This window comes from Crinia signifera, chromosome 19 (assembly GCF_055691185.1).
Source record: "Crinia signifera chromosome 19, ASM5569118v1, whole genome shotgun sequence".
NCBI classification, from domain to species: Eukaryota; Metazoa; Chordata; class Amphibia; order Anura; family Myobatrachidae; genus Crinia; species Crinia signifera.
In genome coordinates this window covers 91262157-91334245 of record NC_139226.1, presented here as the reverse complement: position 1 = coordinate 91334245, position 72089 = coordinate 91262157, and the positions used below count along the sequence as shown (strand labels likewise).

General features: G+C 45.5%; 1 protein-coding gene and 1 long non-coding RNA gene across 3 annotated transcripts; one reads left to right on the top strand and one right to left on the bottom strand.

The window, feature by feature from the left end:
* Positions 1-19405: 19405 nt before the first annotated feature.
* On the top strand, positions 19406-35702 carry CHMP2A (charged multivesicular body protein 2A). 2 transcript variants are annotated; one of them, XM_083162902.1, is made up of 6 exons: positions 19406-19563; positions 22413-22595; positions 22924-23103; positions 23346-23476; positions 30515-30576; positions 33117-35702. In XM_083162902.1, the coding sequence occupies exons 2-6, from the start codon at positions 22428-22430 to the stop codon at positions 33236-33238; spliced, it is 663 nt and encodes a 220-aa protein (XP_083019028.1). In that variant the 5' UTR covers positions 19406-19563; positions 22413-22427; the 3' UTR covers positions 33239-35702. The 2 variants fall into 2 exon arrangements, with proteins under 2 accessions (XP_083019028.1, XP_083019029.1); XM_083162903.1 differs by lacking the exon at positions 19406-19563 and adding an exon at positions 19587-19682.
* A 4587-nt stretch (positions 35703-40289) lies between these two features.
* On the bottom strand, positions 40290-58050 carry LOC146042719 (uncharacterized). Its single transcript, XR_014463992.1, has 3 exons — positions 57821-58050; positions 45088-45183; positions 40290-40942 (listed from the first exon to the last, which is right to left on the bottom strand). It is a non-coding gene; the product is annotated as an uncharacterized LOC146042719 (long non-coding RNA).
* Between the last annotated feature and the right edge of the window lie 14039 nt (positions 58051-72089).

Here is a 72089-nt window from a genome sequence, read left to right as displayed (position 1 = left end):
CCCGTATTGTACCAGGGCAGCATTTTCCTAACGAAATCCCCTCCACTGCAAGAAAGGGCAGGACACAAAAAAGGTGCAAAGTTTGCTATAAAAAGGGAATAAGAAAGGATACTATTTTCCACTGTGAAACTTGCCCCGACAAACCCGGCCTATGTATAAAGGAGTGTTTTAAAATATACCACACATCTATGGATTATTAGGTTCATCATTTCACCGTGCTTCGGGGGTCTTGCTAATGCCACATAGCACCCACCATTCATTCCACCAGAATCTGAGCTGCAAAATCCAAAAATCACTCCTTCCCTTCTGAGTCCTGCCATGCACCCAACTGGTATTTTTTGGTCACATATGAGGCATTGCCATACTCGGGAGAAATTGGGGCACAGATTTTGGGGTGCTTTGTCTCCTTCATTCCTTGTGAAAATGAAAAATTTGGAGCCAGAACTGCATTTTTGTGTAAAAAAATAAATTTTTCATTTGCACAGCCCAGTTGTATCAAAATTGGTGAAACCCCTGGGGGTTTGAAATGTACACTATACCCCTAGATGAATTCCCTGAGGGGTGTAGTTTGCAAAATGGGGTCACTTGTGGGGGGGTTCCACTGTATTGGTGCTTCGGGGGTCTTGCTAATGCGACATAGCACCCACCAACATTCCACCAGAATCTGAGCTGCAAAATCCAAAAATCACTCCTTCCCTTCTGAGTCCTGCCATGCACCCAACTGGTATTTTTTGGTCACATGTGAGGCATTGCCGTACTCGGGAGAAATTGGGGCACAGATTTTGGGGTGCTTTGTCTCCTTCATTCCTTGTGAAAATGAAAAATTTGGAGCCAGAACTGCATTTTTGTGTAAAAAAAATAATTTTTCATTTTCACTGCCCAGTTGTACCACAATTGGTGAAACCCCTGGGGGTTTGAAATGTACACTATACCCCTAGATGAATTCCCTGAGGGGTGTAGTTTGCAAAATGGGGTCACTTGTGGGGGGGTTCCTAACTTTTAGCATCTTATGGTGCCTAGAAACCTACATGGTGCCTAAAAAATAATCTCATAAAAAGGAGGCTCCAAAATCAAGTAGGTGCTCCTTCTATTATGAAGCCTGTGGTTTGGTCAACGTGCACACTAGGGCCACATATAGGATATTTATGAAAACAAAAGAATTGGGGGAATCAATTTTTAGTCACATTTCTCTAGTAAAATCTACTGTGTTCCTTAGAAAAATGTATTAAAATTGCAAATCTGCAAAAAAAATGAAATTTTGAAATTTCACCTACACTTTGTTTTAATTCCTGTGAAACACCTAAAGGGTTAACAAACTTCCAAAATGCTGTTTTGAATACTGTGAGGGGTGCAGTTTTTGAAATGGCATCATTTATGGGGGTGTCTCACATACAAGTCCCTCAAAGTCACATCAGAACTGAACTGGTCCCTAAAAAAATCAGTGTTTGAAATTTTCTTGAAAATTTGAGAATTTGCTATTCATATTTTAAGCCTCCTAGTGTCCAAAAAAATTAAAAGGAGGCTGAAATAATGATGGAAACATAAAGTAGACATATGGTCTATGTTAGTTATTAACTATTTTGAGTGGTATGATTATTTGTCTCACAAGCAGAAAATTTAACATTTTGAAAATTGCTAAATTTTCCATTTTTTTACGACATTTTGGTATTTTTCACAAAAAAACACAGACTGTATCGACCCAAATTTACCACTAACTTGAAGTACAATGTGTCACGAGAAAACAATCTCAAAATCACTGGGATAAGTAAAAGCAAAAAAAAGTTATCCCCACTTAAGTGATACATGTCAGATTTGAAAAAAAGGGCTCTGTCAGGAAGGCAAAAACATGCTGCGTCAGGAAGGGGTTAAAACCGTGTGAAAAGATAAACTATACAATAGTGCACAAAGTTACAAATCAGGGCACCATGATACATCTAATAAATACATGTATGAATGGTTACTTCACTAGAAATATAATAATAATGAAAACACGGTTGCCTATATGCAAACCGCTGCCAGCACTTTATAACTGTTGTCTGCAATGGCCCCATCGTTCGCCAATGCGTTTATGTACACCATTGATTGTAGCCTTTTTTACCAGGAACCCATCAGTAGCATCGTCTGTCCTTTTCTATATGAGATATATAGACGATCTGCTGCTGTTCTGGGTGGGAGATAGGACAACATTGGTGGATCACTTGGAAGCACATAACAACACACAGTCTCCTGTAAAATTTACTTATGAGATAAATACCAGTGAGGTGAATTATCTTGATGTATGCATCAAAGTTTCTGATGGCAACATCAGCACATCGTTAGACACAAAAAGCACCGACAGAAACAACATGCTCCTTGCTTCCAGCCACCACCCCGAACCACTCAAAAAGGGATTGCCCTTTTCACAAATGCTGCGGGCTAAGCGCATCTCCAGTGATGCAGATAACTTGGAGCATGCTCTTAATGACATGGTGGAAAAATTTGCAGCTAGGGTGACTCCCGACCTGAGTTATTAAAAACTAAACTAAAAGTTATCAATTTGCCCAGAATCCAAACCTTCTCTTCAATTAAAAAATCTAAAGCAGAGGAGAAAGTAATTTGGGTTAACTCTTTCCACTCAAAGAGCCGACACATCTGTCAATTAGCTAAATCAAATTGGCCCATCATTACTACTGATCCTGCTTTACCATCATTGCAGCACAAATCCATCATGTGTGCTTATAAGCGGGGTAAAAATCTAAAAGATCAATTAGTAAAAAACAATGTGAAATATCCATTGCCAAACCCTACATTTTTGGGCATACCAAAATTGGTCTGTTATCGCTGTTGTGGATGTGTCACCTGCAGCTTCATGGTTCAGGGGGACAACTTCCATCACCCCTATTCTGGCAAGAGGTTTAAAATCCGACATAGAGTGAGTTGCACCACAAAGTCAGTCATTTATTTGATTGAATGTCCGTGCTGTCGACACTATGGGCCTTATTTTGGTTCATTCTTTCTGACAAAATCCTTCTTAGATGGGCAAAACCATGTGCACTGCAGGTGCGGCAGGTGTTACTTGTGCAGAGAGAATTAGATTTGGGTGAGTAATTTTGTTTCTGTGCAGGGAAAATACTGACTGCTTTATTTTTACACTGCAATATAGGGTACTCTTTACCTAGCACGGCGCCCATCGCGACCATCGCATGCACTAAAAAACGGGTGCGATGCGATGCCCGCGATTTCCCATAGGGACCAATGTTAAAAATCAGATTGGTCGCGATTTTAGTGTTAAAAGTCAGATTGGTCGCGATTTTTACATAGGAATCAATGTTAAATGGGCCACAGAGCCCTAATAGTCCCCCTGAAGTGTGAAATGGCCCCCACAATTTTTAACGCCACCCCACTATCAACGTGAACCCGAAGCGTGGCGAGCGCAGCGAGCCCGCGAGGGGCGGCGGTACGCGTCCTCCGACCTTTTCATACCCCATCTATCCACGTCGGCGTGGAGTTGAGAATAGAATAGTGTGGCGAGCGCAGCGAGCCACCGAGCCCGAAGCGTGGCGAGCGGACGCGGATACCTTCACAGGTAAACGCGTCCCCTCGCGGGCTTCACAGGTGTCCGCGTCGCCACGGACACCTGTGAAGCCCGTGAGGGGACGCGTATAACTGTGAAGGTATCCGCGTCCCCTCGCGGGGCTCGCTGCGCTCGCCACGCTTCGGGCTCGGTGGCTCGCTGCGCTCGCCACACTATTCTATTCTCAACTCCACGCCGACGTGGATAGTGGGGGTATGAAAAGGTCGGAGGACGCGTACCGCCGCCCCTCGCGGGCTCGCTGCGCTCGCCACGCTTCGGGTTCACGTTGATCCTGGGGTGGCGTTAAAAATTGTGGGGGCCATTTCACACTTCAGGGGGACTATTAGGGCTCTGTGGCCCATTTAACATTGTTTCCTATGTAAAAATCGCGGGCATTGAGCCAATTAACGCTAAAATCGCGACCAATCTGACTTTTAACATTGATCCCTATGGGAAAATCGCGGGCATCGCGGGCATCGCACCCGTTTTTGATTTGCCCGCGATTTTTTACCCCCGACGCCCGCGATTGTAATCGCGGGCGCCGTGCTAGGTAAAGAGTACCCTATATTGCAGTGTAAAAATAAAGCAGTCAGTATTTTCCCTGCACAGAAACAAAATTACTCACCCAAATCTAATTCTCTCTGCACATGTTACATCTGCCCCCCCTGCAGTGCACATGGTTTTGTCCATCTAAGAAGGATTTTGTCAGAAAGAATGAACCAAAATAAGGCCCTAGGTCGGCAAACCCGACGGTATGTTCAAAATTCGTGCCACGGCACACAGATCTGCCATAAAATTGGCCATCCAATCTGGCCACAGCGATCAACCTGTGGCCAGACACTTTGTGGAAGCACGCCACACACTCACCTCATTACGCTACAGAATTATTGATCACACCCCCCCTTTGAAGCGAGGTGGTGATAGATCCAAATTGTTGTTACAGGCAGAGAGCCGATGGATATACAGGCTGGATACACTTGTGCCCAAGGGGCTGAATGACAGCCTAGGTCTCTCATGCTTTTTATGATGTAGCTATCCGCATTATTATTCCTTTAACAGGGTATGCTTGTTATCAGTACAGGAATCCATCAGACATCGAAAGTGTAGTTCTAATGAACCCATGGTTGTGCGATTGCAGACAACAGTTATAAAGTGTTGGCAGCGGTTTGCATATAGGCAACCGTGTTTTCATTATTATTATATTTCTAGTGAAGTAACCATTCATACATGTATTTATTAGATGTATCATGGTGCCCTGATTTGTAACTTTGTGCACTATTGTATAGTTTATCTTTTCACACGGTTTTAATGTTTGTATATGTTTGTTTTATCTCCATAGTAATCTATGCAGCGCTGATTGGCCCGTTTGGGTCAGGTGCAAGTGTTCCCTCCACGCCCCCCGGCAGACGCCGGCGGGAATGACGTCATCAGCTGATGGACCGCCTGGGGCCGCGCCGGGACGCGTGAACGGACCTTGGAGAGTCTATTTATGTAAGTGTGTATACATGTATTGTTTGTTCTTCACAGTATGCCTTGATAAAGAAGCCACACGGCTTTGAAACGTTGGCAAGTCACTTGCTGGTTTTCTGTGTCTAATCATTGCTGAGTGCCGCCGCCCCCATCGACCTGTATATGCTAGGACCGGGACCCCGCTCCTCCACTGGAAGGCACCAGCTACTTAACCACCTTTATCCTTCAAGCTCGTCGGAGTGCCTCCTCAGGAAGTCTTTTATATATATATATATGTCAACCCCTCTTGAAGAAGGTGCCTATGCGCCGAAACGGCCATCGAGGAGACGTGAGAATTTGATTATGTATCTCTGATGCCTATGGGTGTTGTTACCATGCTTTGATTCATATGAGCTTGAAGATGTTTGCATTGCATTAAATATGCACTAAAGTATTCCTGTTTTGGACTTCCTCATTCCTGGTGCCGGTGGCCTTGTTGCTTACAGGACCATACCTCTATACTAACATTACCTGGCACAGGTTATCATTACAGTTAGCGGGTGCGTTTGCTCTTTGGACTATATATATATATATATATATATATATATATATATATATATATATATATATATATATAGTCCAGGATCCACACTTCAGTGTGGAAGCAGAGCACTCTCCAAAATCACAAATCAGCCTTGTGATTTATATAAAAGAAGATTTTAATCCAATAGGTGTAATGAGGTAATATACTCAATAGTAAGTATGCTCCGACGTTTCGGTCCCAACATGGACCTTTATCAAGGAGCCTATAGCATACAAAAGTTACAGTCAGTTAATGCATGCATATGCTGAAAGGAAAAACACATACATTTATACTGAGAAAAATGACATAGTTACGTTTTCTATTGCATTCGCATTCAGTCAACGGCGTGGGTATCAGCCTGGTGCAGGCTAGGGTCAGCAGGCTGGTCCAACTGCCCTCCTGCCCGGCTATTTATACCTGAGTGGGGTTAAGTGCTGGAGAGCGCCACAGACACGAGTCTGTGTAGCGCTATACAACTTCCGGTGAAACCGGAAGTTCGGCGGCAGAGAGCCGGCCGCTGGAACGCACATTTGGAACGCACAGCTTCCGGGTTAGCCGGAGCTGTGCGCGATCTAAGAGAGTATAGTTAATCAAATATGGTCTGTATAGATGCTGTATTGGGGTACTCGCTCAAGTAGGGCGAAGCCCTGTGGAGTTATAAGTGTAGTTAATGGGTTGGTATACACACCATATAGCGCTGTCAGTAGCGCAGGTATAAAGCCGGGCAGATGGATTGTATTTACCAGGGGGACAGGGGTTAACGTGAAATGACGTGGTGACGTGATTAGGTGATAATTCAATTAGTGCTGGTGATTATGTGATGTATGTGGATGGATATTGGTTAAAAGGTACGGTGCTACTAATGCTAACTAGGTGCCAGGGCACACATCAACCCGCAGCCGCACACATGTATGTATTGGAGCATACATGGGTAGGTGAGGATGTCAGTGTGCACAAGTACCCATGTGTTTTAGGGGTGCAGTGTGTTATGGTGGTCATTACGTCCGGTTCTGGAAATGGAATGTGAGATCAATATGTGCAAAGGTGCCAGTGATAAATGCACACAAAACACATATGTACAGTCCAGTCAGAGTACATATGGAGTGATGTGAATACCCCTGTGTACCTGTGCTAGTGGGACAGGTGGGCGTTGGAGTGACATTTTAAGTGCGTGTGATAAATGGTGGGGGAAGAGTGCGTCTGGTGTTCAATTTTAGGTGGGGTGTGATATTCCTTTTATCTGTTAAGGGGTTATTATAAATTATTAATTAGGTGGGTCGGTCGTGGGTCCTGATGCGTTATTTGATGTTGCATAGCACGGGGGATAATTAAGTGAAAAAAATGAAATATTAAAGTAAAAATAAAAATAAAAAGGAAATTAAAATATATCAAACAGCGATACAAAAAGAAGCAGAAAAAACAGAAGGGAGAGACATGTACATAGGTTATTTAGCAAAAAGACTCTAACGCAGATAAGTCCAGGTGTTATTCATCTCAGGAAGATGGAAAGGGGATTGTTCTCATTGAGACCCTTAGGGGCGAGGGTGTCCAATCTGTGAATCCATCTGCTTTCCAATTTTTTCAGGGTCAATCCTCGGTCACCTCCACGGGGGGGTGGGGGTACCCAGTCAATGATACGACAGCGTAGGCTAGAATTCTGGTGTCCAGCTGACAAGAAATGGCGTGGTATGGGCAGTTCAGCTTTTTTGAGTTCGAGTGCGCTCCTGATGGAGTTGCGATGATTCGCCATCCTTTCCCGGAAATTCCTGGTTGTCATGCCAACGTAGGCTAGGCCGCAGGGACAGTTCAACAGGTAGATTACGTGGTCCATTTTGCAGTGTAGACGGAATTTAATTTTTATTGGTCGGCCAGTCTGAGGATGTGGGAAAGTTGGGCCTGGTGTGAGGCTATTGCAGGTGGTGCAACCAGTGCATCTGTAGCAGCCCGGTCTTTTGGAGTACAGCCAAGTGGTGTTGGTGTCGGTCTGGGGGCTCATAGTGGGGCGCATGAGTAGTTCCTTCAGGTTTGGTCCCTTCTTGAAGGCCACCATAGGAGGTCCGAAATTCTGCATCTTAAGGGTGTGATCTGATGCTATGATAGGCCAGTGTTTTCTGAGACTTTGTTGGATGGTGGCAGAGGCATGGTCATATTTATTTACAAAGACCATCCTTTTAGGTTTCGGCGTCTGTGTGCTTACTTGAGGTCTGCTCATATTGTTTCTGGCCTTAGTCAGGCAACGGTCGAGTGTGGTTACTGAGTAACCCCGTTGTTTGAATCTCTCTGTCATCTCATGTAGCTGGGGTTCCATTTGGGTGATGTCTGTGTTATTCCGTATCACTCGCATGTACTGCGAAATTGGGAGGTGTTCTTTGAGAGCCGGTGGATGCTGGCTTGAGGTGTGGAGGAGCGTGTTTCGGTCGGTCTCCTTTCGGTAGAGGCTTGTCTGCAACTTGCCATTGATGATCTGGACTTTAATGTCAAGAAAGTTAATTGATTCACCATCGATGAGGTGTGTGAATTTTATGGGATGGTCTTTGGAGTTCAAGGTATTGACCATGTCGGAGAATTCATCCAATGTGCCTGCCCATAGCAGGAAGACGTCATCTATGAACCGTCGGTAGAATTTGATCTGTTCACGATACTGGGGTAGAATGTGTTCGTTCTCGTAATCGAGCATATACAAGCCTGCATATGAGGGTGCCAGGTTCGACCCCATTGCAGTACCAGAGACCTGGATGTAGTATTGTTTTTGGTAAGCAAAGTGGTTGCAATGTAGGATGGTGTTGGCCAATTCAACCAGGTAATCTGTCGGAGGTGTGAGTACTGATCGTTCATCCAATTTAGAGCGTAAAACTCGGAGGCCATCTGAGTGCGGTATCACCGTATAAAGTGAGTTCACATCCATGGTGGCTAGGTAAATTCGGCTGGAGGAGATGTCAATCGTTTTCAGTTGATCAATGAAGTCACCGCCGACTTCATTGATCAACTGAAAACGATTGACATCTCCTCCAGCCGAATTTACCTAGCCACCATGGATGTGAACTCACTTTATACGGTGATACCGCACTCAGATGGCCTCCGAGTTTTACGCTCTAAATTGGATGAACGATCAGTACTCACACCTCCGACAGATTACCTGGTTGAATTGGCCAACACCATCCTACATTGCAACCACTTTGCTTACCAAAAACAATACTACATCCAGGTCTCTGGTACTGCAATGGGGTCGAACCTGGCACCCTCATATGCAGGCTTGTATATGCTCGATTACGAGAACGAACACATTCTACCCCAGTATCGTGAACAGATCAAATTCTACCGACGGTTCATAGATGACGTCTTCCTGCTATGGGCAGGCACATTGGATGAATTCTCCGACATGGTCAATACCTTGAACTCCAAAGACCATCCCATAAAATTCACACACCTCATCGATGGTGAATCAATTAACTTTCTTGACATTAAAGTCCAGATCATCAATGGCAAGTTGCAGACAAGCCTCTACCGAAAGGAGACCGACCGAAACACGCTCCTCCACACCTCAAGCCAGCATCCACCGGCTCTCAAAGAACACCTCCCAATTTCGCAGTACATGCGAGTGATACGGAATAACACAGACATCACCCAAATGGAACCCCAGCTACATGAGATGACAGAGAGATTCAAACAACGGGGTTACTCAGTAACCACACTCGACCGTTGCCTGACTAAGGCCAGAAACAATATGAGCAGACCTCAAGTAAGCACACAGACGCCGAAACCTAAAAGGATGGTCTTTGTAAATAAATATGACCATGCCTCTGCCACCATCCAACAAAGTCTCAGAAAACACTGGCCTATCATAGCATCAGATCACACCCTTAAGATGCAGAATTTCGGACCTCCTATGGTGGCCTTCAAGAAGGGACCAAACCTGAAGGAACTACTCATGCGCCCCACTATGAGCCCCCAGACCGACACCAACACCACTTGGCTGTACTCCAAAAGACCGGGCTGCTACAGATGCACTGGTTGCACCACCTGCAATAGCCTCACACCAGGCCCAACTTTCCCACATCCTCAGACTGGCCGACCAATAAAAATTAAATTCCGTCTACACTGCAAAATGGACCACGTAATCTACCTGTTGAACTGTCCCTGCGGCCTAGCCTACGTTGGCATGACAACCAGGAATTTCCGGGAAAGGATGGCGAATCATCGCAACTCCATCAGGAGCGCACTCGAACTCAAAAAAGCTGAACTGCCCATACCACGCCATTTCTTGTCAGCTGGACACCAGAATTCTAGCCTACGCTGTCGTATCATTGACTGGGTACCCCCACCCCCCCGTGGAGGTGACCGAGGATTGACCCTGAAAAAATTGGAAAGCAGATGGATTCACAGATTGGACACCCTCGCCCCTAAGGGTCTCAATGAGAACAATCCCCTTTCCATCTTCCTGAGATGAATAACACCTGGACTTATCTGCGTTAGAGTCTTTTTGCTAAATAACCTATGTACATGTCTCTCCCTTCTGTTTTTTCTGCTTCTTTTTGTATCGCTGTTTGATATATTTTAATTTCCTTTTTATTTTTATTTTTACTTTAATATTTCATTTTTTTCACTTAATTATCCCCCGTGCTATGCAACATCAAATAACGCATCAGGACCCACGACCGACCCACCTAATTAATAATTTATAATAACCCCTTAACAGATAAAAGGAATATCACACCCCACCTAAAATTGAACACCAGACGCACTCTTCCCCCACCATTTATCACACGCACTTAAAATGTCACTCCAACGCCCACCTGTCCCACTAGCACAGGTACACAGGGGTATTCACATCACTCCATATGTACTCTGACTGGACTGTACATATGTGTTTTGTGTGCATTTATCACTGGCACCTTTGCACATATTGATCTCACATTCCATTTCCAGAACCGGACGTAATGACCACCATAACACACTGCACCCCTAAAACACATGGGTACTTGTGCACACTGACATCCTCACCTACCCATGTATGCTCCAATACATACATGTGTGCGGCTGCGGGTTGATGTGTGCCCTGGCACCTAGTTAGCATTAGTAGCACCGTACCTTTTAACCAATATCCATCCACATACATCACATAATCACCAGCACTAATTGAATTATCACCTAATCACGTCACCACGTCATTTCACGTTAACCCCTGTCCCCCTGGTAAATACAATCCATCTGCCCGGCTTTATACCTGCGCTACTGACAGCGCTATATGGTGTGTATACCAACCCATTAACTACACTTATAACTCCACAGGGCTTCGCCCTACTTGAGCGATTACCCCAATACAGCATCTATACAGACCATATTTGATTAACTATACTCTCTTAGATCGCGCACAGCTCCGGCTAACCCGGAAGCTGTGCGTTCCAAATGTGCGTTCCAGCGGCCGGCTCTCTGCCGCCGAACTTCCGGTTTCACCGGAAGTTGTATAGCGCTACACAGACTCGTGTCTGTGGCGCTCTCCAGCACTTAACCCCACTCAGGTATAAATAGCCGGGCAGGAGGGCAGTTGGACCAGCCTGCTGACCCTAGCCTGCACCAGGCTGATACCCACGCCGTTGACTGAATGCGAATGCAATAGAAAACGTAACTATGTCATTTTTCTCAGTATAAATGTATGTGTTTTTCCTTTCAGCATATGCATGCATTAACTGACTGTAACTTTTGTATGCTATAGGCTCCTTGATAAAGGTCCATGTTGGGACCGAAACGTCGGAGCATACTTACTATTGAGTATATTACCTCATTACACCTATTGGATTAAAATCTTCTTTTATATAAATCACAAGGCTGATTTGTGATTTTGGAGAGTGCTCTGCTTCCACACTGAAGTGTGGATCCTGGACTATTTGTTGGGTACATGCATTTGCATGCACCTTTGCCGGGCACCCCAATTGTTGCTTTGTTGGGTGAGAGTGCGGTCTTTCCAGATTTCTATATATATATATATATATATATATATATATATATATATATATAGCAGTTTTGTAGCCCGGCACTCGTGCCAACAGGAAAGGTGGCGATGTTAGCTTGCCCGGGTGCCCGCGCAGAGAACCGTGGGATTCTCAGATACAAACAATGAAGGAGAGCGTCACTCCGGGGCTTGTGGATAACAAGAGTTTTAATTCAGCGTCATATCAACGCGTTTCGGGTATAACCCGTCGTCAGGACATTAACAAATGAAATGAAAACAGTGCATTAAATACATACCAGCATGTGGGTGTTCCCCCTCCGTCCGGCGGTCCTCCATTCCGGTCATCGCTCTAACTTCCGGATTGTGGCCCGGAAGTGACGCTACTCCGGCGGTGGAACGCATACCAGCGGCCGGGGGGACACTGTAATACAAACATATCAAACTTTATTAGTGCTTAACAGTGTCATACAGCGCTTATCTCTATAGCTGTGGAAGACAGCACTGACACTGTACAATGTACGTGTGTATAACTTAAAACAAGATAAGAGAACCGTGTGTTAGCATAGATTTCTAAACCAGCTTAGCTGATGGTCATTGGTGAACTTATTCGTTTTAAAACTCAGTGAACATATAAGCCTCTGTGCAATACCTCACTATACTAGTGAGAAAGTATATGCACAGTAGGAAAATGGTGTTTTTCTATGAATGACCAAAATACTACTAAACTAGACTGTTAAAGAGTGAATATAATATAGAATAATAAAAAATATAAGACAGAAAATGGAGAATACAGGCAAAATAATAAGAAAAATGTAAAAAATATAAAAAATATATATAAAGGCCATCTTTAACACCTATATCATAGGGTGAGATTAGACTATAACCAGTATCAGTGGGACTAAGTCCTACCCGTCCCTGATTTTAGTGGGATAAATAAAATGAAGAGTACCTATAAAAGACAAGACAAAGGTATAGATATGCCTATTAAAGAAAACCAAAAGTGTGACACATCAGTGCGTATGAGAATGGAAACGCTAAGTATTAAGCAACAGACAACCAGTGTTAAACTGGAGAGTAACAGTTAATTTATAAGAAACAACTATAATTGATGGCTTCATTCAAGCCCATGGGGTTGATGGTTTGCAATTTGAAAATCCATTCACACTCACGTCTTAGTAACAATTTATCCCTATCCCCCCCTCTCACTAAAGGTGGGATGTGGTCTATCATGCTGTATTTAAGACCTGCCAAACTATGACGTGCATGTGCGAAGTGGCGGGCCACCGCCTGTTCGCTGTTCCCTGTCAAAAGGGCAGCTTTAATGGCCGCCCTATGTTGGGCCATCCTCTCTTTAAAATGTCTTGCTGTCTTGCCCACGTAGTTTAACCCACATGGACAAGACAGCAAGTAAACAACATAGCGTGAGCTGCATGTCAGCGGGAATTTGATTTTAAAGATAGTGCCCTCATGCGGATGTGTGAATTGATCCCCTGTGATTAGATATCCACAGGTGGCACATCCCGTGCACCTATAGCACCCCGGTTTTCTAGTTAGAAAATGCTCTTGTTTGTTTTTTGGGTTTACCACTGATATCCATCTTTACTACAAGGTCCCGGATGTTTGGGCCCCTTTTATAACTCGGCATGAGTTTGGAGAGATGTAAACTTTTTAGTTCGGGGTCTGTATTAATGATAGGCCATAGGGATTTAACCCTATTGACCAGCTCGGGAGTTTGTGTGGAATATTGGGTAACCCACGTAGTGGTTTTGTTGTTCTTCAAATTGGGCATTTTATTTTGCAATAGTTCTTGCCGGGATTTGTTGCATGCTTTAGCTCTGGCCTGTTCAAGTTCTTTTTTTGGGTACCCTCTCTGTTCAAATCTGGTTGTCATCTCTAACAGTTGTTTATTGCGAGTGTCGATGTTGTTATTAATTAGGCAAACTCGCAGGAACTGGGAGTAGGGAAGCCCAGCTTTAGTATGGATGGGATGGAAGCTATTATAATGCAGTACATTATTTCTGTCAGTGGGTTTGGCATATAACTGGGTAAGGATTTTATTTTGTTCGATCCGTATTTGTACATCAAGAAAATTGATGAGCTTAGTGTCCAGTATATAGGTCAATTTCACTGGACTGGATGATGCATTATGTGCATCAAGCAGGTCGACGAGGGTCTCCCTCGTGCCGGACCAAAATATTAGTATGTCATCGATTTATCGGAGATATAAATCGATACATCGATGGATCTCCGGGTCCGCAAAAAAAATTTGCTTTTCAACCTGGTACATGTATGAGTTGGCATAGACCGGAGCTGCCGCAGAACCCATAGCACAACCTTTGCTTTGGTTATAGTATTTTTTGTCATGCATGAAATAGTTATGGGTCAATGTATATCTTAAGATATCAATAAAAAAATCAATATCAGGACCCTTGTAATGGATGTTGTCTGTAATCAAGCATCTGACCGCCTCTAATCCCGCTTGATGCGGAATGCATGTGTATAAACTATTAACATCAATACATGCCATAATGAGGCCCTCTTTCACCTGTGCAAAGGTCTCAAGTTTCTGCAACAGGCTAGTTGTGTCCTTAAGGTATGTCTCTGTATTCTGTATACATGCCTGTAGATGGAAGTCTATCATGACTGCCAAAGGCTCGCACAGAGACCCCCTGGCCGAGATGATGGGCCTACCAGGAGGCCTCTGTGCGTCCTTATGAATCTTCGGCAATGTATAAAATAATGGGACTTGGGGAGTCGTCTTAAGTAGACGAGTCTTCGTATCCTTGGTGCTGACCTGAGTGTCCACAGCATTCTTGAGGATGATATTAAGTTCCTCCAAATATTGCGATGTGGGATCTCTAGGGAGAGACAGATAGGTGCTGGTATCCGATAATTGTCTATCGCATTCAGATCGATAGTCTGAGATGTCCTGGATGACGATAGATCCCCCCTTATCTGCTCCCCTTATTGTGATGTCATCTCTAGCCCCAAGTTGTTTCAAGGCCAGCCTTTCTGTGTTAGTAAGGTTGGAATAAGTCCTTCTGTCGGTCTTGATACATGGGTTGTCCATCATCCGAGAAAATGACTTAATAGAAGAGTTGAAGGTCTGTGGATCGAATGTACTAGTCGTTTTTATCTTTTTTGGCAACATGGCCGGGGTAGTGGGTGTGATGATGATCTTCGGTGGTTGTTTGTCAAAGAACTCGCGTAGGCGCAGTTTTCTTTGAAACTTGTAATTATCAACCCTTTGTTTAAAGGGGTCATGTTTAGTGGTAGGCGTGAAACTCAACCCTTTACTGAGGACCATGATTTCTGTCTCAGTAAGGGGAGTCTGGGAGAGGTTGAAAATGGGGCTTAGCGTCCCCTCTGGGACCTGTAACGGTTGCCCCCTCTTGTTTTGACCCCCACGTCTGGTCCTTTTGGGGTGCCTCTTCCGCTCGGATTGGGAATCTGTACCCTCGAGCGGGTATCCACGCCTAAAGGGAGGACTGGTCTTCTATTCCTCCTTTTGACCACTATCGGATTTTCGCCGTCACTTGCTGAGGTGCTAGTGTGTCTATCTTCTGGGATCTCCTGGCGTCTGTCCCTTCGGTGTTTAGGTCCACCAAAGTTAGGTTTATTGGTGCCAGCTTGCAGCCATTTATAGACTCTGTGCTGGGAGTAGTCTTGTTGCACCTTAACAAATTTTTCTTTCTTAAACTTCAGGATCTCCCTTCTGTGGGCTTCCACATCATTGGACAGTTTGGCAAGCCATTCTTTACTAGCATCCTCCTTTAAAGTGACTGTGTGCTCTTGTTCGATGTTGGTGATTTTCTCCCTGATTTCATTGAGTTCCCTTGTGGACTCCTCAATAACTAAGAGTATTAAGTCCATAGAACATTTATTGAGGATACTTATCCAGCGGGAGCAAAAAGCCGGGTTAAACCGCCCTATTGTAGGGCTATTGGTAACCCTGAAACCTCGGGGGATTAATTTTTTGCGAAAATAATCAGACAGTGTGATGCCATGCATGAGGAAATCGACCTCCTTCTTTTTCAGCCTGAACAATTCAGTGTATAGGTCCTCGGCTGGGGTCTGTGTCGTCATGTCAAATGCAGATTCTGTGTAGATTATATTGGTGGCATCACTGTCCGAGTAGCTGAAGACATCATTATTGTCACTTTGGATAAGTTGTAATGGTTCCTCTCCCACACTGGTTGCCATGTTGCAATAATAAAGTGCGTTTACTGTGCAAAAAAACTCGAAAAAAGTGCAAAAGTGCAATGTATAAAAGAGTCTTGTGCAAAATGAGGCAGATGGCTAAAAGTTCTCCTGTGCAAATGGAGAAAAGTGCACGTGCAAAGTGCTGAGTGCTAATCACAAGGTGACGGTCGCAGTGTGGACAAGGGTGTCCTGTGGCGAAGTCCGTTCACAATGAGGAATGATCCTGTATGCTGGATGCAATGTATAATCAAATCCTGTTTTTAGGTGCCTTGGCTGGGAATCCGGTGTCCAGGATGTGGGCGCTCCGGTTACCAATATGCAGCAGTTTTGTAGCCCGGCACTCGTGCCAACAGGAAAGGTGGCGATGTTAGCTTGCCCGGGTGCCCGCGCAGAGAACCGTGGGATTCTCAGATACAAACAATGAAGGCGAGTGTCACTCCGGGGCTTGTGGATAACAAGAGTTTTAATTCAGCGTCATATCAACTCGTTTCGGGTATAACCCGTCGTCAGGACATTAACAAATGAAATGAAAACAGTGCATTAAATACATACCAGCATGTGGGTGTTCCCCCTCCGTCCGGCGGTCCTCCATTCCGGTCATCGCTCTAACTTCCGGATTGTAGCCCGGAAGTGACGCTACTCCGGTGGTGGAACGCATACCAGCGGCCGGGGGGACACTGTAATACAAATTTTCAAATTGCAAACCATCAACCCCATGGGCTTGAATGAAGCCATCAATTATAGTTGTTTCTTATAAATTAACTGTTACTCTCCAGTTTAACACTGGTTGTCTGTTGCTTAATACTTAGCGTTTCCATTCTCACACGCACTGATGTGTCACACTTTTGGTTTTCTTTAATAGGCATATCTATACCTTTGTCTTGTCTTTTATAGGTACTCTTCATTTTATTTATCCCACTAAAATCAGGGACGGGTAGGACTTAGTCCCACTGATACTGGTTATAGTCTAATCTCACCCTATGATATAGGTGTTAAAGATGGCCTTTATATATATTTTTTATATTTTTTAAATTTTTCTTATTATTTTGCCTGTATTCTTCATTTTCTGTCTTATATTTTTTATTATTCTATATTATATTCACTCTTTAACAGTCTAGTTTAGTAGTATTTTGGTCATTCATAGAAAAACACCATTTTCCTACTGTGCATATTCTTTCTCACTAGTATAGCGAGGTATTGCACAGAGGCTTATATGTTCACTGAGTTTTAAAACGAATAAGTTCACCAATGACCATAAGCTAAGCTGGTTTAGAAATCTATGCTAACACACGGTTCTCTTATCTTGTTTTAAGTTATACACACGTACATTGTACAGTGTCAGTGCTGTCTTCCACAGCTATAGAGATAAGCGCTGTATGACACTGTTAAGCACTAATAAAGTTTGATATGTTTGTATTACAGTGTCCCCCCGGCCGCTGGTATGCGTTCCACCGCCGGAGTAGCGTCACTTCTGGGCCACAATCCGGAAGTTAGAGCGATGACCGGAATTGAGGACCGCCGGACGGAGGGGGAACACCCACATGCTGGTATGTATTTAATGCACTGTTTTCATTTCATTTGTTAATGTCCTGACGACGGGTTATACCCGAAACGCGTTGATATGACGCTGAATTAAAACTCTTGTTATCCACAAGCCCCGGAGTGACGCTCTCCTTCATTGTTTATATATATATATATATATATATATATATATATATAGATACAGAAGTACCAACACACTCGCCATTCCTAGGAATGGGGTGCAAACTGCACCCACATCCCAGGGTGGGGTGCGGTGGCCTGTGACCACACACTCTAGTAAATACAAACACAGGGGGCCCAGCACTCACTACAACAAACATGTTAAGGTGAGTTAGTTTGTTGTAGTGAGTGCTGGGCCCCCTGTGTTTGTATATATATATATATATATATATATATATATTACTGCACTCACCTCCGAGGTGAAGTACTGGCAGTGACCACTAGGGGCCACTCAATGGACCAAATTACTCCTTTGCAATTTTTGCAAGGACACGGACACCCCTTTCACACTGAAAAATATTTCTCAGGTTATTGAACGTGAACGTGCAACAACCTGGGAAACTGGTCAATATAAAAGGATTGTGGAAGATTGTCCTGGGTCCAACGTTCAGGGATTTCATCCCGGGTCTTGACCAGGGTTGGACCTGGGATGGTCACAGGTCTCGGGGCAGTGTGAACGAGTATCCAGGGTCAACGAGACCCAGGGTCTGTTCACCATACCTCCCAACATGAACCTCTCCAGGAGGGACACATTGCTCTGTTTCTGGACTTCTCCCTTAATTAATGATTGCCATTACCTATGTTGAAGTGCCTTTCTAATCAATTAACCTGTGTGAAACAGGTGATGGCAATCATACAATGTGTCCCTCCTGGAGAGGGTCATGTTGGGAGGTATGTGTTCACTGCATAGTAAACTTCCCACCTCCCTATTAAGTCACCCACCTGGCTTTATGGCAGGTCGGGCGGTTAGTGTGAAAGTGCTTGCAAGTCGAGTCGCAGCCAGGATTTTGGACCCAGCTTGCAAGCTCTTTCCAGTGTGAAAGGGGTATGATCGGTTTCAAACTTGCTGGATAGGAAGAACGGGAGCTGTGAAGACAGGGATTGGAGGTAGGAGCAGATAGGGACTAATGGTGCGTACACACGGGGGCGATTATAGCAAATATCGCTGAAAATATGGTTGATGAGCGACCATATTGCCAGCAATGGGAGTGTGCACCGGCGATAAATCGCCGGGTGCACGCTCCCGTTTTCTGCCCGTAGTGATCGCTGGTCGCAGCAAGCTCCTGCAACCAGCTGATTTCCACTGCCGGGCTTCCCCGGCAGTTTCTTTTTCATCAGCGACCATCTCTGGTTGCTGATGCAAATGGGACACCGAGCGATATATCGCCCCGTGTGTACAGGGCTTTAGGGTGGGGTGGAGAATTTGTAGGCTGTGACGGTAAAAACGGTCAAAGCTCAAAGTGAAAGTACATTGCTGAACCTGTCATTTTTACAGTCTTTTAACTAGTGTACTTGTGATACCAGCCTTGGAGAGAAGCAGTGGGTGAGATATTGATGCAGAGGGTAAAACATTGGGACAGAGATAGGAGATAAAGAGGCAGAAACTGGTAAATACACAGAATATGACATCAGGTACCACTTGGCCCATCTAGTCCACCCATTCATTTTTTTTCAGGAGCCAATTGACATAACCTACAACTATGTTTTTTTGTTTTATGTACTGTGCGAGGAATCCGGAGTGCTCTAATGCAATCCATGCAAGCACAGGAAGAATATACAAACTCCATACAAATGCCAAGGGCAAGTTTAGTGAACAAGACTTTCTAAATAAATGTATACAGCACTGTATTGCTGTGTAGACCCATTTGGTAAGCACATGGGAAAGACTTAATCAATGATGTTAGTGTGTCTTTATTACGTACCAGGTACAGTATAGGAAATCATAGGCATGTTCAAGGACGGCGCCCTAGTCTGCAACTTGCGTTTGCCGCAAGTATAACGCACACAGTGACAGGACTGAGTAGAGTCCAGAATGATAATAGTAATGCCACCAGCGTCCGCACTAGAGACAAAACTGTGTGGCCGGCTGGTGGTGGCCATATTCCCGGAGACCATTTCCTGCAGCGTGTACCCCTAGCGCCCGCAGCTCTGTAGGAGAGTGACGTAGCGGCGCTCCCACGTCCTCTCGTGACCAGTGACGTCACTAACTGGCCAAACCAGGAAGAGAGCGAGAGAGAGAGAAAAAGGAGAAAAGCAGCCACAGTACTATCGTCCCGGGCCCAGGTGAGTGCTCAGTGCAGGGCAGGGGCCCACTTCAGATTCCCACACACAGGGGCCCACACTGTCCTACAGCGGCTATCTGTGGTGCTGGCAGTCCCTGCTGGGGAGAGAAGTTTTATATAGTATGCGTGTGTGTGTTTGACTTTATTTGTATACACATACATATACACACACGCATACACGGGACTATGTAAAAACCGGACCGGACTAGACTCCGGACCGCCGGACAGGACATCAAAATCTGCAGTCCGGAGCTTATAGGGTCCGGTTCGGGGGGTGTCCTGTTCGGGGGGTGTCTTGTCCGGGGGGGGGGGGGGGGGGTCCCTGTGATAGCTATCATCAGGGACATGGGGAAGGGAAGATTACAGCCTCCCCCTGTGGTCCGGACTTTCCGGTTTTTGCTACATGCCTGGACCATACAGGGAGACTTTATTCTACCCCTCCTCCTCTACCTTGTGACAGGTGTCACAGGCAGAACCCCCAGACAGGACACCCCCGGACAGGACAGCCCCCGGACCGGACGCTACAAGCTCCAAAATGCCGAGTTTGATGTCTGATCCGGCGGTCCGGGGGTTTTGTCCTGGTCCGGTTTTTACCCATACAACGCATACACAGCTATCTATCTATCTATCTATCTATCTATCTATCTATCTATCTATCTATCTATCCCTTTTAACAGGGAGACTTATTAATTACACACAGGTTCTGTGGCTGGCAGACACCAAGCCCACATTTCAGCTGGTTTTAATCAGCCACAGAACCTGAATACTCCATAAGTGTCCCGGTTTAAAGGGACAGTATGGCAAATATATAAATCTGTCTCATTAGTACTTGGCTGTATTACATAGATATACTTCATAATTACTTTTTTTATTTATTATTATATTTTTTATTTTATTTATTTATTTATCATGCTCGTGTATGGCTATCACATCTAGCACCTGGGCATTTCACCACCTACCCCCTTTTCAGTTGCGGTCTTAGTTTGGGGAGCTCTTGCCATCCTTATCTGTATGTGTCCTGGGCCTCCATGTGCCCCTTTTTACTTCTGTAATGTTACACATTTTTGGTTGTGGATTATGGCATGGTGGTGTTATTGTTGCATGATTGTTAGGTGTGTTTATTTCCATCGTCAGGCTGTATGTGATGAGGAAATAACAACAGATGTGTTGGGAGACTGTAGATGTATGTTATGCCAGAACTAAGGCTGGGTTAACCCTTTGAGTACCAACGTTGCTGTGAGATGTGCAAAATATTCAAATTAATTGACTTCAGATCGATATGCTGTTGGGTATTTTGCACATCTCTCACAGCAATGTTGGCACTCAAAGGGTTATGGTCTGTGGGAGTCTAGAGCAGCGGTGGCCAACCCGCGGCTCGCGAGCCGCATGCGGCTCGCCGCGCTGTAACTTGCGGCTCCAGCCTCCCGTCTGCAAAGCGGGGTTTTGAATTTGGCGCCAATTCAGCTGCCAAATTCAAAACGCCGCATTGGCGGCCATTAGGAAACGACCGCGGCGAGCCAATCAGCGCTCGCCGCGCCGTTTCCACCCTGCCCCCGGCGTCTGACATCAGACGCCAGCGGGAGGGCGAAAAGTCTTCTACACGCCGGCGGAGCGCAGGAGCGCTCCTGAAGACGTGAGAAGCCGCCGGAGGATGGCGCAGAAGACGGCGGCGGGGAGAAGAGTTCCGGCGCCGCAGAAGACGCCGGGATCAAGACAGAAGATCTCCGGCGCCTTCTGCAAGAAAAAAGAAGATGGCTCCCGGAGAGGCCAGCGGGGGTGGGAAGCAAAAGAGCTGACGAAGCTTCCCCCAGCGGCCTCTCCCAACACCAGGTAGGGGCCTTTGGCCTCCTACCCTCCATCCACCCTAGACCACCGGGTGTCGGGCACTAGGCCCGTGGGCAAATTCAGGCCCTTCTGGCCTGTGTGCGCATTAGTCGGGCCCTCTTGGCCCGTGGCTCATTTGTTTGTTGGGCCCTCCTGGCCCTCTAGGTGGGCCCTTTAGTTATGAAGCTGGGCCCTCCAGCATAGGTGTTGCACTGTGGGCAACACCTGTGCTGGAGGGCCCAGCTTCCTAACTGTGGGGTCATATGACGTTTGGCACTTTGAGGGGCATGTGATGTTTGGCACTGTGGGGGGCATATGATGATTGGCACTTTGAGGAGCATGTGATGTTTGGCACTGTGGGGGGCATATGATGTTTGGCACTGTGGGGGGCATGTGATGTTTGGCACTGTGGGGGGCATGTGATGTTTGGCACTGTGGGGGGCATGTGATGTTTGGCACTGTGGGGGGCATGTGATGTTTGGCACTGTGGGGGGCATGTGATGTTTGGCACTGTGGGGGGCATGTGATGTTTGGCACTGTGGGGGGCATGTGATGTTTGGCACTGTGGTGGGCATATCTGGCACTGGGGGCATAAAGATTTGTCATGTGGCCACTCTCCTTGTGTCATATGACCACGCCCCTGACCACTCCCCCGATCACGCCCCTTTTTGATGTTGGCTCTTTGGCTTGACGACTGATATTTTTCGGCTCTTTACCTCTGACCGGTTGGCCACCCCTGGTCTAGAGCATTAAACTTGTGTTATATTATATACACACTTTAGTGCCCCCAGTTCACATTCTACCCCACAAAAACTCCATGTCCATGCTGGTGATGTAACTATGCCACAGCCCCAAGTGTTTGAGGACCCCTGGGTGACTACCCCAGCTGTCCCACTGTTAATACAGCGCTGGCATATATAATTATAAAAGCACACATATTCACCTTTTTATCTTTTCGCTGTTAGTGTCAGAAAATTCTGGCATCTGCAGTAAAAACTTCTCACAACCTGTCTATTATATTCCCAGATCTAATCAGCAAATATGGATTTTCTATTTGGACGCCGGAAGACCCCGGAGGAGATGCTGCGTCAGAACCAGCGCGCTCTCACTCGCGCCATGCGGGAGCTTGATCGAGAGAGGCAGAAACTTGAACAGCAGGAGAAAAAAATTATCTCCGACATCAAGAAAATGGCAAAACAGGGTCAAATGGTGAGGATTTAGGTGTCAGATACAGAGAAATCACGGCACTCATAGCGGGGATACGAAATGTGGGCTGAAGGTATCTGTTTGCTGTGGATTACAGTAGAAGTATTTTTAACTTAATGGTTGCTAAATACATCAGCATATGTATTGGGGGTGTGGGGGGGGGGGGTGGGGGTATAGGTATAATACTGAGTGCAGTTACATTACTATGCATTATTGTGTATATATCCTTTTGCTCAAGAGAAATCTTTTTATTTGTCATTTCATTAAATTTGCATGTTGCCCACATATATCTCTGTTTGTTTCTAATGACACATTTCTTGTCCTGTATCAGGATGCGGTTAAAATCATGGCTAAGGATTTGGTACGTACCCGCCGCTACGTTAAGAAGTTCATACTGATGCGTGCAAACATCCAGGCTGTGTCCCTGAAGATCCAAACACTGAAGTCTAATAATACTATGGCACAGGCTATGAAAGGGGTAACCAAAGCCATGGCAACAATGAACAGACAGGTAAGGGGCCTGTTTACATTGGGCTGCATGATTTTGAGGTATTTTGTGTCAGGGAATCCTGGTGGTATAGACAATGAAAGGCTTACTGCAGTTACTCGCTTCTTCCTTACTTCCACTTTTGTGCAGTGGTGGTATATTAGGATCCATCCCCTATAACTAGGCTTGCCATAACAGTCCTGTATTGTATGTGATGGGATCACTTTCCTGATCTAAACACACACTTATCCTTTTGCTCCTTGCAGCTAAAACTGCCCCAGATTCAAAAAATAATGATGGAGTTTGAGAAACAGTCTGAAATAATGGATATGAAGGAAGAGATGATGAATGATGCCATCGATGATGCTATGGGTGATGAAGATGATGAAGAGGAGACGTATGTATATTAGCATATTTTCTTTTTTAATCACATATTTTCTCCTTCATCCTCTGGGGACACTGAAGTACTACGCTGGGGGATAGTGTGGTGTTATGGAGGAGTTGGCACTTTAAGAACTTGAAGTGTGGTGTGGCTCCTCCCCCTCTATCCCCCCCTCAGACTCCAGTCTTAGTTTAGTGCCCGGAGGAGTAGGATCCCTGGGCAAGAGGCTCCCGCAGGGGTCTCTGGTTGTCCGTTTTTTGTTTTATATAGAAGTGTGCAGGCAGCCTGAGTGTTAGACTGGCTGCCTGCAGTGGGTATAAAGCTCTCTGGGAGGTCAGAGCGGCACTGCGTGCGGTGCACGCTGCTGACCTCAGCCGCCTGCACTCTAGGTGTGGGGAAGCAGCCACAGCCGCTCGCGGCTTGTGTTACTGCTCCGTTGGCTAGTCACCCGCCGGAGAGATCAGGACTGGGGCGCTGGGCGCCGGGTGACTGCTGGATCAGAGTCACGCGCTGGTCCAGCTGAGGGGCAGACTGTGTCTCAGAGCCGCTGTCCTCAGCGCGCGCTGGGACGGAGGAAGGAGGAGGCGTGTCATGGGCGTCTCCTCCAGGTTAAAAATCCTCAGTGCAGCAAACGCTGCCTTCCTAAAGCCCACGCTGCCTTCCTCTGTTTGTTGTGCCTCTTCAGAGCCCTTCTGCTTCAGGACAGCAAAGCGTTTTTCATCCCAGACTGGACAGACTGTGTCACTGCGCTGGGTGAGTGAAGGGGTTCTCCTTTTTAGGAGTCCCCGCTTGGAGTATTCAGGTGGGCTAATTCGGGGAAGGTGAGCTCCTCTCCCCCTATTGTATTTCCTTCTTTTACACTGCTGGGTTTACACTGCTATCTGTGTGGCTGTGTTAGAGTGTGCTGAGTGAAGGAAGTGTTTGTATTGGATTGCATTATGGCAACAAAAGCTTCTGGCTCTAAGGCTTCTCAGAAGCTGTTCACCTGCACTCAGTGTAATCAGCAATTTACACAACATGTGAAAGGTGTGTCACTGTGTAAGGATTGCTATAAAGGAGGGGCTGTTCAACAGCAAGCTGCTCTCCTTAATGCTGAAGGGGTTACAAGTGTGTTAGCTACCTTAGCTTCTGAGCTGGCAGCATCTCGTAGGGACAGGGAGATTTTACATTCTCATCTGTCTACTATGTCTTCTGCTGAGCCTTCATGGGCCAGAGAGTTGATTAGGTCAGTGGATTCGCTGGTACAATCCACCGTTATGCCTACACAGTCCAGCGCTCCACCTAAAAAAAGGGGTGCTCCTTTGGTTTTAAGGATTGATACCTCTGATGAGGAGGAAGTTAACCCTCTAGAGGAGGGGGAGTGTCAGGTGTTGGATGATACCTTTGCACCTGTGGATGAAGAGCAGGGTGTTCAGGATGAGGCTCAAGGTTTAGAGGCCTTGATTCAGGCTATTAAGGTGACTCTTAATGTTGCTGAGCAAGAACCTCCTGCTCCGGTTTCTATTTTTGGCCGTCCTGTTAAAGCTGCGGTAACTTTTCCTGAGTCCATAGAGTTGGAGAAGCCTCTGTTGGACATTTGGAAAGTGCCTGAGAAAAAGTTTCAGTTATCCAGGCGCTTTAAGGCGTCTTACCCTTTTGCCCCGGAAGCCAGGGCGAAATGGGAGAACCCGCCGTTAGCGGACGCTTCCGTCTCTAAGCTTTCAAAGAAGGCAGCGCTTCCCATTCCGGGAGCGGTGGCCCTGAAGGAGGCGCCAGATAGGCGTTTGGAGGCGGGGCTTAAGCACATCTTTTCTACGGCTGGGGTCTCTTTGCGTCCTATTTTTGTTATCTCCTGGGTCAGCAGGGCCATGGAGAAATGGGCAGAGGATTTGTCCAGGGGCTTGGAGGAGCAGAGGCCTCCTGAGGAGTTAGCTCAGTTGGCTGATCAAATGCGGGAATCCGCGGCATATATTGGAGAGGCGGCCAGGGATTCGGCTTCACTGGTGGCAAGGATCTCGGCTCTGTCTATTACAGCCAGACGGTCTTTGTGGCTTAAGTCTTGGCAGGCGGAGGCGGATATAAAAAAAGCAGTGGAAGCTCTTCCCTTTACGGGGGATGTTCTTTTTGGCCCAGAGCTGGATAGATTAATTGCTCAGGCGACAGGGGGTAAATCTACCTTCCTCCCTTCCTCAGCGCCTCCTCCGAAAAAACCTTACCAGGGTCCGGCTTTTCGCTCCTTTCGAGGGGCCCCGAAATTTAGAGGTAAGTCCAGAGGTTCCTTTACCTCGGGCCGTGGTAGAGGTAGAGGCTTTGGTGCCGCCACCTCCGCCGCGAACCCTGGCTCCCGGCGTGCAGACGCCAAGCAGCCAGAAAAGCCCGCGGCATGACGCCCTCCCCTCCTACCTGGGGGATCCCAGAGTAGGAGCGCGGCTTCTGGATTTCCGGCAGGTCTGGGAAGAATCCTGCAAGGACAAGTGGGTTCTCTCAGTCGTGTCTCGGGGATACAAACTAGAGTTTGCCGGTTCTCCTCCTCAACAGTTTTTTACGATGGGTCTTCCGCATGCGGAAAAAGACTCCCAGTTACTACTCCAAGCAGTTCAGCGGTTGTTATCAGCCGGCGTGGTAATGCATGTCCCAACCGATCAACGCAAAGAGGGGTTTTATTCTCCTCTTTTCCTGGTTCCAAAACCAGACGGGTCGGTAAGGCCGATCTTAAATTTAAAGAAGCTGAACGAGTACATTATGTACCACAGATTCAAAATGGAGTCGCTTCGCTCGGTGGTGGCAGGTCTGGAACCGGGGGAATATTTGGCATCCTTGGACGTCAAGGATGCCTATCTACATATTCCCATTTACGACTTACACCAGAGGTTCCTTCAGTTCGCAATCAAGGACCAACATTTTCAATTTCGGGCTCTGCCCTTTGGCCTGTCATCGGCGCCTCGCCTTTTCACCAAGGTAATGGCAGTCATGGTTGCCTTTCTCCACACACTAGGAGTCAAGATTGTTCCGTATCTGGACGATTTGTTGATAAAAGCCGGATCCAGGAGTCAGCTGGAACAGGCTCTTCACGTGACTTGTCAGACCTTGATTCGGCATGGCTGGATTCTAAACTATGGCAAATCCCAGATGGTACCTTCCCAAAGGATTTTGTTTCTTGGACTGATTCTGGACACAGAAGTACAGCGGGTCTTCCTTCCCTTGGAGAAAATTGCCTCAATTCAGGACTTGGTGAAGCAGGTGCTTCGTCCTCGGAGGGTGTCGGTGCACCTTTGCATTCGGTTGCTTGGCAAGATGGTCGCCTCCTTCGAGGCTCTGCCTTTCGGCCGTTTCCACTCCAGGACTTTTCAACTCGATCTGTTGAGACAGTGGTCGGGTTCGCATGTCCACATGCACAGGACGGTAATTCTTTCACCCTGCAGTCGGCTGTCCCTTTACTGGTGGCTTCACACGGCCAATCTGTTGGAGGGGCGTCGGTTCGGAGTCTGGGAGTGGACTATCATCACGACGGATGCCAGCCTGAGGGGCTGGGGGGCGGTTGTGATGGGACGTCACTTTCAGGGCCGTTGGTCTCCGCAGGAATCAAGGCTGCCGATAAATATTCTGGAGATTCGGGCTATCCGTCTGGCTCTTCTCAAGGCGGACCTGTTCATCAGAGGGAAGCCGATCCGAATTCAGTCGGACAATGCCACGGCTGTGGCATATATCAACAGACAGGGTGGAACGCGCAGTCGGGCAGCTATGCAGGAGGTACGCCCGATCCTTCAATGGGCGGAGAGGAATTCTCTGGCCTTCTCGGCGGTGTTCATTCCAGGGGTGGACAATTGGGAAGCGGACTACTTAAGTCGCCAGGATGTGCACCCAGGGGAGTGGGCACTGCATCCGGAGGTGTTTGGCCAGATTGTCAATCGTTGGGGGTTACCTCAGATAGACATGATGGCATCCAAACGGAATTGCAAGGTGGCTCAGTATTGTTCCAGGTCACGAGATCCGGAGGCAGTGGCGACGGATGCTCTGACCGCAGAGTGGAATTACCATCTAATCTATGTGTTCCCTCCGTTACCCTTGATTCAGTTAGTACTCAAACGGATCAAGCGCGAGAAGGCAACGGTGATTTTCATAGCTCCAAATTGGCCTCGTCGGCCTTGGTTTGCCGATCTTCAGGGGCTCCTGATAGATCAACCCTGGCTACTGCCTCAAAGAGAGGATCTATTGCAACAGGGACCATTCGTCTACCAAGAATTAAGGCAGCTGCGTTTGACGGCGTGGCTGTTGAGGCCGAGCTGCTGAGTAGGCGTGGGGTACCTAAAGAGGTCATTCCCACAATGATGAGAGCCAGGAAGGAGGTTACTTCCCGGCATTATTACAGGATTTGGAAGGCTTATGTGTCGTGGTGTGAACGACACAAGTGCCCTACAGCTGTTTTTTCTTTGTCCCGATTGTTGAGGTTTCTGCAATCAGGGTTTGAGGCGGGCCTTCGTTTAGGGTCCCTTAAGGTCCAGGTGTCCGCCTTGTCGGTTTTCTTTCATAGGCGATTAGCCTTGATGCCGGAAAGACAAACATTTTTGAATGGGGTTCTAAGGCTGCAGCCTCCGGTAAGACCTCCGGAAGAACCTTGGGATCTTCCTTTGGTGCTGGACTATCTCAAGTCGGAGGTGTTTGAGCCTTTAGAATCTATTGATTTACGTTTACTTACCTGGAAGACGGTGATCTTACTGGCTTTGGCATCGGCTAGACGAGTGTCTGACCTCAGTGCTCTCTCATGTCGTTCTCCGTATTTGGTGTTCCACTCAGATAGGGCGGAACTCCGGACTAGATTGGATTACTTGCCAAAGGTGGGGACGGCTTACCATCTTAATCAGCCAATCGTGGTTCCGGCCTTGACAGGAGAGTTCGCTTCACTGGATGTGGTCAGAACTTTGCAGGTTTATGTGGACAGAACCAAGGATCTCAGGAAGTCGGATTCTCTGTTTGTCCTATACTGTTCCGCAAAACGTGGTTGGCCGGCTACCAAGCAAACTTTGGCCAGGTGGATTTGTCTAACCATTAAACAAGCTTATGTTCAGGCCTCCCGGCCTCCGCCTACTAGAGTTTCGGCTCATTCCACCCGTTCGGTGGGACCTTCTTGGGCGGCGGCCAGGGGGGTGTCTCTTTCTCAGGTATGTAGGGCAGCCACTTGGTCTGGGCCCAATACCTTTATTAAGTTTTATAGGTTTGACACCTTCGCGGCATCCTCTACTAGGTTTGGCCGCGCGGTGCTTCAGGATGCCCAGCGCCTTCCCGCCCGTGGGGATGGCTTTGGGACGTCCCCAGCGTAGTACTTCAGTGTCCCCAGAGGATGAAGGAGAAAATAGGAATTTGGTACTCACCGATAATTCCCTTTCTCCGAATCCGAAGGGGACACTGAGCGCCCTCCCGGCACTGGTCTTCTGGTAAGGGAGGGGTTTTTACAGGTCGCATGTGGCCAGGTTGTGTTGCATGCGATGGTCTGTATGTAAGTTCTTTTGACTTATTTTTGTTTCGGTGTCTTGTTTTCATTCTCTCTCTCTCTCTGTCAGAGGTTTCCTGGTCTCTTTTCTCCTCTCGGGCACAGTAACTAAGACTGGAGTCTGAGGGGGGGATAGAGGGGGAGGAGCCACACCACACTTCAAGTTCTTAAAGTGCCAACTCCTCCATAACACCACACTATCCCCCAGCGTAGTACTTCAGTGTCCCCTTCGGATTCGGAGAAAGGGAATTATCGGTGAGTACCAAATTCCTATTATTTCATAGTCCTATAGGTTAAATAACAGTTTATACTTAAGGTTTATCATTGTCGGTACTTGTGTATTATCACGGCGCATATCGGAACATGATTTTTCATCGCATGCCATACACCCGATGCACAGCGATGCGATTTAAGCCCGCTATACGATTTTAAATTGTATAAGCACCCTAATGGGTGTTTTTAAGCACCCTAATGGGTGCTTACAATGTTTAATGCACCCCCACGCCACCCCCAGTATGAACGTGAACCTGAAGGTACGCGTCCGCCGACCTTTTCATACCACCACTATCCGCGTCGGCTTGGAGTTGATTTTATATAGTGTGGCGAGCCACCGAGCCCGAAGCGTTGTGAGCGGACGCGTATTACTTTACATGTATTCCGCGTCCCCTCGCGGGGCTCGCTATGCTTCGGGCTCGCTGCGCTCGCCACACTATATAAAATCAACTCCATGCCGACATGGATAGTGGGGGTATGAAAAGGTCGGAGGACATGTACCGCCGCCCCTCGCGTGCGCTTGCCACGCTTCGGGTTCACGTTCATAGTGGGGGTCCATTTAACATTGTAACCCCCATAAGGGTGCTTATACAATTTATCATCGCATCGCATTGTATGCCATATACAATGCCATACAATTTTAAAATTGTATGACATCGGGGGACATCGCGGAACATTGCAGAACATCGCATCGCATGCCTTATGGTCTGCGATGCGATGGGCGCCGTGATAATACACAAGTACCTCATTGTCTAAACAAAGACGTTTATGGTGATAACTTCCTTGTATGGTAGAGCAGCACTTGTCTGAGAATGCTTACTCCAGTCATGAGTTTTCAGAGTAGTTTTTTTTTTTCTTCAACACTTGAGCATGTGGCCTCCCAGTTTGTGTACCACATACCCTTTGCATGGCTTGGTGCACTCCCCATGCTTCATCCACGTAAATAGTAAAGTAAAAAAGAGAAAAAAAAATCCGAAAACATTGTCAACCTTTTCATGTGTGGACCATTGCCAAATTTACTATTTTGCTTATTTTGACCGTGTGCATGGTATCCTATTGACTGTCGATGTACGCACTGATCGACCGCATAGCTGTAATACAGGTATCTGTGAGATCTTTTCCATCCATTGGTCAGCATTGTGGGATACGCTGTATACCAGAACTGTGTGAGCACGTTGTTCATAAGGAGACCGTACAGAAGACATTGCAGTCAGCATCTGAGCTCCCCCTGATCTCTGTGCTAGCGCCAGCCTCTGCAAGGAGCGAGTTATCTGTACTATGTTCTATTAATGTCTATGACCTCTTCCCCCTAGTGATGCTGTGGTGTCCCAGGTGCTGGATGAATTGGGTCTAAATTTGACTGACGAGCTGTCCCGTGAGTATATACTAGAAATAGGCCTCTTCTTGTGGCTCCCTCCCATATTAGAGTGAATATTACCCCTTTCACACCACACAAATAACCCGAGATAAAAGAGGGTTTACCCGGGTGGCTAGGCAGTGTAAACGGGTGGCTAGGCAAATGGCAGCATAGACTCTAAGAGCTGCCCCATGATGATGCTCTGTCTGAGCTTCACTTAGCAAATGGCTGGTGGCTCCCAGGACAATCCAGTGTCATCATCCCAGGCATTTGCAATGTGAAATGGGTATATGTGAGCTGGGTGTGTGGATGAGTGACTGCATGCATTGCACATGACTGTAGCCTCTTGGGAAGTGGCTGTGAGGTTCCAATGACACCTGACACTAGGTAAACCAGTCTTTGTTAATCTGCATGACCAGTTCATATGAGTCACATGGTGAGAGGATGCAATCCAGTAATGGGAGATGCAGGAAGCTCCTGGCTGTACAGTAGATGAATGTATTACAGATCAGCACTGTGCTACAGGCTAAACTAGTTGTGATTCTTTCTACAGTAAAGGTTCTCAACCTCGGTGCTCAGGACCCCACAACAGTGCACGGTTCTCCACACAAAATCACAGGAGAAATAATTAGGTCCACTTGTGATCTTTTAAAATATTAGTGAATAAGGAGTGCACCTGCCGGGTGACCTGGAAAATGGGAACTGTTGGTAGTCCTGAAGACTGAGCTTGAGAACCACTGTCTTAGTAGAAAAACTATAGTGTGTCTGTCTCCTATATTGGTCATTTACATAAAAGGCCATGAGGTCAAAAACGTAAACTGATCCAGTGTTTAGGCATCGCAATGGGAATCTTCCAATTTCATGACCGATTCAAAGAGGTTTTACATTCCTTGAGGGATTCAGTTACTGGCGATGTGCATCCACCAGCCAGTTACGTAGCACCGGTTCTCTTCTCTGGATGTGATGTCCCATTCTGGAACAACAAGATTCTTGTGTGTTTGGTGAATGCTTCTAAGTCTGTACCACTTGTATATGAGAGCAGTTATGGCCTCTTCATTGTGCTCCCTGTCCTTTATGCTAAGGTTTAATGTATGTACAGTGTCTTATTTCTGGGTTTTAATGTGAAGTGTCAATGTCTGCCCCCCTCTCCCCGATCCACTCATGGGTCACCTGTTTGCTTGGTCCCACTGATACAAACTGCAGCAACGGATGATCCAAGATACTGGAGCATAAATTTGAGTCAGTGTTCTAATCCTTCAATGGATAATATTTACTTACCGTATATACTCGAGTATAAGCCGACTTTTTCAGCACATTTTTCATGCTGAAAAAGCACCTCCTCGGCTTATACTAGGGTGAATACGGTAACTGTAGTTTAGACTGTGAGGAAGTGGATCCAGGCCTAATGCTACTTCCCACAGCCCTATTCCCCTCTAACTGCGCTGTACCTGCTCAGTTTGGGCTCCATCCGATAGCCAGATGTCCCCTGAGCATAGCGCTGTTCATTGCAGACCTGGTGGACAGTTTTTCAGCTTGAGGCCTACCATGACTGGTAAGCCGGGGCCTAAATTTTGGAGCCAGGCCGGGAATCGGGCTCCATGGCAAAAATCGCAGACTTTTACAGCCGGAGCTGCACCTACTGCCCCTGGACCTTGAGGGTCTGACTACCCTGCTAAGGTTTACCAGGTGCCTGGATCCCTGTACACTCTGCTGGGCACTGGAGAGAGGTAAAAGGCATTGTGGAGGACTTGCTTCCTTCAGTGACAGCAGCCATCTATGGATCAATCACTTTCTCCTCACTGTTAACCCCTCTACCATGGGTCCCACAACTTAAAACTCCCCTCAGTGTCAGTGTGCCCCTAGACCAGGCATTCCCAACCACGATCCTCAAGGCACACCAACAGTGCAGGTTTTGTAGATATCCAGGCTTGCACACAGGTGACTTAATTAGTATCTGAGGGATTCTGATTAAACCATCTGTGCTGAAGCCTGGATATCACTAAAACCTACATTTGTTGGTGTGCCTTGAGGACCGTGGTTGGGAATGCCTGCCCTCGACCCTGTGCATTTTCCACCCTAGGCTTATACTCGAGTCAATAAGTTTTCCCATTTTTTTGTGCCAAAATTAGGTGCCTCGGCTTATATTCGGGTCGACTTATACTCGAGTATTGTGGCTAAAATGCTTGTCCCAGAGTCTAAAAGCTTACCTGGTTTTAAATCCACCGCAACTGACACAATGAAACAATTGTATTTTCTGAAGACCTGTCCGATGCATATATTCGGTCCCTTTGTAGTACACAGAAACATCCTTTTTTTTTTTTTTTTTTTGTACTTTCCCATGTGTGACCCCCTGTAAGCATATAGCATATATATGTATAGCTCTCCAGCTGTTGTGATATTACAAGTCCCAGTATGCCATGCCAAAATTTTAGCTCTCCCTAATAGCAAAACTGTGGCAAGGCATGCTGGGACTTGTAGATTTACATACAGTTGGAGAGCCGCACGTCTGACTTAGAGGTAAAGTAACATGCTATTCTGATGACTGGCTTGTCTTGCAGACCTGCCCTCTACAGGAGGGTCCCTCAGTGTGGCTGGAGCGAAGAAGGGAGAACCCACTGCCGCACTGGCTGACGCCGATGCAGATTTGGAGGAGCGCTTGAATAATCTGCGACGGGACTAATGTGCCCAAACACTCTTCTGCACAGACTTTTCAGTTTTATGGTTTCTTTCTGTGTTCTGAATGGGGGGGGATGTAAATCAAGGGCACGGAACAGCTGTGCCCAAGAGGTCAAAAACCCTGATTATTGGCTGGCCTGCTTTCAGCCTTAACTGTACAGTACTTATGCAGGGTGCTCGACCCCAGCCTGTTCCCCCAATCTGCTGCGCCGCTGACACTCCCACCCATACAGATCCTTGTAGCTAATATATCGGACAGAGAAGACTGTTCTATTGCTGGCTGCGTGAGAGCCTAGCACTGCATTCACAGCGCAGCAGCCTTGTCCTAGAGAACCAAAGGCTTCTAAACATAATCGGCCATATTGCTGATAGCACAGCAATCTGTGTGCGCTGTGGTTCCATGGGCTGCCTCTGTCATGACTGAGAACTTGTCTGTTTATAGGGACATATACGGATGTTTGTAAAAACACATTTGAAAATAAACACAGCTCGTTAATCAATGGTAATTCCAGTTAATTATACCACATATATGATTAGTGTTCTCCCTATTTCTGATACACACATCCTATAAGATGCAGCGTGTCTTATCATCAGTGCGGGCTTGTGGTCCTGGATGGCAGCGAGACCACTATAACTGTTCCTTAGTTAACACTAAACTGGTTAGTCTAGCACCTCTTTCAAAACCCCATGCAGTTCCTATTTGGGGTATGCCTTTCTGCTGTGGCGCTTCTAACACAGTCTGGTCTGTATTTTAGCACTGATATGCAGACCAGACCTGTGCTAGAACCACCACAGCAGAGTGTGACACCCCAGGCAGGGAAGAGGAACTCTGCGACTTCTGAAAGAGTTCTAGAATGTTCACTACTTAAATTACGTTTTGGGATGACCATGGTAAAACGCTGATTTACTGTAATATTCTGCAGGAATTATGTTTTCATTAGGACAACCATATGGAATTAGTTACGGCATTTTCGCCTTGTATCTTATTAAGGAATTTAAAGGGTCTTTTAGAGTCCATATTAATGTGATTGAAACCACAGCAGGTATCATTATTTTTTTCTCTTCCGATCGACTCGCGGGACACCAAATTGCGAATAAACCCATTTCAGCGATCATTGTTTTCAAATAAATGACTAGATGTAAATCTATTATGGCTCTTTTATATTTGGCTGCATTGTTTTACTGCTTAATATTTAATGATTACAGTAAGTTGCCTGTTTGAATAGAACAAAATAAAGTAATTTTGAAAATTCTTTGGGTTTAGGTTGGTCTAATAAAATGGTCAGATCGTTGAGTCCTGGTTACACCTCACAGTTTTTGAGGGGATGTGGTCATTAGGTTGACAAGCATTAGGTCTTTTTTAGGTTGTTTTTTGAGCTGACGTGTGCCGACAGGTGGTATTTCATGCCCTCCCATCCAGTAGGGCGTGGTGGGAGAATAAAATAGTGTGCCGAAGCATTGCGAGGGGTTGTGGTTGACTTCCAACTGTGTCCATGTCGACTGTGTCGACATTTGTGCAAAAAAAAAAAAAAAACAGTAAAAAATACCATGTCGACCCAACTGTGTCGACCTAATGACTGGACAATACAATCCACACCTGTTTATCACTCTTCATTTTATCACTCATTTTTGAAGCTGGATACATCTGGCCCCTCTGTCTGATCCTGCTGAGGGTTTATACAAGCCTGTTGTGTATTGTAGCTTCATAGCTAGATAGCCAAATATGATTTACCCTCATTTTTTAGTTGATCTTTGTGAAATGTGTTGTATTACCTCACCTGACAACCAGTGTCATGTCTTCCCTGTACTCTTGGTTAGAATAATTAATGTTTCTGTATTCTGGATAAAGTAATTTCCAGGATGGCAACAAATACAAGCACTTATTAGGAAAATAGATAATGTGGTCATTCTAGTCCCTATTTTCAATTGTACACCCCTTATAAATTACTCCTGTCACCTGGCAGAGAACTCTGGTTTCATTTTGACTGTATTTTTGTCTTCCTATTTGGAAGCGGGCCCAGTTGCCTTTGGTGGCCATTTTGTTAGCTGTAACTATTTCCCTTCACTATAGTAGAACCACTGACCTCATTGAGTTACAAAATGGCGGAACCAGTACAAAAATGTAGCTCTTAAGGAACTAGTGGCTCCATTTTTAAAAACGTTTTTTTTTTTTACATATTACATACCTGTATACATTATTACAATAATAAAGTGCTTAGAGCGAGTGATAAACTGGTACTCTGCTGAGCTTTGTATCAGCTTGTAATGAAAATGGTGTATTACTCCGCGTATAGATGACTGTTTCTATTACAGACGTACTGTATATCTTATTTGTATTTTATGATGGTTTTCTGTTTTTCCTTCCATAAAATTCTAAATCTGAACATATTTGTGATTTATAAGTTCTGATCTCTAGGTGACAAGTTGCTATTTGTAAGAGAAGTAAAATTTTTATTTTGCTTATTCTATCCGACGTGTCTGCTTCGTCTATTACTCATTAATACATTGGAACATTTGCAGTATCTGATCATGACCTCGTCACATGGTTAGTTTTGTCACTTGCCAGGCCTGGTTATCCAGTTCTAGAACATTGTTCAATATTCATGTGACTCTTGCACAGGATAATCTGTGTTAATTATAGAGAAAGGGGAGAGTTCCTAAGATAGCTGATACAAAGACCTGAATGGATTAATATACATGAAATAACTGATGAGTTTATACCTCACTAAAGATGGCCACCCTTGCTTATGTTTCCTCAGTCGGCCATTATGTTGGGGCAGTTTGTATATAAGTGCAGGCAGATTGCTAGGCTTGCTTTGTAGCAAAGCTCAGTGTATATTTGTTGATTTAAGCACATTACTGTGATGGTACCTCCAGTTATGGACGCATATATGATCTTACTAGGTTATTGCAGATCGTGACTGCATCCGTTTTGTGGCCTGAACGTTCATTTTCTGAGAATGGAGACTATCTGCATAACTGAGGCACTTGTGACCAGGAATATCGGTTGTCCATAAAATGGCTTCCTCAATCGCGTACAGGTGAAAGGCTGACTTTAATCGCAGCATAAGTCTCCAGCATTCTGATTGGACAAACCATGGCCCTAAACCGCATCTCTGATCTGCCCTTTCCCTATGAGCTTTAAATCAGCTAGTGTGTATTGAAAGGTTTAAAAAACAACCTTAAGAACCTAGTAAACCCCATAGCCATGAGATGGCCAAGGGCTGCATATTCTAGTAGCTAACTAACAGCTTATGCACTACTGTATAAATTTGCAAACTTGACCCTCAGGACCCCAACCGTTCATTTTACAGGTCTGCTCACAGAATCTCCAGTGAAATAATTAGTTTTGCCTGTGGACCTTTTAAAATGTGTAATGAGTACACCTGTGCACTTGATGGGTGACCTGGGAAATGTGTCAGTAATGAATAAACCTGTGCAGCTGCTGGGGTATCCTAGGATAGGTGTCAATGAGTATACCTGTGCAGCTGCTGGGTATCCTAGAATAGGTGTCAATGAGTATACCTGTGCACCTGCTGTCTGACCTGGAAATGTGTCAATAATGAGTACACCTGTGCACCTGATGGGTGACCTGGGAAATGTGGGTACTTGTGTACTTTCACGGCTCCCACGATGTACATCGTACAGGGAAAAATCGCATCGCATGCGATCTGATGCGATGTCATTTTTCACAGAAATTATGGACATGAGTTGACATCATGTAAAATGCACCCCAAATGTCATTTTTCACACTGTACCACCCCCACTATCAACGCCAACCCGAAGCGTGGCGAGCGCAGCGGTATGCGTCCTACGACCTTTTCATACCCTCACTGTCCGCGTGGAGTTGAGAATAGAAAGTGTGGCGAGCCCGAAGCGTGGCGAGCGGACACGGATACCTGTGAAGGTATCCGCGTCCCCTCGCTGCGCTCTCCACGCTTCGGGCTCCACGCCGACGTGGATAGTGGGGGTATGAAAAGGTCGTAGGACGCGTACCGCCTCCCCTCACGGGCTCGCTGCGCTCGCCACGCTTCGGGTTGGCGTTGATAGTGGGGGTGGTACAGTGTGAAAAATGACATTTGGGGTGCATTTTACATGATGTCAACTCATGTCCATAATTTCTGTGAAAAATGACATCGCATCGCATCAGATCGCATGCGATTTTATCAAAAATGCACAAAACCACGGGAGCATCGCATGCCACTACATATGGCATGCGATGGCATGTGATGGGAGCCGTGAAAGTACACAAGTACCGAAATGGGTACTGAGCAACGAGTACACCTGCTGAGTGACCTGTGTTGAGGTCCTGAGGATACAGTTTGGTATTGCTGTATGACTGATGGTAAGTAAACTAGTCATTCAGGGATTCTGTGGAGGGAAGAATGGCAGATGTTTGTTTGAAAGTGTGCTTAGAAATATTTTTAGTGAAGCCACTAATAAAGAAGGAAAGAGGACGGATGGCAATCCCAATTGAGCAAAAATCCCCTTTTCCTGAAATGTACACACACAAAGCTATTTCCACAGCCTGTGCCAGAAGTTCCCTGGTGAACATTACATGTGGGACAGGTTTACCGCAGATGACCATAGTTGAAAATAGTTCAACCGTTACTCCTGCTAAACTCTCGATCTAAAAGTGCTTATGCTAAACCCGCCTATATAGAAGCCTATGGGCTTCTTTTCACCGCCTCCGACGCAAACCCGCCGACCCTCCTCTGGCTTACCTTACTGAAAGGTCCTCCTGGACCCCGGAAGGTAAATCCCTCCTCACCCTAGTGAAGCAGCCGGACGTCCTTCCGGCTGCAGTGGGGAGGAGGAGGTGCCGGGGACAGCCTGCTTAGCTGTCCCCGGCGTGAGGGGAGCAGGAGGTGGCAGAAAGGTGACGGAGACCCCCCCTCACACCACAGTACAGGTATCGCGGGGGGCCTCCATCACCGCACCGCGATGCCAGCCGCATGTGTTAGTACATAAGCGGTAGCATCGCGGCGGGTGAGATTACACAATGTCGTATTAATTTGTATTAGCTGGCCATATATACGGCCGCTAATATGAATTAGTGTAGGCAGTCTGCACGGATCAGTCAGATCTGTGCAGGCTGCAGAGTGTAAAAAAAAAAAAAATAATAGAAATAAAAATAAATAAATAAAAAAAATCAGCGTGGGGTCCACCCCACAGCCATAACCAGCACCAGACTGACAGAGCCGGGGCCGGTAATTAAAAATCAGGGAACCCGACAAATAGGGGTTCCCCGATTTTTAACAACCAGGTCCGGGGCTGGTTCCCAAAATACGGGGGACAAAATGAGTAGGGGTCCCCCGTATATTAAGAACAAGCCCCAGGCACAGTCGGCTCCTGATTGGCCGCTAGGCGGCCAATAGAAATCATTCTGAGTAGAGGCGGAGAAATATGAATATCTCTGCGTCTCTCCAGCAGTGTCCGAGCGCAGCGGAGCGGGTGCCAGCAGCCGGGAGCAGCGCGACTTGAACAGAAGATGCCGGGATGGTCGCCAGAGGAGCAGGTGAGTAGGATTTCCTTCCCCAAGTACCCCTTTGGATTACAACGGATCCTGGACACCGGACTCTTCAGCCCTGGAGCCCCGGACCAGCCCGGAACCAAGCCACCGGACCGGACCCAGGGACCTACCGACGGGCTCAAGATAGGTAAGTATCGGTGTATTTGTGTTATGTATGTAATAAACTTTTTTATTTTTCTGGCTTGTGTGTTTTTTTAACTATTTCTTGTACTGTGGAACTACAAGACCCAGTGGGCCCTTTAATGCCCCGCATGCTGGGGAGGCTTGCTGGGACTCATAGTTCCATGGTATAAGACAATAATTTTTAATCTTTTTTTTTATACTACATTTTATCAGCCCGGTGGCCACCGCACAGGGCCACCGGGGACAGCACCAGGCTTCAGCCTGGTCAGGTAAGTCCTGGAGGGGGGGACCCCTTTATTGGGGGGGGCACTCCCCCAGGGCCCCTGGCCAGGCTGACCGGTCAGGGGGTTAATGCTTTGGCCACGGGACCTTATATGATAAGTGTCCCCCGACTGTGGCATTACCCTGCTGGCTGGTTCCTAAAATACGGGGGACCCCTACTCATTTTGTCCCCCATATTTTGGGAACCGGACCTGGAGACTGGGGTTGGTTGTTAAAAATCGGGGAACCCCTATTTGTCGGGTTTCCTGATTTTTTTTTTTTTTTTTTTTTTTTTTTTTTTTTTATTACCGGCCCCGACTTTCAGCCTGGTGCTGGTTACAGCTGTGGGGGGGACCCCACGCTGGTTTTTTTCATTTATTTTTATATATATTTTTTTTACACTAAAGCCTGCACGGATCTGACTGATCTGTGCAGGCTTCTGCCAAATACGACAGGAAAATAAAGTGTATTTTCCTGCCGTATATTCGTGGCAGTTTTACACTAATTAGCTTAGTAAATCAGGAACCACCATTCTTTTGAATGGTGATTCCTGTTGTATTCTATTGATGGTGTAGACATTCGTATGAATACGAATATTTGTATTTTTGGCGTAGTAAATGCCAAAAATGCGAATACACCGAAAAAAAAATCGTATTTTCGTAGGAAAATACGATTTTTTTTCTACAAAATCATCTTAGTAAACTTCCCCCTAAATGTCAAAAATAAGTGTATTTCTAAATACAAATACACCAATTTTTTTACAAATTTCCTTAAGTAAATTTCCCTCATAATGTGCTGTGTTGACCTAACCTTCCCCTCCCGCAGCCTTACTAAAACCTCCCCTTCAGCAGCCTAAACTTCTCCTCCTATAGACTTTGCCATACCCTCCCCTTCCGCCACCTCCCCTCCACTCCTACATCTTTCTCTAAACTTTCCTGACGCATCCCCTCCCACACCTTTCCCTAGCCCTCCCCTCCTGCCGCCTCCCCTCCCACATCTTTCCCTAAGCCCTCCCCTTGCGCCACCTTACCCTCTTCTTCCCGGCATATACTGTAGGAATTGTAATGAGATGTTGGCAGTCCCAGCGCTGGAGGTAAAATAAGCCATACTTTGCTTCACCCATACAACAATTTTTCATCCAACAGGAAAACATTTTTATTTATTCATCAATAAAATATCAATATTTGGAAGACTTTAAAATACAATTTCTAAATTTCTTGCGTTTGACAGCAGGTAGGTCACTAACGGTATTATAATACAGAAATGCATAGCTGTCCCACTGTCTGCATTACTCCAGTACACATAAATATGACATTTCCCAGACTATCCACAGTAGAGAACCGGAGTATACATCGTTTTGCTAATTATTTTTGTTCCTTAAATCTATTTTTTTTTAATATATATATAATATGACGTAATCTTTATCCCATCAGACATCTTGGTTTGACTTTTTTTTTCCTATGAAATTTGGTGTTTGCAAATACTCACAAATGGGAAATAGGATAAATGCTAAATGTAGAAAGTTTTTATTCCTGTTCCGATAGTTATCATTCCAAGGTATTTGGCATTCTCCTAGGAGTCTGCATTTGGCCCAGTTACATGAGGACTTGGCGCTCTGTCTTGTGAAGGGTAGACCGGTGACCTTTAGCTGCAATATGTTTAATCAGCGCTTCATCACATAGACTAGAGCTCCCCCATCTGTTCATCCTAGGGTAATGGTCGGATATGGTGAGGATAATATGATGGGGTAAGTAGAGGACTCTGAACACACAGACTCTCAGAAATAACTACCTGTGGAAGAGAAGGAAACATATATGAGTTGACTTTAAATGCACCGTGTTGTAATCCTGAGCCAATACACATGGAGTTTTTCATGCCACTGTAATATCTCTGCTGGGGGCATATTGTGTAAATTGACGTCTCTGACCCACTGGCTGTGTCCGGAGTCCATGTGTACCATGTGCCATCACATGGCGCCATGGCGCCATGGTTCGGGCAGCATTCGGAACACTTATATTCTCACTCTATGCCCACTGGGATGGTAAAGTACGAAAAAGTCGGTTTAAAAAAGAAAAAATCATGAAAAGCTCTGGTCAACATTTTTCTAGGTCGATTTTTTGTTTGTGTCCACCTTTCGACCATGCTGACCTAATGCATGTCATTGACACCTTGACACTGTCGGCCTAATGACCGGATCCCCTGGTGAATCCATTGGCAACAATAAATTACCATTGCTAATATAATAATAATTTTATTTATGTAGCGCTCTTTCTCCAATAGGCGCATAATGGATAAAATGAATGTAATACAGTACAGGAACAAGGAAGGGCAGAAAAGTTGCATACGGCTGTGGCCGGATAGGCTGTGGGCCGATTTTATCTGTGGGCCTAGATTGAAGTGGGCCGTTATTAAAGTGGGAAAACTGATTCATAACTACAGCGTTATACCAGATTCATCTGACTCATCATCTCTTGTCTCCAACAGGTAACACACTGAACATCTCCTCTGTACTGCAGAGCATTACATCTATTGTGTGGGATTGATTTGTATATCTAGGTAACACACTGAACATCTCCTCTGTGTACTTTACAACAGTACCTAGCATGTGTGTAGGGAGGAATTTATTTTTATTCTAGGTGATATATAGAATCCTGGAATGCTAGTTTTGTTTTTCTAAGCCACTTTTATTGCTATGTGTTGTAGGGGGTGGGGACTAAACGAGTGGATTCCAATTATTGGGAATTGGGAACTCATGCATTGTTAGAGTACTTAAGTAGTCATTGCATACGGCTGTGGCCGGATAGGCTGTGGGCCGATTTTATCTGTGGGCCTAGATTGAAGTGGGCCGTTATTAAAGTGGGAAAACTGATTCATAACTACAGCGTTATACCAGATTCATCTGACTCATCATCTCTTGTCTCCAACAGGTAACACACTGAACATCTCCTCTGTACTGCAGAGCATTACATCTATTGTGTGGGATTGATTTGTATATCTAGGTAACACACTGAACATCTCCTCTGTACTGCAGAGCATTACATCTATTGTGTGGGATTGATTTGTACTTCTAGGTAACACACTAAACATCTCCTCTGTACTGCAGAGCATTACATCTATTGTGTGGGATTGATTTGTATATCTAGGTAACACACTGAACATCTCCTCTGTGTACTTTACAACAGTACCTAGCATGTGTGTAGGGAGGAATTTATTTTTATTCTAGGTGATATATAGAATCCTGGAATGCTAGTTTTGTTTTTCTAAGCCACTTTTATTGCTATGTGTTGTAGGGGGTGGGGACTAAACGAGTGGATTCCAATTATTGGGAATTGGGAACTCATGCATTGTTAGAGTACTTAAGTAGTCATTGCATACGGCTGTGGGCCGATTTTATCTGTGGGCCTAGATTGAAGTGGGCCGTTATTAAAGTGGGAAAACTGATTCATAACTACAGCGTTATACCAGCGTTAAACCGAAGTGAAACTGAAGGACAAAACAACAACGGAGAAACCAAAGTCTACTTTGAGTGAGTTAAATACATTCACACTACTCCGGCCTGCTTAATCTGGCAATTCAACTATAACATCAGCATTTTACATTTGCAAACAACTTTTACTATCACTGTTAAAGCTTGTACTTGCACTGTCTGTTTGGAAAATGACCAGCTGTACCTCTAATGACCTCACCTCTCCTGCTCTTCCATTGATAGTAGGTGTCCTCTTTCTCTATACATCCTCTCTGGGTGAGCTTATGTGCTCACTCAACTTCCACTATCACATCTATGCTGATAACAGTGAAATCTACCTCTCCTCTCATGATCTCTCTCCCTCTATCCTCACTCATATCTCTAACTGTCTCTCTGCTGTCTACTCTTGGATGACCCAGCGCTTTTTTAGACTTAAAATATCAAAGACTAAGCTGTCATCTTCCCACCCTCCTGCATAAAACCTGACCATCGCTTATCCTTACCTACTGTTTATGCTCACTTCTTTACCTTCTGTGTCACCCCTGTCTGTCTATCCCTCCCCTTTAGAATGTAAGCTCTCACGAGCAGGGCCCTCTCTCCTCATGTGCCTTTCTTAGAATATATAAACCTCTGCCACCCTGATGATTGCTTCAGTGTCCTGTCCCCTGATGCAACTATCTATATTAACCATGTACTTGTCCTAAACTGTCTTGTACTGTAATTTGTTATGTGTTTTTGATTATAACTATGCTCTGTAAAGCGCTGCGGAATCTGTGTGCGCTATATAAGAAACTGTTAATAAATAAATAAATAAATAAGCAATATTCAAGGGAATTACAGAAATGCTTAGGTAAAGGTTTGGTTACACACATAGCGGGCCAGTCGCTGGTGGGAGGAAGGGACAGGGGCAGACTGGGGAATGTCCAGCATTTTATGGGCATCTCCATGAAAATGCCTGCTCTGGGCAGGCGGCTGACATCACATGATGTCAGCGCCTGACCCGTCTTTGGCGATCTGCGGAGGAATTAAAAGTTTGAGTTCAGTAGATGGGGTAACCGGAGGCTGCGCCGTTGACTATCGAGAGACTACCGGTATTGCTGCCAAGTGCAATGCAGGTCCATTGCAAATACCTCAAGAAATGTACAAGGAAAAAACACCAAAGGTGTCACTTCGGCCTCAGTCTCACTCGTGATAGCTATAATGGAGTAATCACCATAACCAAATTATTTTATTAATTAATTGATGCTTTATTAATTTCTTAAAGAAATTTATTTACAGAAGGAATTTTGACAATAAGGTGCGATTGACGGTATTAAAATCTAAACATAAAAAAAAATCAATATTAAAATGCAATCAGATGAAATAAAAAAAATTATGGATAACAACCCACTTCAAAACGCTGTACTACGTGGCTAATACCGGAGTACACACAAATGGGTGTGTGGGGAAAGGGAATACAAACAAAGACTGACGCAATATGCAGGCTGGAACCGACAAGTGATCCTGATACAGATTGAGCATCCCTTAATCGAAATCCACGAGCATTTTGGCTAAGGGATATTTTGGGATTTTGGAATATTTTTATTTTTATACTTACCTGGTCCCCTGGTGGTGCCCCATTGGTTCCCCGACGTCCACGGTGTCCCCAGAGGCTTTCAGGATCCTCTTCAGCAGCATCTTTGTTCCCAGTGGTGCTAGTGACGCTTGCGCAATGCACCCCTGGGACTGGAGATGCCGCTGAAGATGATCCTGACTCTGCCGTGGACATTGAGGGATGAGGTAAATATGAAAACTGAGCACGGTACCTTGTCCCAAAATAAGATAGGGGTGTCTGCCGGCAGACTCCCATTGATGTCGTCTATGCACTCTGCGATGTTCGGCATATTGCATCAGTCTTTGTTTGTATTCCCTTTCCCCACCCACCCATTTGTGTGTGTATACCAGTAATAGCCACGTAGTACTGCGTATAGAAGTGGATTGGTTTCCATTAATATTTTTATTTCATCTAAATTGCATTTTAATATTGACTTTGTATGGTTAGATTTTAATATCGCCAATTGCATTCAAAAGGCCTCAGTAGAAACTGAGGGATAGATTTATTAAGCTCGATGAAGTGATAAACTGGTTTTTAACACTGGCCAATCAGCTCCTACCTGTCATATTTCAAATCAAGCCTGTAACTTCACAGGTAGGAGCTGATTGGCTGGTGATAAAAAACAGACAGTTTATCACTTCACCGAGCTTAATAAATCTACCCCTGACTTTTATTTCCAAAAGCAGGAAAAATCATTCAATGGTTGGTGGCCTTCAAATGATTTCTCCTGCAGTGGAGGCATGCGAGGGGATGTGTTTTCGTTACACATCCCCTCACATGTTAACAAGGGGATTTGATGGTGGAGCGGTGTCTCAGGCATTAGGTAAGCTGTGGTGAATAAGGCCATTAGAACATTGTAAATGAGTGTAGACTTACCTAGGCATATGTTAGATTTGCTGTCCAAGGGATTTTATACATTCTTTATAGGCTTGAATTAGTTCCTGGCAGTTCTCTTCTCCTTTCTCTGCTGCACTGCATGAAAAACAAAGCAAGCACAAGCAAATTAGTGTGACAGTAGTATGTAACTAGTAAGCCCGCTAGAAGCAAATGCTTCGAAAGCTAGTCTGCTACCTCGTGATTCTGTGTTTGTGCATGTGTGAGAGAGAAAGAGATGCAGTTTAATTCACTGCCAACAGATGGCAGTGTTTCGGAGACACACAAATGGACACTAGACCATAGCTGCCTACTCTCCTGCATTCTGCAGGAGACTCCCTGAAATAGCAGCAATCTCCCTCTCTCCCTCATTAGTCTAGCAATCTCCCTAAGTTTCCCTAGCCCACATTAGACTGTTACATTTTTGGGGAAAAAAGGAATAAGAGATAGATACATTTACATTGAATCATCAGCGCCATTTCCCAGCAGTTTAGCAAGTATAGTAACTATTACTAACTGCTTTGGGGCTCATCTACATTTGTATATCAGTCATTTTAAAAGATTCCTTTCAGATGTAGCCGTACACACCCACGCTTCTAGGTGCCACGTTCACAACTAGTTTTCAAATGTAGGCAAGTAGCCAAATATATATATATGGCTGTAGGTTGGGGCTGAGGACAGGGGTAACTCCCCGAAACATTCCCCTTCAATACATTATCATTTTGCTTTACCAAGTCATCTGAGTGCCGTTTGTTCCCATCTGGGAAATTGGATGTATATATATGTATAGCTGGTCTCTGGCACTCTGGATAGTGGGTTGCTGCGGCCGGTGCCTTCCCTTAAGTCACACTGCAACTGCAGTGGACATATATAATACGCAGAGACGGCGGCACTCAGTCCAAGAATAAAACACACAAATGCGGCTTTGTTGTGCAACTTTTCAGAACTCTTGATAAAAGTGCTTTCCCTGAACTGATGACGGAGCCCCCGAGCTCCGAAACGTTTTCTAACTGCACATGGAATAAATTTCCATACTGATTCACCAGTGATTCTAGCCTCCGAGTGCCGCTTATTTCCTTACTGCATATTCCCAGAGGACCCATCCCCTCTTGTGAGAGGGCACCGGAGCAAGTACCCACAGGCATCCACCCTTAAGTCCTGAGTGCCGGCCTCTTTCTGGACTGTATATATAGAGAGAGAGAGAGAGATAGTGTAGATGGGAACCCTTAAGGGTTAGAACATCGCACGGCACTCCAGGGTTTGGTAAAGAAAGTTACATTTATTGTGCAACGGTTTTGAGGCTCTAGGCCCCTTCCTCAGGCATACAGCAAGAAAGTATGTGTGTGTATATATATATATATATATATATATATATAAATATATATAAAGTCCAGTATAAAGAGCACTCACCAGTCTTCCAATCTCAATGCCAATAAAAGTTTAATACATCACCAAGTTATTAAAACAGGATGTCGACGTTTCGAGCCACAGCGGGCCCTTTGTCAAGACAAGTGATGGATGGGTCACAGCCCCAGAAGTAGATGTACTTCTGGGGCTGTGACCCATCCATCACTTGTCTTGACAAAGGGCCCGCTGTAGCTCGAAACGTCGACAACCTGTTTTGAAAACTTGGTGATGTATTAAACTTTTATTGGCATTGAGATTGGAAGACTGGTGAGTGCTCTTTATACTGGACTTTATATTTGGCTGTACCCCTGGGACTACAAGCCTAAGTTGGCACCCCAGCTGCTGATATTTGAAATTTGTGTGTGCTGGCCCTACCAAAATACATATATATATATATATATAGAGGTCAGTCAGGCGGCACTCAGTCGCAATAAGACAAACTCAAAACGCCATTTAGGACACCAACGTTTCAATGTTTATACATTTTCGTCCGCTGCCCTGACGAAAATGTATAAACATTGAAACGTTGGCGTCCTAAATGGCGTTTTGAGTTTGTCTTATTGCGACTGAGTGCCGCCTGACTGACCTCTGTATTGAATACACTGCGACCTGCAGTGCATTTTTGGAAGGCACCAGGAACGTGACCGCTGGTATCAGCGAGTGCCGGGACTACACCCACTATATATATATATATATATATATATATAAGCAGGCAATAATGGGCGTCACTCCGGGGCTTGTGTGAAAAATTCAGTGGAAGTTTATTATTCCTTACGGTCTACGCCGTTTCGGGATAAACCCTTCATCAGGACCAAAGTATGGAACAAAGTGCAAACAACTTGTTGTTTGCACTTTGTTCCATACTTTGGTCCTGATGAAGGGTTTATCCCGAAACGGCGTAGACCGTAAGGAATAATAAACTTCCACTGAATTTTTCACACAAGCCCCGGAGTGACGCCCATTATTGCCTGCTTGTATTGGTGGTGAGTAACATCATCACAGGGGAAGGCACCCGGGCACCAAAGCTCTAGCAAGCGGGGAGTGCCGGACATTATCACGTTTTATATATATATATATATAGACAAAATGTAGATCCAGACTGCGTACAGCCAAAGTTTCAAAGAGTAGAAGTGCGTCCTTTAATCAGGAGGTACTGCAGCTTTCTCCAAACAAAGCCAGACCTTAGCTTTAGGTATCCCAATCACAAGAAATTGGAGAAAGAGTAAACCAAATTTTACTAAAAAGTGCAGGATCACATACATCACATACATCATAGAAAACAGCCAACAGATGACGAAACACGTTGGGCGTGGCCTAAACCTACAACGCTGTGCTTTTGAAGTTCCTATCAACGGAGGCCTCAGCGGCGGCGAAAAAGCTGGTCCCGGCTATTCAAGTCGTTGGTGCGCCGTGTTGGATACCACTGTGGCAAGCTGTTTGCTGTTTTCTATGATGTATGTGAGCCTGCACTTTTTAGTAAAATTTGGTTTACTCTTTGCTCATACTTGCGCTTTTTCTCCAATTTCTTTTTACACACACACATAGATATATATATATATATATATATATCTATCTATCTATCTAGAAGAGACAAATGTGGACGCTCCAATAGTGCAAAAATTACCACTTTTTAAAAGAAAATATTTATTCAGAAACTGCACAAGACAAGAGATGGGTAACGTACCATATACAGCGGCTTACAAATTGCCGCACAGATCAGGCATAGGACGGTGCTGGGCACCTTACAAGCGTTGGAGAGGTTACCCTCAAGGCTCCGGTCGTGCTTGACGCTAGGCCACGCCCCCACGCGTTTCGGGGTATGAAAAGGTCGTAGGACGCGTACCGCCGCCCCTCGCGGGCTCGCTGCACTCGCCACGCTTCAGGTTCACGTTTATAGTGGGGGGTGGCGTGGGGGTGCATTTAACATTGTAAGCACCCATTAGGGTGCATTTAACATTGTAAGCACCCATTAGGGTGCTTATACAATTTATAATCGCATCCCATCACATTGGCCCTTATTCTGATTGACGCGGACTTTACCGCGTACTTACGGATCGCGTCTTTATGGCGTCTGCGCATGCGTGGAGAACGCTACGCGCATGTGCCACGCCTTGACTCGGTACCAGTTCGGCCAAATCCCGTCCAAAACTGTTCACCGCTACCAGTCGTGAAATAGGGGCGTATTATGGGCGTCATGCGGAATGACACATGGGCGTAGTTTCAAAGTGGGCAAAACGGGGCGGAAACATGGGCGGACACGAGGGAGTACACTTATGTTGGGGGGCGTACATTCGGAAACCACTCCGAATGCACGCGATCAAAAAGGGCAGAAATGTGCGGTGTCCACAAGTGTACTATTGCTTTGCGGACACCACTCGTTCATGCGGTAGGCGAACGTACGCCTAATGACTACAACCATTAACACCTGAACCCAATAGAATCGACTCCTTTACTCATTACTCACTAATAGGACGCTTGTCAGTGCTTTAATTGAAACCATTGCTGCTTCAAGGAACCCGTACTAAACACCCACATATGCTGTACTTGTCAGACACTTTCAAACTGCTAACAATGGACATGACAGAATATTAATACTAGCAATACACATGTGTATTCGACATGTTCCAAATAAGCAGTTTTTTATGAGGATAGGTAATTGAATAAGTGGGTCATGTGATGTATAGCAGAAGATACTTCGTAGTGGGTTGTTTGGCGTAAATACTCCGCTTACGTGCGGTAGCACCGCTTGGCTCCCGTTCGGATGCGGTATTCCCGAGCATACTCTGTAATACTCTGTAATACCGTGCCGAATCGGAGTGTTTCTCCCGCACACGCATGGTTTGTATGTCGTCCGTAAACACGCCCTGTTCTTAAAGAGTGAGTCCGTCCGAATGCGGAGGACCCGTGGGCGTTTCTACGGACGATGGCCGCACGCGGCAAAACACCGTGGCGTGCGGACCGCACCGTAAGAATGCGGGAATATCCGCACCGATCAGAATAAGGGCCATTGTATGGCATTCTATGCCATATACAATGTCATACAATTTTTAAATTGTATGCAATTGTACAACATTGCGCGATATCGCATTGCATCGCATACCATCGTATGCCTTATGGTATACGATGCGATGGGCGCCGCTATAATACACAAGTACCGATAAATGCAAGGGTGATAAAGAGAGATAAGCGTCCAGCCAATACCCTGCTAACTGCCATGTTACAGGCTGTGTTTGAAAAAAGTCAGTAAGGAGCTGATTGGCTGGACGTTTATCTTTTTTTGGGACAGATGCACTAAGCTTCAAAAGTAATAAATTGGAGAGTGATAAACAACCAACACAGTCTGTGACATGGCAGGTAGGAGCTGATTGGCTGGCTGTTTATCACTCTCCATTTTATCACTTTTGAAGCTTAGTGCATCTGGCCCTCAATCACCCTTGCATTTATCTCTTGTTTAGGCTTAATACATCTGCCCCACTGCATACTTGCCGACTTTTTAATGTCACTCTTCGGAGGGGCCCGGTCCCTGGAGAGGACAACCAAATGTGCAAGTCGGGGGGCTGGTACAAAGGTGATGTATTAAAGCCCTGCCCCCAATCCACGCAAACGCTGCGATTCACGGGTCCGCGAATAGGGGGTGGGGCTAAAATTACACGAAATGATGCGATTTGTGTAATTTTAGTCCCTCCACCGGACCCGTGATTTACGGCACTTCTTTCCCCAGCTCTGGGGGGGAGCGGGGATTCTGGGGGGAATGCAGGAGACTTGCCTACCTTCCCGGGGGGCCTGGAGGGGGACCCAATTTTTGGGAGACTCCCGGCCATTCCGGGAGGGTAGGCAAGTATGCCCCACTGTCTCCTATTGTAAAGTGCAACAGAACATGCTGCGCTATATAAGAAACAATTGCAAGATTTGCTAAAGTGTATTTGCCGGAGTGTATTTTTTTGCCAACACACAATACTGGCAGGCTGTTTAGCTGTCCCCTCCAGGACAGCAACATGAAGAGGGGAAGGTTTCAGTGTGTAATAAATAATAATAATAATAATAATATTTTAATAACCAGCATTTCTTTCCCCTTTTTGATGTTGCAAAGTGTCAATAAAGATTTAAAAGTTACTGGTTAAATATAACATTTCCAGGGTACTTTGTAAATGGTGGTAACCAGCAATTGCTAGAACTGATTACATACAAACATAGAATTTGACGGCAGATAAGAACCACCTGGCCCATCTAGTCTGCCCTTTTTTTAAACATGTTACCTCAAACCATATACCACCTCTGATGGGAGGCTATTCCACTTATCTACTACCCTTTCTGTGAAGTAATTCTTCCTCATATTTCCCCTGAATCTTCCTCTCTCTAGTCTCAGTGCATGTCCTCGTGTTCTGTTGATAGAAACATACTGGTTCCATGCATAGTACTTTTACCTCAGCATTAGCCTATTCTGCAAAACTGAAATACGAGCGCCTGGAATTCATAGACATCTTTCGAGACATTCTATGTTTTACAGCCCGCAGGCCTGACTGTGCGCTTCATTTCCTGCTCAGCTTATAAATGGCAAGGATATCGGTCAACATGGCAAAATCCCCCTGAACAGCTGACTATGCCAGACACATATGTTTTATGGACAAAAAGTATTGCAAATATCTTTAAAACTTTGAAGACTGAGTGAAATAAGCCGCATTCTTTTTTTAAGAGTCCCCTTTATATCAAGAATATACAATATTTACAATGGACCACGTGGTTAGAAGCTTCTTATGTGAGAGGACTTTCTGCATCCAAAGAAGGATCCAAATTTATTATTGATTTATAATCTGACACAATATTATTTTTGGAATGCCTCAGTTTTTGTTTTTTTCTCACTTGCTCTGGAATGTGCTGTATGCAAATGCTGATAATGCAGTCACACGTGTTGCAAATGCTTCTCTACTTACACCTGGAATTGTGTAACTGGCCTGTAACTGGCCTGTAACTTGGCTGTAACTGGCCTGCTGTAACTGGCCTGTAACTGGATTGTAACTTGGCTGTAACTTGGCCTGTAACTGGCCTGCTGTAACTGGCCTGGGCTATAACTGGGCTGTAATTGGCCTGCACTGAGGAAATGCTGTGCATCTCTTCAGCAATCACCGGCTGATCTGTAGAGCAGAGCATTGGTGATCTCCGGCTCCCTCCAACTGGATCACACGCTCCCATTACAGTTGCTAAAGGAAGCAGCGGCCATTTTCAGAAGGACATTTTTAATGAGGCAGATGTGAGGCTGGAGGAAGGGGGCTGACATTTTTGCCAGCTAGACCCCTCTCATCTTCAACATTCAGCCCACAGATTAGAGTTGACCATTTGTAATGATATTTATACCTCATATTTTGTTGACTCCCGACTGCTTGAGGACCTCAGCAGAATCCTGTCACACAGGTCCATTACATGTCCCTTCCTTTCCAACACCAAGTATAGATGTGATGGTGGTGGTGGTGGTGGGGTGATGGATCAAGCACTGTAGGTGCGGGTTCAATGCACAATGTCACAGTAATTACTCTGACACAGCTGTTGGTACTATTACAGTGTTGGCCTGGAGCAATTGCAGCCACAATGACTTTGTTCTTGCAAACATATAGGAATGTTGTTTTTAGTTTGCGGTCAGTAAGTGTATTGGAGGAATGTGGATTGTAGGGTCCACAGCAATAAGGTGGACATGCACAAGATCCACATGGGAAACTGCTGACACCAGGTAACTAAATGGCCGACACATGAAAAGGTCGTCCACAAGTTTGTTATGTTTTTGTATAAATTTCTACATTTGATTGTTGTACATATGGATATTGCCAGATAGGAGAATGTGTCCAGGTCTGTAAGAGCAGATAAGGAAGGCATATTGGCACACAGGGACGTTAGACTGAGTACACAAACCAAGCTGTACTGTGCTTCCCAGTGGCCGGGGACAGTGTATACTCCTGCAGGCAGCTGGAGATGAGATGTTCCGGGTGCAGAACTTGCCTGTCCGCATTATCCCTGCATAACTGCACCCTGGCTATCTTACCCTCTTTATCTGTAGCTAATGAGGCCCAGCCTGACTCAGCAAACCCCCCTGTTACTCACGCTCACCCCTGTCTGCGAGCAGGGAGTGTCTGCCCTGCGGTTAGGCTGTCAGATAAACAGGCAGCTCACTGTCAGTCCGCATCAGCCAGTCATGCATGTGTAGAGCTTTGTGGGTGCCAGGTAATCGCAGGCACCGTGAGGACAGGAGAAAGCCTCACACACTCCAGGCACGGAATAAATACAGGACGCGTTATTTTATGCACAAATTGGTTTGAAAAAAATTGAAAAGAAGCGTCCGTAAAAGCTGTAATGCGGAATTATTTCTGCTTGGTGGGTTTTGTTCTGTTTAATACTTGCAAACCTGCTGGGAAACATTGGATGAAATGCTCTGCCAGGAAATAAATGCGCATAATGTACAACCATTTCCGAATTTATCATTAGGTAGATATAGGCAGCTGCCTAGAGGCTTCATAATCTGAGGGCACCCCCAAGTCTGACAATCACAAAGTGATGGATGACTCTGGGAGATGCATCATTGTTGGAATTAATGCAAACGGCAGGTGTAGAACTTCTAAGACGGGAGCAGGAAGCTGAAGTTTTGCTCAGGGTGCTGAACGACCTTGCACCAGCCCTGTATGCAACCGATTGCTACGTAAAGATTTCCCTCCCGTTTTTTTCTCGACTGGTTTAATTTCCTATTAATAGAAATGTAGGGCCTGGTTCATCAAGGCACGCAGAATAGCGAATTTTCATTTGTGCGGTTGCGTGACCCATTTATACTGCGGTTGCATTCTGGAAAGTGGGACCGCAGTCTAACATGGTGTTGGGAACGTGGTAACACAGTGTTGGGAGGGGCGTGGTCCAGACAACATAGGATGTGTCAGGACCATGGGGGTTATTCTGGTTCACTCGCAAAGGCAAATTCACTCTCTAATGGACAAAACCATGTGCAATGCAGGGGGGGCAGATATAACATGTGCAGAGAGAGTTAGATATGGGCGTTATATTGTTTCTGTGCAGGGTAAATGCTGGCTGCTTTATTTTTACACTGCAATATAGATATCAGTTTGAAATACCAACCCCACCCAAATCTAACTTTCTGCACATGCTACATCTGCCCCACCTGCAGTTCATATGGTTTTGTCCAATAGTGTGTGAATTTGCCTTTGCGAGTGAACCAGAATAACTCCCCATATGCAGGGTCAACGGCTGCATGACGTGCAACGCAGATGCTTCAACCCTGATCACGGAGGGTCTGCACCTACCTTCGCAGCTAGGCTGTGCAGGCATGGGGCTCACGTAGTTATGAGAGCACTTCGCAATTAAGCAAAGCGGTCACATAGTTTTGTTCATTAGAAAGAAAGATGCTTTGCTATCCAGTCTGAACTAATCATATAGTACACTGGTTGCCTGCGGAGAGATAGCTCATTAGGCACATGCTGCAATGTGGGTTATTAACAAAAATCCTTTTTTGTTAATAACCCATTTTTAACACTCAGAACACAAAGGGCTGGGCCTACGCATTCTGCCACCTGAGGCAGCATATGAAACTGCCTCAACCATGCCTTATAAAAGACACCACACACACGTTTTATAAGACAGGTATGATCATTTTTACACATTAGATCTAACAACTAGGTAAATACCATGAATGTAAATGATCTTGTCTAGAATTTAATTATTATGAGCTACATTCCATTGTTTCATAGATGTTCTGTAAACTGCATCCTCAGATGCAGATGTGCTGTGACAACAATGGCCCAATTCACAATGTGATCATTGATTGGCTGTATCAATTGTCACATGCATATGCTGTGAAAAATCTATGTCCCAACAATGCAAGCTGAAGCTGGCATTATTATCACAGGGCTCATTGCATTTTTTTTCTTCACATTTTATTTGTGTCAATTTGGCCAGATCACATTTCCCATTATAAGTATGGGAAATGTGATCTGCTTACTTTAAAAAATGTGATTTAAAGGGTTTGGAGAAGTTTTTTGCGAATCACACATTGACATCACAGCACAGCACTCCACCAAATACAGTGCTGCACACAATTCTCTGGGAAAATGGTCGCCTCACCACTTTCCTAGAGACATGCGCATGAGCAGTGTACACTGGCCCACACCGCTGTACACTTCTAGCAAGTATACTACACAGTTGAGGAGACTGTCAGCATCACTTCATGGGGCGGGGTCTGATGAAGACGTACTACAAATTCTGCAGTATCCAGGAGGGTTGCCCACCTTTCCGGGGGCCCGGAAGGGGCCCCGATTTTCGGGAGCCTCCCGGCCATTCCCGGAGGGTAGGCAACCCTAGCGTACTATTTTGTGTTATGCTTTTCCTATACTTGCATTTACAATAATACGGACACCTACCTGTACAGGGGGACAAGTGGAAAACTCATTTGCACTACCATACTGTTCTCATTGCCTTTTCATTTGTGTAAATGTCTACACCTCCTCTACCCCCCGCTCTGATTATTTGGACAGAGTTCAGACTGTGTAATATCTGACAGGTCTCCATAAATATAAAGTGCTGAGTATGTATTTCCATGGTACTTGAATTACACATTGGTGACCTGTGCAGTGACTCTAGCCAAGTCCTAGCCATATAAATACAGAGGCCTGCAGAATGAAGGGGATAGCCAGCCTACTGCTGCAGGGTGATATATTGATTTATATAGGTGTGACGTGTTTATAAGGAGACCAACGCTCTAAGTGCCCTCTGCATGTACCCTAGTTTGTAACATCCAATTGTAGGGCAAAAATAACTTTGTTCATTGCTCTTTAAGCATTGTATGTTCAAGAACCATCGCACTACACAGCCTCACACAGTAAATGTCAAGATGGCCCCTGCACATGCTCAGTTGTCACTCCTCTTTCAATCGTACTGCCCCGAATCATGTGATAACTGAGGCATGAGGCACAAAGCAACTACTTGCACACGCCTGGGCAACTGGTTCTCTGTCATTTCATAACTATATATACCTTACACTAGTAAAAAATCACAATCACTTTACACACATTGGACCAGGAAAGTCTGCTGCTCCTGAATGTGATAGTTATTCACACATAATTTCACATAATTTAATAAATATGGTGGTTATTAATGCTAGCTAAATCTAATGCCACTTTGAGACCGCACTTAAAAACCGGTATTTTGCAGATTGCTGACCAAATACAGGGTCAAAGCCAGTTTTGCGGTCTGAAAGCAGCATAAGTGTATTGGCTGCTCTGATAGACCAAGAAAAGCCTTATATCTGTGGAATACAGGTGTGTTTTCCAACAGCAACCACAGGAGCCCCCGGAGGCGGAGAGGATAGAGGGTCACAGACTGGTGGTGCTGGTCTGTTAGGGGTGTAGAGGGTGGCATGTTGGTGTGGGTAAGTTAGGTGGTAGGCTGGCAATGTGAATGTGTAAGGGATCCACTTCTTGGAAACTTTTTCAGGACCACTTCAAATTCCCAATCCGCCCATGATCCTAGATAAATCCGATTGTGCACATTGCAAATACAGATGTAAGTTCCTGTCTGATTTGTTCTATTATTGTTGTCAGCAGCATTTAGCGGTAAAATAAGAGCTTATATATCAGGAATTACGCATTTCTACTACATGCGATGCGCAGGAAACATCTTAAAGCGCCAAAGTTCCCTAGTATTCCATAATTGTATGCGCTAAGTTCCCATACGCCATTGGCTTTGGGTATGGGTCAGTGGGTCGACCAAATTAACCTTGACATGCAATGGGTCGACCATTGAAGGTTGACACCTTAAATGGGTCGACATGGGTAAGGTCAACAGGGTCGGAAGGTCGACACAAGTATTAGGTTGACAATGGGAAGGTCAAAATGTCGACATGAGTTTTCCACTTTTTTGGTCCAAAGTGTCGACCTTGTACACCGTCTAAGTGTACCGTGTCGCATGGCACACTGCACTCGCCCTGCTTCGGGCACTATTTTATTCTCCCACCACGCTGTAGTGGATGGTAGGGCATGAAATACCACCTGTCGGCACATGTGGGCCTAAAAATAAATGTAAAAAAACTCATGTTGACCTTTTAACTGTTGAACTAATGCTCATGTCCACCTTCTGAGCCTGTCGACCTTACCCATGTTGACCTATGGCCTCTTTACCAGTGGCATGGGATGCTTCGACTATTGTTCCATCCCTAAAAATCATATCCAGCCCCAATAAACAGAACACAAATAAAACATTAACTGCAGCAAATATTTATAAACTCTACGACAGATCAGTCATTTTGAAACAAACTCTAAATAACGTCATTTTAACTGTCATGTCCATTTAAATCTTTCAGTATTTAAAATCCATGTTTGTGCATGTGCCCTGATGGAACACTGGAGACTGGAGACACAGGAATGCCATCGGTATATTTCTATATTTTACATTTGTAATTTCTTAGCAAATAGTAATCAGGTTACATAGGCACCCGGTCATAATGATGTTTATTTTGGTAATGTACAACAATTCATTAGATGCCGTCAAAGGATATCGCCCAGCAATGCTACCCTTAGTTATTTCATAGACCCGATTAGCTTAATCCTTTACAGAAGGAGAAATCCACAGCTGTATCTCCACAATAAACGGATGCAGAAATGGGTCACCTCTGTGGATCTGCCATTTTAGGAAAGCATTCATTTTGTTATCTCGGATTGTATTTGACCTTCTACCCTGTTTTACGGCAATGTACTAAAAACATATAAAGTATAGAATAATAAACAACTGAAATACATACAAGTAGTGTCTGTTTAGATTAACCCTTTGTTTTGGAAAACCGAAAAACTGCAAAGAGCTGTGCGCTTTGCAGATAAACTAGAAGGGACGGCATTCCGCCTCGTTGGGTCATGGAGATCAGTGAGAACCCTATTAGTCGGTGCGTCGGTTATTATCCAGTAATATTTTCAGTTCTTTCTTAGTTCTAAATTAAGGTTCTGGTGGGTTTAACATTTGACTGTTAAGGAGTCAAATATAAACATAATCCAGATTATCCAGATTGATGTTGAATTAAATGAATACTAACAGGGCCGAAAAAAAATTGAGATGGTTTTTAATACACAATTTGACCTCAACTTCATTATGTTCTGTATGTTTAATAGAACGCGCCTCACTTTCACGTTTATGAATGTAAGTATATTAATATTTGGGATACCAAACTGGCATTTCTGTTGACAGGAAAAAATAATATCTTATATACTTAAAAATCCAGTAGTGACATATTTTAGAGATGCAATGGCGATATCAGTTTACCACCAGCAAAGAACATCTCCGTAGGGTTACTCACCATTTTTCCATGGCAACTTTAAGTTCAAGACACGGCTGTTCCACAGGTGCTGAGGTCTCCTCTACGTTCTGCGCTGACCCTTCGCTTGGACTGTCGGACATATTGGCTGTGTGGTGTTGGGCTGCAGAGCTGGGAATTGCTGCACACAGCTGTATTTTGGGAGATCTCTCTGCGTGGCTGGCCTTGCTGATCCCTATCAGAGTCTGGCATGCACTGGGCTGAGAGAATTTGTGTCACTCTGACAGGAGGTATAGCTACGCCTGCCCAGTTACTGGGAGGAGAGATAAGAGGACAGAGGTCTGGGAGGAGAGCTGGCTTTGCATTACCCGGGTCTAGTTATTCATACATCCAAACTGATAGAAACAATGCTGGAGTTCTGACAACATGTTAGTGAAATATTGACCTTTTGATTTTAGGTTATTTAGTGCAGTAAATTAATCAGTCACACATGAAGAATCAAATCTGCCCCTGTCACTTTAGGTTCCTTTTATTGTCACTGTAATACCCATACACACGTCCTCGTTAGTGACGGACGTTGTGCCCCCACCGTCATTCCCTTCCCCGCTGGCATCGGCAAGTATGTATGCATGTACTTACTGATGCCAACATTCAGCCAGGGCCCTGCCGCCACCAAAATATCAGTGTTGGACGGGAGTGAGCTAGTGTGTACAGAGCTTACAATAGTGGTCAGGGAACAGGGGTAAATTATCCCAAATGGGGTAAAAATAAAATTCCTGGGGGTAATGGACGGCCGCGCTGCCGAGACACAGCCAGGCATGCATATGAATCTATATGCATGCCTGGCTGTGTTTCAGCAGAGCGACTATTCATTAACCCCAGGGATTTCATTTAATTATGTATAGAATAGACTGTATATATAGACTCTATATGCTTGCCCGGCTGTGTGTGTGTTACAGTACCATAGTGTACAAGGACCTGACAAGGTGCAGTGCGTCAGACCCTTGTGTATAACACGCTTCAGTACTTATATGTTAGTTGGGCGCCCACTAAAGTTAGTACGCTCATACCCCCACTATCTACGTCGGCATGGAGTTGATTCTATATAGTGTGGCGAGCGGACGCGGAGGACTAAGCAAATAGCTTAGTGGGCGCCCAACTAACATATAAGTACCCGCCCTTCCTTTCATGATGCCCCAGGCCCTACCTCCAAGTCTGCCCACTTCTTCAGTAGAGTCCACTAGTTGCTGCACCATCTCGGCAGCGTGCAGTCTGTACTGCGGCTGCAGTACCGCGTTTCTTTGCCTGGTTATAAGCTCCTGTCAAGGTATACCCATCTAAGTCTAAGGAAAAAACATTTTTTTGGGAGCCAATTAACCGATAAGTATGTTTTTTGGATTGTGGGAGGAAACCGGAGTACCCGGAGTAAACCCACGCAAGCACAGGGAGAATATACAAACTCTGCACAATTAGGGCTATTTCACACGCTACGGCTCAGGCCTGCAGCAAATCGCCAAATCGCCAAAAGTTATGCCGTACATGTAAATCACAATGGGAGATGGGGGCCTTTCACGCACACCGGTCATTTGGTGTGCTGTTTTAGCTCTCCAAGTTTTCACGGAGCCGGTGCATGTGAAAGGCACAACTGTCAGGCAAAAATCCGGACAAAGTATGTCTTTATGGCCGGTTTCACACACTTTGGCTCCTGCCGGTTGGTGAAATCCTGCACGGCCAGGGAGCCGTGCCGCACACAGTAGTTTATCATGGAGGGGATGGCATACCTCCCAACTTTTGACCTGAAGAAATAGCGTCCGAAAAGGGGGCGGGCGTATGCAAATGAGGGTGCGGTTTATGCTAATTAGCCGCAACCTCATTTTCATACGAGAATAGACGCTGTGCGCATGCGCACAGCGTCTATTCTACTAGATTGGGGGGTCTCCCAACTGCCACCCCCCGCAGCGGGACAATGCCTGCCGCGGGTGGGACAGCGGGACAGGACCCGAAAATCGGGACTGTCCCTCTAAAATCGTGACAGTTGGGAGGTATGGGATGGCCACAGCCCGGCAGCCGTCCCTTCCAGTGGCGGGATCCGGCTGCAGCCGTGCGGCCGGGCCGTGGCCGTCCCGTGTGAATGGACACAATAGTGTCCATTCACAACTAATGTGTGCGGCACGGCTCCCTAGCCGTGCGGGATTTCAACGTCCGGCAGGAGCCAGAGTGTGTGAAACCGGCCTATGGCTTTTTGCCATCTGGTCAAAACCGGTGTGTGTGAAATAGCCCATAGGGCTATAATGGGAATCAAACCCATGACCTCAGCGTTGTGTATATTAACCAGAGGTGTTTTATGAGAGGTGGGGCCTGTGTGTAGTCTCCGTGCAGCCCCCCTTCTCTAGTGGCCAATGCAGAGTCTGCTAGACATGCGTTCCTGGTGCTCTTTGTATTGCGTATACATAAATCACATGACCACAGCGCCAACATCTCTGTGATTTGTGGAGCATCGAAGAAAAAGACACGGAACTCCAGGAGGGTGAGTATTAAACATGGATGCAGGGTCAGACAGGGCCAGTTATGCAGCCAAGCGCAAGAAAAAAGGGGTGTGGGGCTCATGGGTCCATAGCTCCGGGTGAACAGTCTGGCCCAAGAATGGGTGCACAACACACCCTGCACCCATTATGGATAAACCGCTGAAAAGAACGTACACTTTAGACACATTTTAATGATGGGTCGTTCTGGTATTTTCTATTTCCTGGTCCACATTTTGGATTTCCATCTTGGTAACTGTATGGGGAATTCCAGGAAATAAAATATCACTTTGTGGGCCAGATGTATCAAGCTTCAAAAAGTTATAAAGTGGAGAGTGATAAACAACCAGCCAATCAGCCCCTAACTGTCAGGTTACAGACCGGATTTTAAATATTTCTGTTAGGAGCAGCTCGGCTGGCTTTTTATCACTCTCCATTGTATCACTTTTTGAAGCTTGATACATCTATCCCTCTATGTGCTAATTTTATACAGCATACCTCCCAACATGACCCTCTCCAAGAGGGACACAATGCTCTGTTCCTGTGCTTCCCTCTTAATTAAGGATTGCCATCAACTGTTTGGGACTGGTTAATTGAAAAGAAAGGTGTTTTACCACAGGTGATGGCAATCATACATTAAGAGGAAGTGCAGGAACAGAGCATTGTGTCCCTCCTGGGCTCATGTTCGGAGGTATGATACAGTATTTCACATACCCTCCAACATGACCCATTGCATTCGGTACACAATGCGCTGCTCCTGGACTTCCCTCTTAATGTATGATTGCCATCACCTGTGTGGAACTACCATACGTAATTGATGGGTTATTGAAGGGTTATTCAACTCAGGTGATGGCACTCATACATTAAGAGCAGGGTTGCCGACTTGAAAAAAATACTCTCCTGGAGAAGCCCGGAGAGGAATCTTTCATTGAGAATTGGGGGGGGGGGCTGTCTTAATGGTGACATCATTAAGCCCCGCCCCCATTACGGCAAATAGCCGAAATAACTGATCTCCATGGAGGGGGCGGGGCTAAAATGACACCATTGTGCCATTTTAGCTCCGCCCCCTCCTCTGAGACCCGCGGACCCTCGGACCCTATTCTCCTCCGAGCCGCCCGGCTGCTCCCCGGGAGGCTCACATACGATTAGGACTTTGATGTGCCATTTTTTACATGTGATAAATCACATGCGATTTTTCACATGTAAAAAAAATAACAGGGAGCTGCAGGGCGGTGAGGAGCAGTGGGGGCGGGCGGCTGGGGAGGAAGCAGTGGGGCAAATTGGGGCGGGCGGCGGTGACCATCAGTCTCACTCTCCACTGTCCAGCGCTAGCGGGCGGGCAGCCGCGGCTATTACATCTTTAAAATAACGTGTCAAATGACTCTCCGGCTTTTGATTGGCTGAGATAGAGCACTCTCAGCCAATCAGCGGCCGCGGAGGGAGGCCACTGATGGCTGAGAGTGCTCTATTTCTGCCAATCATTAGCCGGGCAGTCATTTGACATGTTATTTTAAAGATGTAATAGCTAGCGCTGGACAGTGGAGAGTGAGACTGATGGTCACCGCCGCCCGCCCCAGCACTGATCTGGTAACGTGCTGCTGCCCCACTGCTTGCTCCCCAGCCGCCCGCCCCCACTGCTCCTCACCGCCCGACTGACCTACATCGTATGTCCCGCCGGTCCGACCCCTGGGGCCGGGTCCGATAGGCACGGGACTGCGCATCGGACCCGACCCCATGTCATGAAGAACCGATTTGGTCCGATTTATCGGGCCGATTGATCGCAATCGGCCAAAATCGGTCCAAATCGGGTTGATGTATGCCCACCTTAAAGGCCCCCATACACTATGAGATTTGTCTGACCTGGAAAATTGCATCTGATTTCCCCTGAACTTCCCTGGCAGCTTCCCAGGAGGCCTACATACAATTTGACACTTGATGTGCCATTTTTTACATCCAATTTGCATCAGATAAATCACATGTGATTTATCACATGTGATTAATCACATGATTTATCTGACGCAAATTGGATGTGCCATGAGATTTATCTGATGGGATGGCTCTAGGGAGTGGCCTGAACAGTGCTATACCTTGCAGGTATTACTGTTCTGAGAAAATGAGAATGGCGGTATATGTATATATAGTTCGGGTGGTGTCGGAACTCGTACAAAAAGACACCAGGCATGGTGCCGCTGCGCTATATAAGACACTATAACGGAATGTGCTGAGCTATATAAGACACTAACGGAATCTGCTGCGCTATATAAGACAATGTAACGGAATCTGCTGCGCTATATAAGACGCTGTAACGGCATCTGCTGCGCTATATAAGACGCTGTAACGGAATCTGCTGCGCTATATAAGACACTATAACGGAATCTGCTGCGCTATATAAGATCCAAAGTATCCAAAGAGATGCAATATCAGTTACGTCTTAGGAAAGTAATTAGCAGGAATAGAAGTTTGTCACTAGTATCCAATTATCCTGAACATAAACCAGTGGCCAAGAGGGAGAGTCAGGGAGATAGGACCAGCCCAGGCAGTTCCACCAAAAACCATTTGCATAACAGTATTAATAGAGGTTAAAGAGGTATTTGGACACTTCCCATTATAACCAACAGTACATAGTCACTGCTGCTTGCTACACTAGAGAGAACAATAGTCATTTATTAAGGCACACACAGGGGAGAGAGAGAGGGGGAGTCTGCCCGTGCTGTCATCCAGAAGCAGGGGAGAGGGAGAGTCCGTGCTCTTCTGAACAAGCTGACAATCAGCAGCACGGGAGAGGGGAGGGGGATGTTGTCCGGGCTTTGCTGCCCGTTCAGGTGTCATATAGCAGCAGTGCAGGTGCGGATCCAGGATAAAATGACAGGGGGGGGCACCATGATAAAAGAGGGTTTAGGTGGGGGAGGGGCGGTGTTAGTGGTGCCAGTGTACATGCTAAGAGAGTGGCAGACAGAGGGTGTGAATGGGATTAAAAATAGGCCCTGGCATTTAAAGTACGCAGGCCCACCATAGCGACAAAAGTGAAGGATGTAATTGTGCACACGCCAAAGGCACACTCCGGAATAGGGGGTGTGGCCACTCAACAGTAGTGTCCTTGAGTGTTGTGTACAACACCATATACAACCTCTACACATTATGCAACAAAAAAATAGACCCCCTTACACATAATGCCACATGGATTGAGCCAAAATTCAAATAATGCCACATGGATTGTGTCAAAATTCACATAATTCCACACGGATTGAGCCAAAATTTACATCATAAGACACGGATTGAGCCAAAATTCACATAATGCCAAATGGATTGAGCCAAAATTCACATAATGCCACACGAATTGAGCCAAAATTCACAAAATGCCATACGGATTGAGCCAAAATTCACATAATGCCACAAGGATTGAGCCAAAATTCACATAATGCCACATGGATTGAGCCAAAATTCACATAATGCCATACGAATTGATGCAGAATTCACATAATGCCACACAGATTAAGCCAAAATTCACAATACGCTTCATAAACAGTGACATTGTCCACCAAAGGCGTGCATTAAACATTTACACCATAATGTCCATTACACGTTAAGTTACACGCCATTATGTCCATTATGTATTATGCCAAACACCATAATGCCTATTAAAAATGATGCTACATAAGTGCTGCTTATCTACATGCTCATTGCCAAGGGTTCCATGCTCATTGCCAGAAGTTCCATGCTCGTTGTCATGTGGGATTGCATGCTCATTGCCAAGGGGGAATACATGCTCGTGGTAAATGGTGGACAGCCGCCACGCAGAAGTGATAGCCACTGACAGTGGCAGAGCCTGGCTGTATTCAGAGCACTACAGGTCCTGGCTATTTGGAATAATAGCCACACCAGAAAAGGCATTCCCAGGTTGGCCCCTTTAACACCAGCCTAGTCCCTGCATTTTCTGGTGTGAGGGGGAGAGAAAACCACCCCTCCCCCCCTTTAACCAGTTATCTCATTCAACCGGCTATATCTTCGGAACCAACTGACCCATTTACATGAGACAAGTATCATATTTAGGAACTTTTGAGTAGGCTTTGAATGATTTTGGTCCAGTGAAACTGGAACGTTTGGTTCCAGAGTAATCTGCCCTCAAACAACATGAACAGCCATGAAATTACTTAAAAAAAAAATCGGTTTACATGCAATATCTCTGGAACCGATTGACTGATATGGACCAGCCTGGTATCATATTGAAGGCCCAGCTATTTGGAATTGAATGAGATCAACCACAAGTTTCTGTAATGCAAGGGGGGGAACTGGTAGCCGTCGGAACCGGGTGGGGGTCGGAATTGACGGGTCCCATATTATCCTATGGGGGAAAAAACGTTACAGCTTTGCCAGGCGATATCTCTGGTTCCCGGGGGGCTAGAGACACGGGGCTGGGCTCGTTGGAAAGCCCTGGTCCTCAGCTACAAAATAAAATGACAAGGGGGCACGTGCCCAGGTGCCCCCCCCCTAAATCCGCCACTGCAGCAGAGGAAAGTCTGGGGGCTCTGCTGTGTGTGCTGACATCTAGGACGAGCAGCAGGGAAGACTCTCACTGACTGCCGCCCTCTGCCCTCTTCTCTCCTGAGTCCCGTGGTGCCTGTCACTTCCTGTGACATAAGTTCGGCTGCTGCTGCTGTTTCTACACTGGGGGTTGGAGGAGGTCCACAGCGGCGCAGGAAGGAGGTACCAGGAGATATATCGGATCTGAAACATTGTGGGTGCTAAAAAGCACCCACGATGTGCCCATGATGGGTCAGATTCAGATATATCTGATGTTCAGCAGGTCCGACGCCCTGATCCAATCTGATGCGCACGGGACCGCGCATCAGATCAGTTTAGATGTCAAACACATGCGATTTTCGGCCGATTTCAACCGATTTATCGGCCCAAGGGGCCGAAATCGGGTGAAATCGGCTGAAAATCGCATAGTGTATGGGGGCCTTTAGGCTCTTATTCAGATCTGATCACAGTACAAATTTGTTCTCAAAATAGGCAAATCCATGTGCACTGCAGGTGGGGCAGATGTAACATGTATAGAGAGAGTTAGATTTGTGTGAGCTATTTTGTTTCTATGCAGGGTTAATACTGCCTGCATTATTTTTACACTGCGATGTATTGCTACATCTGAAAGGAATCTTTTAAAATGACTGATATCCAAATGTAGATGAGCCCCAAAGCAGTCAGTAAGAGCTACTATACTTGGTAAAGTGCTGGGAAATGGGCTGATGATTCAATGTAAATGTATTTATCTCTCATTCCTTTTTTCCCAAAAAAATGTAACAGTGTAATGTGGGCTAGGTGTAATGAGGGAGATTGCTAGACTAATGAGGGAGGGAAGGAGATTTCTGCTATTTCAGGGAGGCTGCTGACGACCAGGCCCAGCCAGGGATGGGACAGACAGAGGCAGCAAGTTTTACACGGGTGGGCTCCGGCGGGTTGGAGGGGGGTGGTGAATCACTCACTGAATAGCTTAGCTGTGACTGTCACAGTCTGTGAGTGCTTGCTTGGCAGATCAATGCTGTAGCTTCTCCGGCTCTCCTCTGCGGTAGCTTTCCTGCTGCTGCTGCTGGCCTGCAGCTCACTACCACCCTCCAGTGGCCGGCACCATAGGCAAATGCCTAAACCTGCCTAGTGGTAGCTGATCAGATAAGGGCCTAATGCTGGCCACACATCAGACCAACTTTCCTCCAACCATCCAACTAGTTGCTTGGATGGAATAAAAATCTGGTAGTGTATGGGAGCAAAGGACAATCAGAAATGTGCTCACACACCCAGGAAAATTGACAAAAACATTCAGTCAAATTGTTTCAATCAAACAGGTTCAACTACAGGACCGTGTCTGAGAGACAGTTTTTGTCCTTTTCCAGATTTTGGGAGCAAATATCAGAAGTAAATATTACATTTGGTCCCATCCAGTACCATATTTTTATTCCATCCAATTAACTAGTTGGATGGTTGGAAGAAAGTTGGTCTGATGTGTGGCCAGCATAAGTCCAGTACACAGCAGTGTGCTCCATGTGCTGGTCTGTGGAGAGAGGAGTATTCAGTCTTCTCTCTCCCCATTAAAAGTGTCCCTTTCCGTAATGGGAAGGGGAGGAGTAAAGAAGGGTCCATAACTAGCTGATAGCAGCTAGTTTTCTACCTTTTATTTTGCATGAGACAACTTGAATTTTAGGTTTCATAATCTTTAAATTGAACAGTTTGTTACCGTTGCCCTTCACTGGTAAAGATTGGTATTGCACGGTTTAAAAATATGTATTATAGCAGTGTAAGACCAACATTGGGAACAGAGATGCTCAAAAAAGTTGAAATTCAAATTTCACCAGTGTGATGGCCAGAGACATGTTTGTATTATGATCAAATTCAAGTTTCCATTTGAACTTTGCAGTATCGAGGTTCACAGTTTGTAATTAGAATACATGATATCTAAAATTATATTAGCAGGTACATGTGCCAACCTGCACACAGTGGATGTAATGCAGAATCCTCGTTTCTGTGTTTGCCTATGGGAGAGGACAGGGCTTAGGAAATATTCTCTCATGTCTGACATTTTGTGATGAGCATCTGAAGGTCATGGGTGGGAACACGGCCATCGTAACCTACAGCCATAGTCAGATTAAGGGGGGACGTGGATAATACTGTACCCCAGGCCGCCCTCTCTCGGGGGGCCCTGTGCCAGAGCACAGTGACACTAGCTCTCCTAATTCCTATGCCAGTGTGTAAGTGTACAGAATCTGCTGCTATTCTTTCATGTGAAAAGATATATTAAGAGGGAAGTCCAGAAAGAGAGAATTGGTCCCTCCTGTAAGGGGTCATGTTGGGAGGTACATACACTGGCTAATATAACCCCCTTCCCCCATGCCTTAAGTCCCCTGGGCCCCCCATTTCTTAATCCAGCTGTCCAGGGCACCACAATTCTATGGCTGTTTGAGCAGGGGTTGGCTGGTCCGGTGAGCATCTGCTCCCCAGGCTGGTGTCTCCAGATCTTCTAGGAAGGCAGGAAGAGAACATTCGTGGCTGCTACTCATGAGCTGCATTGCCATCCAAAGCCTGCAGGGGGAGCCTGGCCAGACCGGTAAGCAGCTGTTAATGCTGATATGATATGACCAGGGAGACAATAAGTGGAAAGCGCAGGTTACGTAATGTGTCCGTAACCTGCTTACCCTTTATACCTAGCTACGTGCGAACAAAACGTAGCGCAGCGTAGCGTACCTTTTTAATTGTATGTTATACACTTAAGAACCAATACCTTGATAAGAGATCCCTTCGCAGGACTTTGTCTCTAATTCTGCGAATATACTTTAAAGGACAGAGTCCGCAATGTACCTTATCGCTATTATGCGAATAACCAGACACGACCACTGGATAGAAGTAAGGAGGTTAGAACTCCATATAAAAGGTTGTATTAAAGTCCCTAATGGACAAAAGGGGGTTACAGAAATAAGAATAAACAGGTATAACAAGTGATACAATATACTAACAATGAATACTAACAATCTCTGCTAAGGGGAAAGAATACAATAATACAAAAACACAACCAGCCAACAATACTTTAAGAATAAATACCGTGAAAATGCAACCGTTTACCGTGGTCATCTAGTATGCGAAGCGCAGTCCGGTCAGAGCTCACTATCGTTCAGGAATGAGCGATAGTCCGGTAGGAAGGTCCAGGGAAGGTAGTTGTGCCGAAGAGACCCTGGCTGCTCTGGGTCGCCTATCTTATAGGGTCAGAAGGGGGAGGTCAAAGGCCATTCTCATTGGCCAGAGATCATATGTCCGGTCCACAGTGATTGGGGGTTAGACGTTGTACCTGGTCTGACCAGGTGCAGGGGAGTGAACTTTAAGAGTCCTTTGTTTGGTGGTTTCGGCGTCAGCAAGGATAAGAACCGGTTTGAGCTAGTTTCCTTTGTTAACTACTTATAACAGAAACTGTCTCTGGAATATGGATTATATCCATAACTATCGGACAGTGTACATTGCGAAATATTCGCAATGACCGGAATACTTTGCATGATGAGCTGAGCGGAACGGTACTAAACACGATACAATCAGGTGTGTGCAGGGCTAACTAAGCTATGTGTGGCGTTCTAAACCTTTTAACTATATATCATTTCGTGTAAGTGTGTTATTATGAATTTATGTGTGATAGTATGTCTACTCTTCTGGTCCACATTGTCACACATACTCGGGTATGGAAACTTTATTTGCGCAACTCTGCGAACCAAAATGGCGGCCATACTATCACAAAATGGCGTGTGTGTACCTAGACTTCCACAGTCCACCCTTTAACAGTAAATATAAAACTGTTACATTACAAAACATTTCACACGACAATACAGAAATTCATAATCCAAACAAAGAAATTGGGATCCATGAAATAAACATATAAGGGGAGTAAACCATCTGCTCTCGGCCGATCCAGGATCATGGATAAACGATGGGCCGCATTTATCGAACAATCTACTCAGGGTCACGAAGGATAATGTACAATTTTGGGATAAAAATAAAAACAGGGGTGGTTACAACATATACACGTTCACAAATATGGCATCCTTTGGTAGGTATTGTTTGTGACAACAGACCCTTGAACTCTTTGTTGTCTCTCTTTTTGGTATGCTTTTAAGTATGATGGTATTAAACATCCGGTCCTGGGTAAGGTGTCAAGTTTATAGATTCTACCTTAACCTAAGCTGGGACGGGTAACACACTCTCAGAACTCTGTATCGTCCGTCCAATGCCTGGCAGCAGGGCGGCGGCGGTATCCTTGATTTGGAAGATGAGAACGGATAGTGGGGGGGGAAAGACAAGAATAGGACCCACAACAGTAGAGAAAACTGAGAAAGGAAAAATTTTGTTAGTGATCCTTTCAACCTGTTACCAGTGGGGTGTGTCACAGTCCCTTTTGTAGCTTGTACAGGTTGCTTGACCTTAGCTGCTCTCCAGTCCTCCCGAAATGGTGCCTCTTAGCGATTTCTTTCTTTCGCCCTCGAGTGTAGGGACCTTCCGGTTTTCAGTTCTTTCGGCAGTAGGACGAACGTACCCGAATCTCTCTCTGCGACTTTGTTATTGAGGTAGTGCTGGTCAACAAGATTTGGGGTGGTTCTTTCCAAAGGTCTATCAAGCAACCTGTATATGGCAAAGCAGGGGAAACAACAACAACATCTCCTGGTTCATGGTTATGACAGTTCACAACAGGTGTCAACAAAGTCCTTTTGCTGCAGTTTTCCAGGTGTGGATACATCACTTGCATTTGTGGTCTAGGATCTCCTTGTGGGATTTCCATAACCTGTGGCTGCCTGCCAAGCAATGTTTCGATGGGGACCAATGAGGTGGAGTTCTGAGAGTGATTCTACTACTATAAAAAGAGATTATGGGGTGTACCATCAGTCCCTAAAGGTTCACACATGACTTAAACCTTTTATATATATATTTGCATACTCAAGGGTGCTTCTGGGCTGCCATATCTATACACACAAACGTCAACACCTACATATATATATACATAAAAAACTAATAATAAATAAATAACTATAATGATTCTAGAGTGGACTGTGCAAAGCCAATTTTTGTATTACCTGCAGAGGATCCTGCTGGAGGAGGGATGTGGAGATGGCTCTGTGGGAACAGCCGTTGCAGTTTCTTTCCTCCAGACAAGTAAGGCATGATTCTGTCGTCTTACCTGTCTGTGGCCACACCAGTAATTTCGGACTAATTTTTCCACATACCTTCCCTGTCAAGACAAGTCAGGCCATGGGCTATCTCTGTCCTGACAGTTTGGCATGTTCTCAGAGTCACTGGTTTTCCTTGTCCATCTTTCTATTCCTGTCCACATCCCTTCGGCTTCCAGACTGCTTCTCCTGCAGGGGACACAAATCTTGTATTACTATGTGAATATACTGACATTTATAGGGGGAACACAAACATTATCCGCAGAGCGCATGGCTCACCCAGCTGCCTTGCCAGCATGTTCATTATCAAGTGACACTGAATCCTCATTGAGGATGTGGTTTTTACACTTGATAACAGCCACTCTGTCCGGCAGCTGTATGATTGTCAAGAATCTTTTAAACTTACAACGCTTGCGCCACTGGAGTGCCAGCTACTGAAACAGAACATCTGAGGCGCCATAGGGCCTAAGATCTTTTGTATTACCCCAACAAACATACTTGGAGTCGGCATGAATATTTGACTGTTTTTTTTTTTTCTCTCAGTTCGCAGTACTACTAATGAGACTGCTGTTGCTGAGTGAGCCGTCCAATGGGTTCAGCCTCTACTATGCCTTTTCCATCTATTACGGTATAGCCAGTGTACAATTTTCCCTCTCTGTGTTGTGGAAAGAACGAGAAAAAAAAACAAAAATGAATTACCTCTTCCAATGGGTTGTTACCACCCTTTGGGGGCATGCTGCAAAGGTCTGATTCAAACATGTCATGCAATCATATTCATCTCGGCTCCCACTAAATTCCACTATTCCAGCAACCTCAGCACCACTCCACCCTTTGTGCCTTAGTGGGCACACCTGGTAAGAGTGTTGCTGGGTTTACAATATTACCCATTTTTCATGGTAACATCAATGCAAGTTCCCATTTAGTGAACTTGGCTGATGAATATTTTTCACATGTTTTGGCAGAATTTTAGGAGTGTCCAGACTATATGAGGAGCATAAACAGTTAAAACACACCCCAACACCACATTCTCCGTTTTGTTTACCAGTAGTGCTATGGCAACTACACTGTGTAGACAAATATGAAGTGCTTAAGTAATAGGGTTTTAATTGTACACTGCAGTACGACATTGGTCAGGCTGGCATCACCAGGTTTCTTACGTCACTATATCTGTCGCCCCCTCAGCAGGTCTAATACTCTAAATCACATGGTCTCTTGTGTCAGTTTTACCCATGGCAAAAAGCTGTAATCAGGCCTGTTTCTCCTTCTTTATTATCCACATCTGTCTGTGAAGACATGGGTATTGTGATTGCACCTATTTATATGTAAATGCGTTTTACAACCCTTTTCATTCTTTGTAGAAGGGAAATGCTTTGTGTATTACTTGGACTGCTTTTCACAAGATGGTGGCTGTGGTTGCCCTGGGTAACATTAGGAGTAATGCTTACAGTTATTGGGACTTTGTTCAAAATTTACTGAAAAATATCTATATTGTGACTACTCGCTTTACAGGGTACCGCATATTCACAATGGTATTTCTCTGCTGGGGGTGCGACAGATTCTTCGAACTGTTTTTCTATGATTTGTGGGTCTCTGGAACAGAAGGGTAGGGGAAGGAGCAAAAAATTGGAAAAAGAGAGAGAGAGAAACTAAAAAAAAGTAGAAGATATTAATGACAGTAATGTGTACATTTATTTTCAACAGAAACATTTTTCTTTTATTTTGAGGACGCCAGGATTTAGCACTATGGGGGAATTGGCTCTCAACTATTTGGTTCTTACCCTTTTCAACTCCTGTTCTGCTTCTTAAGCCCTCCCTTTCTTTCTGTTTCCCAGTGTGGTTGTGACTATGGGCTGTGTCTAGGGGTATTTAGCTAAAAGTTCTCTTTTGGGAACCTTGTTATTTCACTGGGTATTTTCCCAGCTCAACCTCAGGTTTCGAATGGTGAAGCTGTACTTTGGGGCGCTATACTTTCTGTTTTTTTAACAGGGTTTCTATTGAAGCTATGGTTGCCATTGATCCTGTGTCCTTCCCATCTTTAGTTCAAAGGGAACTCGGTATTTGTGCTGTAGTTTTTAGCTACCTTAGATGGATTTGACTCTA

Excerpts from the sequence above, each read along its gene's own strand:
- CHMP2A (XM_083162902.1), top strand. The coding sequence starts at position 22,428 with ATGGATTTTCTATTTGGACGCCGGAAGACCCCGGAGGAGATGCTGCGT. Across the intron at positions 23,104-23,345 it reads TGGCAACAATGAACAGACAG|CTAAAACTGCCCCAGATTCA; the intron begins GTAAGGGGCCTG and ends TGCTCCTTGCAG. Across the intron at positions 30,577-33,116 it reads TTTGACTGACGAGCTGTCCC|ACCTGCCCTCTACAGGAGGG; the intron begins GTGAGTATATAC and ends CTTGTCTTGCAG.